Source organism: Canis lupus, chromosome 37, assembly GCF_011100685.1.
Source record: "Canis lupus familiaris isolate Mischka breed German Shepherd chromosome 37, alternate assembly UU_Cfam_GSD_1.0, whole genome shotgun sequence".
In the NCBI taxonomy this organism is placed as follows: Eukaryota; Metazoa; Chordata; class Mammalia; order Carnivora; family Canidae; genus Canis; species Canis lupus.
In genome coordinates, this window is record NC_049258.1 from 29665091 (window position 1) to 29737179 (window position 72089).

A 72089-nucleotide genomic window follows, 5' to 3' on the forward strand; every position below is an offset into this window, starting at 1 on the left:
TGTTTGAGAAAAAAGAATGAGAACAGCGTGTCTCACCTGGCAGCTCATTCAACAGCTACAATTTTCTTTCTACCCAAACTCTATAATAAAACGGAGGGAAATTTCTCTCCCTATCCCCAGGCAAGGGACAAATAGGAAAGTGGAACGTGGCACGGAATAACATGGGTCATCCCCTCAATTACTAATGTTTATTTCTGCCTTCCCCAGACTGTCAATTGCAGATAAACCAGCTCACACACACTTCAGTGAAAACTCAAGGTCAACAAGTCCTCTGATTTAAGTATCAGTGGGACTTCTAGGACTATACTTTTTCACCAACTAAAGGGTGAGAACTTGAATATTTTTCTGTGACTTCTAAATAAATGACATCTGTCTCCAACCTGGCCTTCAGCACGGAACAAAGGAGGGAAAAGATTGAACTGAAGACTCCCAAGAGTCAAGGTAAATTCCCTTCTCTCCTGAGACATTTTCCGATTGAAAGGGTCTGTCATGATGGATGAAGGGGAGGGTGGCAGGGGGTATTACTGTGGAAGGAAAGCAGTATTAAAATTCAAAGCCCAGATATTTATCTACAAAGAGCATCCATAGGAATCAACAATTTAAAGCAAATTATAAGGCATTCGAATTTATCTATTCAGCAAGTAGTAACTTAGGGCCCACCCTGTGCCAGACTCTGTCCCAGGAATGAGGAATAATACATCAGTAAAGGAAACAAGTCCTGGCTTCTATGTGGTTGACATGCCGGTGGGGGAAGATATATAATAGCCTATAAAAATGTACTCTGTCAGGTTGTCATAAGTGCTAAGAAGAATTAGTCTGGGAATGGGGATGGGAAGCGACTTGACAAGGTGGTATGCTTTTTTAGACGGAGTGCTAATGACTGGCCTCTCCAAGAAGGTGATACCTGAGGGAAACGAGGGGCTGAGCTGTGTAGATACCTAGAGAAAGAGTGGCTCATGCAGACGGGTTAATATGTAGGGATGCCAGGTAAGATACAGGATTCCAGTTTTAATTGGATTTCAGATAAAAAGCTTTTTTTTTTTGTATAAGTATGTCCTAAATATTGCATGAAACACGTTTATACTAAAAAAAAAAAATCATTTACCTAATATTCAACTTAGACTAGGCATGCTGTATTTTTATTTGCTAAATCTGGCAAACCTCACCAAATCTTGAGGAAACAGTATGGTTGTGTTTCCAGAACACCGAGAAAGCCCAGGAATGTGAGCAAGGGGAGCCACAGGAGCTGAAGCCCTAGAGGTGGCAGGTGGCTGGGTTTCAGAGACCCTGGCAGGCAACTGTAACAACTTTGGCTTTTCCTTTGAGTGTAACGGGAAGAAGCCAGTAGGAGACTTCAAGCAGAGAAGTGTCAAAATCCATTGATTTTTTTTTCCAACTGTTTAATCGATTTCATTCAATAGCCATTGAGACAAATTATTGAATACCTATTAGCTTTATTGACCTAGGACAGTGTTGGGGTCCTGTTTTTGCTTTCCAGGTCCCCATCCACTATCCAGGAGAGAAAACGCTTAACCAAACAGGTAAATAACAATATAAACAGTTGGGTCAGCATGGGTGGTTTTGCTCAGAGTACCATTGGTGGATGGATTACCTGGGCTAGAAAAGTCTGGGAAGCCTTTTGGAGGAAGCTAGACAAACTGGGCCAGGAAGGATAGATGAGAAGGTTCCTATTTTCCTTCTATTTCAAGGCAGTAGGTGTTGTTCTTTAAGATATGGATGGAGCCCTGGGGGGGTATTTTGGCCTCTGCATCTCTAGTGTTCTGGGGATAATGATCCTCGCGCATGCCATCCCTAGACAGCACTTTCAAAACTGAATGAATGGACTGTGGGATAACCATCAGTCCCCAAGTAAAGGGCCAGAGGGCCAGAACTCTGAACAGGGTCAAAGTATGTGCCATATGCACAGCCCTTGTCTAGAGTAGGAATGTGGACTCCAATAAATGTACATTTAACAAAATAATCCCTACCTTTCTTAGGGATTCTTGCCTCTGGGAAGTTAGCACCCTGAAAAATTCCCTCTGCCCCAGAGAAACTTATAAATGCTTGTGGAGTAAGTAACCCAACTTTTGCATCGATTTTCAGAAAGCACTTTAAAGTGTTTCTAATAGAATAATCAGCTTCATCAATTAGCTTTAACTTAACTCATTTTTTTTTTTCAGACTCCTTGAGTAATCACAGGAGAGATCACATGTTCTGTGGCTTCTTTAAAATGGTCTGAGAATCCCAGAGAAGGGCCATGCTTGTAGTCTGGAGCCAGAGGACCAGAGGGGACCAGAGCCTAGGTCTTAAGTCCTGTAGCACCTGTGCCAGCCTAGGAATACAGTCAGTGTAGACTCTCTTTTCTCTATTAAAAATTTCAATTACTGTAATGGCCGGTTGGCATTCTCTGAAGATCGGCCAGAAACAAATTCATGGAAACTCCCTGATTTCGTTTACTAGGCCTGTTGTAACAAATGACCACACACTGAGTGGCTTAAACCCACAGAAATGGATTCTTGCACAGTTCCAGAGGCCAGACCAGAGTCTGGCAGGGTCACACTCTCTTCATTCTTTTCAGAGAGAATCCTTCCTTGCCTTTTCTATCTTTTGGTGGCTCCAGGTGTTCCTTGGCTGTGGCAGTATCACTCCAATCTCTGACTCTGTGGTCACATTGCCTCTTCCTCTTCTGTCCCAACACTCCCTGTCTCTTATAAAGACACTTGTCATTGGATTTAGGACCCACGTGGTTCAGCTCAGTTCAAGATCCATAGCTTAATCACATCTGCAAAAACCCTTTCCTCAAATAAGTTCACATACACAGGTTCCAGGGGTTAAGATGTGGATATATTTTCTGGGCGGAGGGATACCATTCAACCCACTACATTGCCCCAGCATATAAAAGTGAAGGGGTCGAGAGAAAAGGAAGGTACCTGAAAGTGAAAATGTGTAAGAAAATTGCTGGCATTGTGTAGCCTGTGCATACACACACCATAGCCAGTGCTGGGACTGCCCTGTTCACAGCGCCTCAGTGGCCACCATTTCCAGACACACCAATGGCTTCCAACCTGTAAGCTCCTCTCGCTCTGCCCAAGGGTTTCCTCTGGTTGCTAGATTGTGTTTGGCCTATGAGCAAGTGAGACAGGCTAAAAATACCAAGGAATTAATGCTCCAGGGAAAAGACTTCAACTGATGATGGATAGGATGGAGGCGTCCAATACCCCAGCTTCCTTACCCTCTGGTGGTACAACTTGGGGAGAGTAAACTACCTGCACACAAATACTTGGCTCAGGATCTGCTCCAACAAGAACCCAGCAGAAGATGCTTAAATATATGTGCTTCCATTTACTGAGTACTTTGATGTCGTTGTGCTAAGAGCTGCATCATACCTCATTCACTATCAGCATAGCCAATGGAATGCCACATTATTATCATTTTACAGGTACAGAATCAGAAGCTCAGACAATGTAAGAACCTCACTTAAGAGTTCACAGGTGATAGTAAATGGAAAGCTAGGATTTGAACCGGCTCTATGAGGCTTCAAAACCCAAGCAATACCTTCTTCCTTTATGAAGGCTCCTGTCTTGGGTTTCTCAGGAAACAGATCCTGAGATGGAGATTGGTGTATGGAAAGTCCATTGGGAGTATTATCAATATCAATAATACTGGGAAATAGATGAAAGCAGGCTTGGTCATAGGGAGAAATTGGACTATGACACATTCAGAAAAGCCTCATTTTATTCCATGGGGAGCTCAGAAAATGGAATAGTCCTTCAGAGTTGTCCTGCCTTGAGGCAATGCGCCTTGTTCTTTATACCCTCCCAGGATCATCCAGTCATTGGATGTGGGCTGCTAGGGAGAAGAAGCATGACCTCGGGTGAGGTAACTCTACTTAACAGAGGGCAATTTCTAGGGAAACTCATCTGAAAGTTTTCTGCTGTCAAAACTCCCAACAAGTGGGGGAATGGCTTCTCTAACCTTGAGAGGGAGGATCTGAGTGTTGTACTAAAATGTGCTCTACTATCTACCCTTTACACTGCTTAGGTCCAGTTTTTTCATACAATATCTTCTGGGAACAACTCCCACAGGACTCTGTAATCTCTTTCCTTGGGTAAACTTACAAGAAAAAAATTACTAGGGTGATCTACAGGCCCCACCATTATAGCTGGTCTTAAAACTGCAACTGAGCTGCCCATTCTAGGTTTATCAGTATAACTTACTCTCAGCTGCCATTTCTGCTGGTTTGAGTGATTTACCTGGTGGGATAACCCAGAGCCTCAACCTAAAGGCCCTGAACACTGGTCGATATGCCCTTCTCAGGCTGTGCTTTCATACATTTGTCCATTAACTATCAAAACTGGTCAGGGAGTATCAAGAGAAGCTCAGCTGGGCCCCCTGGGTGCCAAACGCAGTCTTCTCTCCCCTTCATGGGGTAACAGCAGCCTCACCTCCTCCTGATGATCAGAATCAGTCACTCCTACCAGACTGGAAATAACTTGCTTTGCCTTGTTTCTTAGCATGAAAAGACTAAAAGGACTGGATGTAGCCTAGAGGCTTAAAGTTGAGTGGGACTCTTGCTTTGCCCCTGGTACACGTGTTTCTACTCTAGGAACTAAGATCTTTAAGTCCACAGAGACTGGAATTCTTAGAACTCAAAGCACACTACTAGGCATGACAATAAGTGGGATCACTCCTACTCTCACCCCTTGGTTCTGGGCACATAAATTCTACCTTCTGTGGACCCAACACCATATAATGGTGATTAAGTTGGAGTATATGCTAAATCCTGGGGCCAGGAGGCACCCTTGTGGGCTGTCATCTCCAAGCTGGCACCTTAACTGCACCCTCAAAAGTCTGTCCCATTGCTCTCTTAGGCTGGTAGTTTCTAAGTGGTTCAGTAAGTAATGGAACCGGTAGATCCCATGGTCATATGACAACTTCCATATCTCCTAGATCCTCTAAAATGTGTTTATATGTCTGTCAGAATCAACCACTGTCCCTTCCATGATGGAAAAGGATGATGTCCTATCACAGCAGTTGCATCAGAGGCTTCGACCAATCCCACAGGGAGCCAGGGAGCAAAAATAGGCCCTCAGGGTTGTCTTTATTTAAGGCAAGAGGGCTTCACCTTCATATTCACTCCCTTGCCAACCAGTCATTGCATGCTGGCCGTCTCCTGGAAGGCACGAGAGTTTGGGAGAAGCAGCTTCCTTAGCTGACACAGATTTCCAAAGAGCAACTCAGCTGACAGCTTTCAGCCCCCAACTACCCCAACAGATGGGGAAGGATCTGGCAACAAGACATCCACTGGGCTGTTTATCTTCTGTGAGTGGGGCTGTTGACACATTTTTGCTGTTGTTTTTCCTCCCTGGAGAAATGGATTGGCCCTGAATGGTCCTTACTCGGGCAGTTAGCAGATTGTTGGTGGTTGCAGCAGGAATTATTTCAATGGAGTGTTGGGAGGATAGAGGAATCCAGAGAATTAAGAAGTAACTCTGAAATTAGGAGCCTGAGCTAACAAGTCTAAACCTCTCTTGCAAGGAATTTTGCTGAGAAGAAGGAGGATTCTATAGATTTGGGGAGAATGAATTAAAATACCCTTCCTTCCCCAGTGAGTACACTTGCAAAATAATGGCTGGGGTGATAAGGGAAAATTGGAAGACTTTTTTTCTCTGTGTGAATCTAATTAGTCCCCGGGGGAACTGAATCTGTAGCTCCAGCTTCATTAGTATCATCCCAGCTGAATCAACTGGCTGGAGAACAACCAGGCTTCGGGCAAGCTATAACAGTCAAATCCAAGATTATCTAAGAGGTCAAGTTATTTACTGAGCCAGACAGACAGGGTGGTTTATGTTCATGTTATCTACAAAACGGTTACATCATAATGTGTGAGGTCTGACACTAGGGAGTCAGTCTACTGGCGGTTGGCTGAAACTTTGAGAAAGTATTCTTATTTAGGTCCAAAAAGGAAAATAATTTTTTTTAAAAAAGAAGATAACCATTAGTGCCTCTGGGATATCTTGATGGGACAGATTTGAAGAAGGTCAATGGGTTCAGATGTGAGTAGGACTTTCCATGTCATCAAATCAGCAAATCCAATGCAATTGTACTTTCTGAGCATCATTTTTCTATTTTGTGTGTAAAATATGGAGAACCAAGCTCATTATGTTCTAATATAACTGATGAGGGAGGTGGAATTTTCATCCACTCATGAATGATTTGAATAACTTCCTAAGTCCTGTGTTTTATAATTTCTTCACCTTCTAGGAAGATGTGTTCTCAATTTAATCAGGAAGGGTGAAGTCTTCTAGAGTAGGGCTAGGAGGTTAGGAGAAACTGAGCGACCTTAGTTTCTTATGTTGTTCATGGCAGTTGGAGGGGTGGGGGAGAGGATGGGTAAGAAGGTGGGTTTCATTCTAAATAACGGGAAGCTCCTCCTTCTTATGACTATACGAATTATTGTCTTGAATGAAGAGTTGAACCAGGTATGTATGGGAGTCAGGCATGGTTCATCCTTGGACATCAAAATATGTCCTTCATCAGCATGACTGGCCTCATGCTCAACAACATTGAGAGCACCTCGTCTGGAATCGTCTCACGCCCCTCCAAACTCTTCTCATGGCTATCTCTTACGCATCCTTCAGATCTCTGAGCTTCAATGCCCCTCCCACCGAAAGTTGAGAACTATCATTTGGCAGATAACAGCTGTATCTAAAGTCAATACTTCCCTGTAATTCTCTCTCAACTGTTTCCTTTGTAGCACATATTCCAGTTTGCAATATTTATTTATTTACTTCCTTATTTATTTTTACATGTTTACCTATCTCAGTCACTTGAATGTAAGCTCCATAAGGGCAGGGACCAACCATATTATTTCACCAATGTCTAGTGCGTTATGATTAGTCAATAAACTTACATTGATTGAATAAATTGTACTGAACAGATTTGGCCTGAAAGATTCATAAGTCAATGGCAATACTTCATTTTATTTTTTAAAGATTTTTTTTAAGTGGAAGAGTCTTTTTTTTTTTTAAAGAATTTTATTTACTTATTCATGAGAGACACACACAGAGAGAGAGAGAGAGCAAGAGAGAGAGAGGCAGAGACATAGTCAGAGGGAGAAGCAGGCTCCATGCAGGGAGTCCGATGTGGGACTCGATCCCAGGACTTCAGGATCATGCCCTGGGCCGAAGGCAGGCACTAAACCACTGAGACACCCAGGTGTCCCAGGAGTCCTTCTTTAAAAAAAAAATTTTTTTTTAATTTATTTATTCATGAGAGACACACACACAGAGAGGCAGGGACACAGGCAGAGGGAAAAGCAGGCTCCCTGCAGGAGGCCTGATGCGGGCCTTGATCCTAGGACCCTGGGATCACACCCTGAGCCAAAGGCAGACACTCAACTGCTGAACCACCCAGTTGTCCTGGTAATACTTTGTTTAAAAGTCAAGATATTGAGCTTGGTCTTAGCTCTGCCATTAACCAGATCTGTGACTTTGGATATGAGCTTCAACCTCTCTGGGAGTCATCTATAAGATGGGAGGCTAAAGAGATTCATCCTAATTCCAGAGTTATGTGACTAGAACTGAAACTGACTGTGATTATCCTGGAGTTCTCGGAGTGTGTTCACACAGTAGTCTCACCTCAAAAGTTTCTCTTTCTAACTGGTTTATATACCTTATTATTCTACGGAGCAGCTTGTTTTGACCCAAGTCATATTTAAGCCAAAAGTGAACAAGTCTTTATTGCAAATATATGTCCATGTAATTAAATTCCAGTACTCATGATTTCCCAAACTACTTTACAGAGAGAATATGGTCATCAGTCTAGAAATCCCCAATACAAATTAAATTAAGCAGTAGGGCTCATTCAAAACTATTACAAATGATACAGGAAACTCAAAGCTTTCGTGATCTTTTCAAAATATTTCATATCTTTGAAGAAATAACAGTATTTACTGGGGTATCAGTTTGTTCTTTCATGTTAAGAATAGAGATATTGAAAAGTTGAGAAATATCCTTACAGACTTACTGGTGAGGACAAAGCCATAATCATCATATTTATTTTTTGACCACAGAGAAGTAGTCATCAGGGTTCATGGAAACACATGACCCAGACATGAATTGCCACTTGAGCAAATGGCATTGGGCTTAGGTCCCTTTGGACAGGTTGATGCCACTTTCACAGTGTCACAAGGAGAAGGAAGTCATGTCTGACTTTTTAAGTGTCTGTGTTATGAGCAAATCTTTTCTGGCATTGAGATGTTTGCTGGTACCCAGTTATTCATTTCACTACTGTTAAAACTCTAGTGGTGGCTTTTAGTCGGAAAAAATGGAAAGCAAATCCCAGCATCTGTCATCATTATTAGCATTATGTATATTTTCCTAAGTAAGTTGGAATCAAGTGTTTAGTTGACTTAGAGGCATTAAATACTACTCATTGCCCTGAACTTCTGAATCAAGGATGTAGGTAACAGGTTGAAAGTAAGCTCAGGTGCAAGGACTCAAAAGACCATCTCAGCTGAGAACGGCTGGCCTAGAAGTGAGAGCTCCTACAAAAAGTGGCCAGACTTATTCCATGTGACCATGGATGACCTGGTGCTTTTATTAATAGTGCACTGTGATGGGGCCTTCAGTTTGGATTTACATGCAGAGAGAGATTAAATGCATTTCTGTGTTTTAAGGGAAGTTAGAAACCTATAAACCAACAGGATGGGTTCCAGAAGAAGTTGACTTCTTTAAGATCTGAATTCCACTGACATTGGCTAGACAGATCTTTGAGCCAGTGGCTAAGGATGGATTTATTCAGGCCTCAGCTTCAAGTCTCAGTAAGAACAACAACAACAAAAAATGTTCCTACATGTAAGTAAACACACTTTGAACTCTGGTTAATCTGCCCCAGGCAAAAATATTTCTTTCCAACCTCTCTCTCTTAGAACTCATTAAGAGGTCTTCTGTCCTCCTCTTCCTCCTTCTTCTTTCCTTGAATCCTCTCCTGTCTTTGCTCCTTCCTTTACCCCACAGCCTTTTTTGAAAATTACTCCAGAGTGCCAAACTGTTTGCCTTGCTGATTCTTTATTTCTGCACAAGAGGATTCCCATTTCTCTCAGCCTCAGAACTTTTTAAAAACATGAGTTTTAAAGATTCCCTTCTATATATGTATGTATATGTATGTACATGTATATATGTACATATACATATGTATATATACATAATGTATAAGAAATGTGTGTATATGTATGAAATATAGGATGCTTATTAAGTATAGAAGCATAAATAAGATGTTATTTCTTTATAAATTAAAGATATTGTGGGTGACAGTTTGCATATTTGCCTTTTTTTTTTTTTTTCAGACTCTCAGGACACTGGTACATCTCATATCCTCTCCAGCCCCCATTACTGAAATCTATCCATGAGTTTGAGGCTTTGGTTTGTATTAAAAGGCTATCATGTTAAGCTGTTTAGTCACATACAACAGAGTGAAGGAGTTTCTTTGCTCCTTCCTAAGAGTAAGTTTTGCTAGGGCAGACTGTTGAGGAGACATACTAAAATGGGAACTGGAAGATGGGAAGAATTGTAAATGATGAGTAAGCCAGGGCTTCTAACCCTCTTCCCCTATCCCATCTCATTACCTTCTCAGTTTCTGCCAGAAAGAAATGATCCGTGTCCAGTAGATTAGCCTTCCTCTGTTTTTCTCAGCCTGGCCAAAGACTAAGAAACCCTAGGTTACTTCTTTCTTCTGGTATACTCTATTCAGTCATGTTTTGTTCTCTACAACATGTCAGGCATTATATTAATTGTTGGATGAGCCTTGTCACACTAAGCACACTCCTGCCTTCCCAGGGCTTATAAACCAGGATCAACAGGAAACAGGCCAATAAATACACCTATAATCAACTATGGTTAACACTATGAGGGAATTTAATGGGGCTCTGTGATAATGAGTGACATATTATTATAAATGGGGCAAGACAGCTTCTCTGTGGAGGTGAAAATGTATGAGAGAGAGTCCCAACCACATGAACAGGAAGATGGGTGCTCTAGGCAGGGGAATAGCAAGTGTGAAAACCATGACTCAGAGGGCAAGTCAGAATTTTAAGAATGTTAACTCATGAATCATTGGTTCTACTTGAGTCTTGAGCAAATGTCTTCAGGAATTGAGTGTTCATCATTAGGTGATTTATAGATTTTGTACCACTTGACTAGTTCTTGGGCTGAGGAATACTCAAGTAGTATAGTAAGATAGTATTTTAAAAATATTTTTCTTAACCGTATTTTAGGAAATTACAAGCTGGAGAGGATAAAAGGGAAGTTTCTAAGGTCTAAATGAAACATAATTACCCAGGGGTGCCTGGGTGGCTCAGTCGGTAAGTGTGGGACTCTTGATTTCTGCTCAGGTCATGTTCTCAGGATCCTGAGATCAAAGCCCCATACAGCCCCCCATCAGGCTCCACAGGTGGAGACTGCTTAAGATTCTCTCCCTCTCTCCCTCTGTCACTGCCTCTCTCCTACCCTCCCTCTCTTCATCTAAAAAAATAAAAGAAACATAATTTTTCATAAAGTAAATTAAAAACTGTTTTCTTTGAACTCTAGGCATTGTGTCTCATTCATCTTTTTTGTTGTTGTTGTTGTTCTTACTACATTTCTGAGTGCCAGCTTTCAAGTCTCCTTTCAGCAAACATCTCAGAGTGGAGTGATACTACTTGGAGAGAAGAGGGTTTGCAAATGTGCTATGGGTTAGCACAGGCATTCAGAGTCCTCGGTTGTAGCTTGTGTAAGAAAGAGGAGGCTGGCTGAGCTCTGAGCTTACCTTCAGCTCAACAGCACCTCTGCTAGTCAGTGTATTTTATACTAGCCCTCTCTTCTGTGTGCCTGCACATCTCTCTTCCTTCTGGAAATTGTCCCTCCCACCACGTTGCCATGTCGTTGGTCCCGTTTGCCTTGACTCTAAAGTGGGCTCATGACCTAAGATTGGCCAATCAAAGTGGACCATTACTCTGGCCATGGTGATTGGTTCAGCCATGAGCACATGACTCCAGTAAGAGCCTAGCACTCTTCAGCCAGATTTGATATGTGAAAGCTGGAGGAGATTCTCTCCTTCTAGGATAGGAAGCTTTAAGGACAAAATGGGTTTAGGATCATGAGCAGACATCTGGCTTCCAGATGGAGAAAGAAACTGACGTTAGCACCCAGCAGAGGTGAGTGGAAAGACAGAGATGGAGAGAGGGAGGGAGAAAGTTCAGGCATGGAAACCTGAGCCCTGATTTCCCCATACCTGAAGTAAGATGCATTTCTCAGACTTCCCAGACAACGCTTTACCTTTTAGACTTAAGTGCTAGTTTGAGTTGCATTTGCATCTCTCTCAACCAATATATACTTTCAAAATTATATATATATATATATTTCAAAAGAGTATATATGTATATTTCATTTTCATTCAAATATACATATATATTTCATTTCCACTAAATCTTGCTATACAAAGTAGATGTAAATTCATGTAAACTTTCCATTCAGCAACAAACATTAGGAATTTCTCGTGTAGGACAGCTAGATAGTTTTCTTGGACTCGCTCAGATTTGTAAGAGAAGACTTTCAATTCTTTAAGTACAGATTATGATCCAGAAGGAAAATCAAAGGGTATGTTTGCATCTGTGATAAGAGCAAACAATGTTAAGAATGAGGTGCTTAATGGGAATGAATTTTCCTTTTGAATGTACTTTATTACAACCTTACTGTGTAATTGGAGGTATTATTTTCAGACAAAGCTCTGTTCTCATCTATAACCAGAAAACTATCATTTTCTTAGGTTGAGAAACAAGCAGAAATACTTTTGTTTTGTTTTGTTTCCTGGATTTAAAAAGAAGACTCATAAATTGGAGAGGTTGGTGGTCTGTATTTGTGACTTGTGCAAACTGCTTCCACATCTTCCTGAACCATCAAAGGACAAATCACTGTTGAAAATAGTGGGGTTGTTGCAGGCCACTTAAGGCAATCCTGAAGATGAGTCATTAGATTTAAACCCCAGGAAGTGAAGACTCAGAAGGAGAGGAGATGGGTCCATGACCTCCATTTCCATCCTTGTCCACCACAGGGAAGAAAGAAAGCCCTACACATGGATAAACTGGAAATCCTGGGTGGGTGTGGAAGAGCCTAACTTTAGACTTGCTTCTACCATGGTTAGGAAATGAAAGTGCATTATCATCTTTAAGTTTCCTTACTCAAGTAAGACTGTCTCAGGGCTCTGGTGAACCATAAAATATCTTGGATTAATGAAGCAGCCAATAGTAGACATTTTTAGTAATCTTAGTACTCAAAGGCTTGAAATTCCACTTAGGGAAAATGCATTGAGTCTTTGGGGAAATAACCATTTGGCTTTGTAATTCTAATTGTATTTCTGCAAAGTCAAGTGGGCCTGGGAAGTCCCGGAACTCTGTTTTATAGAGTGATACTCATTGTTGTTGGTTTTGTTTCTCCTTCCTCTTTAGTCATTTAGTGAAAATGACCAAATACAATATTATAAAGCTCTGAGGCAAATCAGAAAGTACTCAAGCTGGAAGAGAACTTAAAATTCCCTTTCTAGATGAAAAAAGAGTATCTCACGGCAGTTGTGAGATTTGCCCAAGGTCTCATAAAGGTCTGATAGTTTTTAGGGGTGGCTTCATCACCAGATAACTACATCAGCCTTTCTTAAAATATGTGTATTGTAATACTGGTGAACAGTTGTCCTGTGCAAATAGAGTTTGCTAAACAAATGGATTTGGGAAATAGCACACTGTAGCTCTTCTTGGAACATACTAATGACCCAGATGTTTCACAGTAAAAAAAGAACAAGAAATCATTTCTCTATATTTATCAGAGAATTTGCCCAGTAAATTTGACCAAGAAACCCTTGTTCTGTGTAACACCTACCAACATTTTTTTCCTTTATTTTTTTTATTGGAGTTCAATTTGCCAACATATAGCATATCACCCAGTGCTCATCCCACCAAGTGCCCCCCTCAGTGCCCGTCACCCAGTCACCCCAACCCCCTGCCCACCTCCCCTTCCACGACCCCTTGTTCGTTTCCCAGAGTTAGGAGTCTCTCATGTGCTGTCACCCTCACTGATATTTCCCACTCATTTTCTCTCTTTTCTCCTTTATTCCCTTTCACTTTTTTTTTTTTTATATTCCCCGAATGAACAAGACCATATAATGTTTGTCCTTCTCCGATTGACTTATTTCACTCAGCATAATACCCTCCAGGTCCATCCACAAACACCTACCAACTTGAATAGATCGAGTTTTCCATGCAGGAAAGACTGATACGTCTGTTTGCTGTTTGCTCTGCCACATGAACACATGCTCCTGGGTACATTTTTAACTTTGTTCTGGGCTTTAATGGGCTAGTTTAGATTTTATGTAAAATGCTAAATTAAAAAATTAAATTTTCTACAGAGGAAAGGTTTTCAAACATATTGTTTCTGGTACTTTTACAGTATGACTTAGGAAATACCAAAGTGCCATAACCCAACGAAATTCAGCATGTGGTTCTTGGAATCAAACAATCTGACAATTAACTGTCTGAGTAAGCTTGAAATATGAACCCATGAGTCAGCATGACCAAGCCAACTCTGCATGGGTGTGCCTAGCAGACCAGGAGTTGTTAGTTACCCTGAGTGGACCTATTAGCCAACATTTTACTAAACATCTTCCAGTGACATTGCTAAATCTTTCTAGAGCTCACCAATTCAAATGCCTTGGGGCAAGAGCATAAATGGATAAAAATGTAATATAGAGTGGTAGAGACCATATTGAACTGAGGAGCACTTGACCCCTATAAGCAAAAGAAAACATTTTTATAATTTCTTCCAAACAAAATTTATTTGGGGGCTGAATTAATTATAAGCCATGATAGTGTGTAATCTCTCCTCTGTCTTGACCTTAAAAGGAGAAGCAAGGTATCAGTAACACCAGCTAGAATGATCCTAGAAAATACTGGCATTTTGCGAGCTAGTAAGATTAGAGAACTGAGTAATTGGTTTATCAACATCATGGTTTTACAATTCATGGGTATATTCAGCTTTATCTTATAAACAATATGCAGTTTTCCATTCCCATGAAATTGGAATTTAGCATCCAAACTAGATTGATCATTATCAATTCTTCCAGTGATTCAGAAGACACTGGGGGAAGCTGGCAATGCTTCTGGGGCATCATTTTGTCCAAGAGTCCTATTGTACCAGGGAAACTCAAAGGAGGTCAGGTGCAGGGATTCTTCATTTGATAGTACAAGTGCTAATAGGAAGTTTGCTGTGTTGAGATCAGACTTGTGGAATTTTCTGGGAAAATCAAAACACCATAACTCAAAACAAGAGAAGATTGCTAAAAAGTGATTGAATAGGTGAAAATTGGTAATCACCTAGAAAATTAGAAGGAGATGGCCTAATTTCACTTGTAGAATTGTAGAAATTACCAGAAAGCTGCTACAAAAAGTAGGTTTTCGGGAGAGAGGGTTGTTATTGAAAGAATTTCTTTTTGGAAAAGGTTTTAAATTAGGATAAATGCCTGTCATCAGTAATTGTGAAAGTGCATGCCTTCCTAGACACAGAAAGAGCCATGATCCATGCAGGTTGCATTCTGATTCAAGAACATTACTAAACGTCTTCTAAGAGCTTATGAACATGGGAAAATCCACTTGTGAGTTTTCAAAGGGCGCTGATGTTTCTTCTTTGGCTTCAGCAAACCTCCCACAATACCTGTTACTATGTAGTACCCAGAGTAGGCACTTAACACACAACCAAAATGTGTTCCTCAGAAGAGCTGGCTAGCGCGGACTGAGCCCTTGCTGTGTATGAGCAGGGCGTTGAACTGAGTGCTTTATATACAATGTCATGAATTCTTCTGGCAACTCCTATTTTACAGATAAGGAGACTGAATTTCAGAAAGAGTGGGCACCTCATCCAAAGTGATATAACAAGCTAAAATGACAGAGTCAAGAGCTAATGCCCATATGCTTTTCAACATATCGTGTAACTAAATGTAAGTTTACAAACATGGAGATGTTTGAGGAACAAGTGGGTTTGCGAGGTGGGAGGAGAGGAAAAGCTACAATCTATAGGAATAATTGGACTGCATTTGGGAAGGTGTTAATTGCGATGAGACTTGAGGAAAGAATGAAAAAGCTATAGAGGGGTGAGAGGGTGTTACTGATTAAGATTACAAAGAGCTCAATGTCACCCGTCATATCTGTGCTTTAAAATCAGGTAATGCAACTATTTGTAGCTATGAGGCTGGGAACATGTTGAAAGATTGGGTCAAGAATGTGCAGTGGGTCAAATAGTGATACTCTACCTACCCTAAAAAAAGAGATATGTCCGAGTTCTAAACCCTGGAACATTAGTATATGATTTTAGAATAAGGGTATGAATAGAAGAGAATCTTAGAATAAGAATATGATCTTAGAATAAGGGTTTTTGCAGATGTAATTAAAGTAAGAATATCCAGATGAGCTTATGCAGCGTTAGGGTGGGCCCTTAAACCTAATGCAGAGTGTCCTATAAAAGATGGAAAATAAGACACAGACACAGAGGGAAAGCCATGTGAAGACAGAGGCAGATATTGAAGTAATTTGTCCCTAAGCCAAGGAATATCACAGATTTCCAGAGCCCCTAGAAGCTAGGAAAGAGGTATAGAAGACGTTCTCTCTCAGCCTCTAGAAGGAGCCAGTCTTTTTCATGCCTTGATTTCAGAATTCTGACCTCCAGAACTATGGGAGGATAAATTTCTGTGTTTTAGCCACCAAATTCATGGTACTCTGTTATGGCAGCCCTAGGACACCAATTCAGGGTGTCTGTCAAATATGTGTCTGTGGACCTGCTTCCTCTAGCTCTCAGGTTTCTCTCAGGGTTCATGGAGCTTCTTTAGAGAAATATGAACCCATGATTTGGGAAACTGAGCTGTGTATTCTGGTTTGGAAGCTAGAGAAGATATATTCTTTAAAGTGACCTCTCAGGTGGTAGCTTTTATGTTCTCACTGTAGAATTGTCTAAACTGGCCCCAGAACCCAGACGATTAGTTTGCATTCTCCGACTTCTCATCTTGATTCTTCTTTATTTCCTTCTGTGGTTTAAGCTCCAGCAATGTAATCAATATCCGTCTCCTGGGTGGTCCTGGACTGCACCATCCCTGCTTTACGCAGGTGTTCGCCAGAAAGATGGAGCAGTCTGCACCTTGGAAATGTTACAGACTTGAGATATGCTAAACCCAACGGACTAATATCACAGCGGCTTTCCAGTTTTTCTATCCCAGAGGTTGTTGCAGATTCATCCTTTGATGTCAGAGAGTTAGTAGACACCCCACAAAGGGTTAATATTCTGGCATCGGAATATTGAGACTCCTGATGCAAAGCCTCAGTGGGCACCAGCAGCAAGCCTACTGGGGAAACAAACCCCCAGGGCTCTTAGAAGAGGCTCCGAGACACACCTTTAGTGTTGCCATAGATGCAAAACAGACACCAAGGGTCTGCATAAGCTGAAGCGCTTTATCCCGGTGGACGGATCTCCCGACCTGTGCTACCCTGACAGGTTCCTGTGGGTGCAAGGCTCAGGTACGATGTGCAGGGATGAATAGGTATGAAAATGAAGTATGTCCACCATATCAGAGATTCTGGGCTGTGAACTGTCCAAGTCACTTCAGACCCTTTTATTTCCTCTTCCACTCTGTTCTCGTAAGGTTTAACTGAGGTCTTATCTCTGCAGTATTCATCTCTGCTATCTTTTGAAAACATCTGCTGTCTTTGCTAGTAATGAGGAGAAATGTGCTGTTAGCTGGTGAAGAAACAGTGCTGTTTCCACCCTTATTAATGCTTTAAAAAATCCAATTTACTCATTCATTCCAGTTTTTCAGCAAATATTTATCAATAACCTCTTTGTGCAGTTCTCTTTTAGGTAGAAGAGAGAAGGCAGGGATTTTAACAGACCACATTTTTTTCTCATGGAGCAGCTAGGCTGGTGGGGAAGAGACTGACAACGAAAAAAGAAATAAATGTGCACTAGTTCAGATGGTGATAAAGGGCTAGGAAGAAAAACGAGGTAAGGTAAGTAGGGAGAAGATGTTGGTAGGGGTCTTAATTAGCTTAGGCTGCTATAACAAATGCCATAGACCGAGTGCCTTAAACAATAGAAATTCACTTTCCCATAGTTCTGGAGGCCGGGAAGCCCAAGATCAGGGTCCCTGCTGATTCGATTCCTGGTGAGGTCTCTCTTCCTAGTTTATAGACAGATACTTCTTCACATGGTGGATAGGGGGCACTTATAAGGACACTAATCAGATTGAGTCCCCATCCTTATGATTTCATTCAACATTAATTATTTCCTTATTCCAAGTATAGTCCTATTGGGAGTTAAGGCTTCATTACATATGAATGCTGGAGGAACACAAGTCAGTCTATCACAATGGGACAGTGAAAGTTGCTGTTTTATGTTGGGTGGTCAGGATAAGCTCTCCTGACATTCGATCTGAGAGCCAAAGAAGTGAGGGAAGGAAACCTTGTTGGTAGCCAGAGTCTGCTTTCCAGACAGACAAAAAAGCAGAGTCTCTACAATAAGAATGTGTGTGGGGAGTTTGAGAAACAGCTAGGAAACCAGTGGGTGTGGAGTTCAATGAGCCAACCAGAGAGTGCAAAGAGTTGGACTGAGGAGAGCTGCAAGGGTTGGAGCCGATGGCACACCACTTTGTAGATCATCGTAATACCCCGAGTGGAGGGGTGGCATGGTCTGACCTAAGCTTCAGAAGGATCCCTCTGGTGGCGATGTGTGTACTTCTCTCTCCCTTCTTCGAGTAGTGGGTCTCAAAAGATGGCTCACAACACTTCTTTCCAACCTGCACATGCACATCTCTCCTCATATCAAGAAATAGAGCATGTTTCCTCTCTTCTTGAATCTGAGTTGTTCTTACAGTTGGCTCTGACCACAAGGATGCAGGGAAAGTGACATCATTGGACTCCTGAGTCTAGACCTGAAGAAGATGGACCATTTCTGTTTTCTGCCTCTTGAAACTCAGCTGCCATGCTATGAGGAGCACAAGGCCCAGGGAGAGGCCACGTAGAGGAAAACAAGGAAGCTGCAGTTGGCAGCCAGGGGAGCTCCCGGATAGCAATTGGCACCACTGGTCAGCTGCTCTCTTGGACTTGCCAGCCCTACCGGCTCCCTACACACCTGTAGCCTGAGCCAGTGTTACATGGATCTGAAGAGCTGCTCACCTGAGCCAGCCAACACATAGAGTCGTGAGGTAATAAAATAGCTGTTGTTTTAAGCCACCAGTTTTAGGATGATTTATTATGCAGCAGTGGGTAGTTGAGACACCACTTCTCATCCCCCTTTCCTTTCCCTCTCCTGTCTACCTCCCTCCTTCCCCTACCCCCTCCCACTTTTCCCTTCCCTCTTCCCTTCCATTTATTTTTCTTTCCTTTCCTTCTTTCTTTTTTCTATTATCTTTCTTTCCTTTTTATCCTCATATACCATCATCTGTTCATTCTGTACATGTATGCTGAGCCCATGTAGGGAAAAAAAGGCTAAATTCTTATGTCTAAGAAAATATTTACTAAAGAAGGGAAATAGCTGATAAGACGGGGTGTGTGGCTACCTATATATCACAGAATAGAAGAAGAAAGAGTTGAGAAAAATATAAAAATTGAAATAATGTATTTTCAACGGTTCTTGGTCTGAGATCAAGCTGGTTGTCCCAGAACTTATTCTTGCAAGTCTCCCGGGGATTGGGAGAGCACTGTAGTGTCTCATCCTTCCTGGAGCAGGAATAGGACTCTGAAGGCTGAGGATGTCATTGCTCTTTTAGAATCTTGACTTTAGTTACCATTACCCTAAGAGTAATTAGCTTTCTCCTGATGCATAATAAATTTCCACAAATTTAGTAGTTTAAGACAATACCCATTTCATAAGCTCTCATTGTCATAAGTCAGAAGGCACATGCTAGGTTTTCTGATGAGTCCCAAAGGGCTGAAATCAATACATCAATCAAGCTGAATTCTTGCTTGTAGGCTCTGGAAAAGAATCCACTTCAAGTTCACTCAGATTATTGGCAGAATTCAGCTTCTTGAAGTTGTAGGATTGAGGTCTCCATTTCCCTACTGACTTGCAGCCAGAGGCTGTTCTCAACTTCTTCTAAGCCACCCACAGTCTCTGCCACATGGTCTCCTCCACCTACTGGTTAGCAAGAGTACATGGCATCCTTCTCCAGCTCCCAATCTCTGACCTTGTCTTCTGTGATGTGCTGGAGAAATTCTCTCCTTCTAAAGGGCTCATGTGATTAGGTCAGCCCTACCTGGATAATCTCCCTATTTTAAGGTAACTATGTCATATAACATCACTTTATCATGGGAGCAAAATCCACCATATTCACAGTCAGGTGCACTGTGCAGAGGGTACATACTGGGCGTGGAGGAGGGGACCATCTAATAATTGTGGTAAGCAGCACCAAAACTTGACAATTATTAGTGTTTTAAAAGATTTCACTCTTTAAGGAGCAGGAGGGCCAGACAATGAAGCAAAAGTCTGTGTGGACCGTGCTTGAGTTTTATTTGAGTACATAAGCTGATATGCATAGATACTTGTTTTTTTTTTTTAAAGATTTTATTTATTTATTCATGAGAGACAGAGAGAGAGAGAGAGAGACAGAGAGAGGCAGAGACACAGGCAGAGGGAGATGCAGGCTCCATGCAGGGAGCCCGACGTGGGACTCAATCCCGGGTCTCTAGGATCACACCCTGGGCTGAAGGCAGCGCTGAGCCACCCAGGTTGCCCGATACTTATTTTTTTGACTAAAGAAAGCGGAGAACTTTCGTTTTGTCTTCTTTTTGTTGGTGGGTGTCCACAAGTGGGGGAAGAGAATAAGAAGACAACTTGGCCTGTACATTCCCCATTGCCACCATGAACTGACTCTGAGCCCCTACCAGAGAAAAAGGAAAGAGCACAGGTTAGAAGCAGAAAATGACTGAGTTCAGGGAATCAGGAAGACACCGATTCTGTGAGGATTGCTTCAGAATTTTAATAACAGAGTATGGAGACCTCGACGCCCTTCCAGCATACCCCCTAGCCTTCCATACCTATGTTAGCTTTAGCCTCACTTGGTAAAGTACCGAGAGGAACAGCAGTATGGCCAGAGCTCCAGGCCCTTGCAACAGCAGGGGAATGGTGGTGTCAAGGACAATCAATCCTGGTCATAGTTCTAAACAGGGAAGGTAAGTTTGAGTGGCTTTTTTAAAATAAAAGAGAAAGAAATATCAGTTGCATTTTATAATCCTAGCTCAGAATGGGAATCATGAAATTAATTTGTTTTACCATCTCTTATCCCTAGAAACAGTTTTGTCATTTCCTTTTCTAGAAACTGCAACGAAAATTCACAAGCTTATTTTGCTTTGTTGCTGATAACACCCATGAAACATTTTTCTTTGTCTGGCCCATCCAATTGTTTAAAGCCTTTCTGATTACATTACTTAGAGCTCTAGACTGCTTCCTCCTGGGTACCTGGAACCTTTATGAAGACTTCAGTTAGTTCCCTCATTTTAAAGACTGTCCAGACATCAACAGAAGATAATTGCCACATGCTGTGTTTCCAGTAGCATATAAATCACGTAAAAGTAGACAAGAATAATTTTTATATTAGTGAGATCTAAGAGCCCAAGGTTTAATTAAGTGAAACTTACTTGTAAGTTGTTCTTTTTAAGAATGGCTTCACTGAGCATCACCTGTCCCTTCTCTTGATCGTGAGGAGAGGCTCTGCAGTGTAGTCTCATTGGTAAATAAATGATGTCATTTGGCTGGGAGATTGAGAACGGGAGCGCAGTCTTGCCTGTGCCCAGGCAAAACACATGTAGGGCGGATTGACTTTCTCTCTATTTGTCGAGCTTACTCCTATTGCAGAGTCTTTGCGTACACTACTTCCTTTGCCCAAAATGCTCTTCTCCCAGGTCTCCAAAGGCTTGGCGATTTCCATCCTCCAATGGGTACTTCGCTGTTGCTGTTGGTCACATAGCCCTATTTTGTTTCCTGCATAGCATTTATAACTATCTGAAATCATCGTGTTGCATGTTTTCTTTTGTAACCTGCTGTTGACTGAGACCTTTTATATTACTTTTAAATAGCTGACTTAGGTTCAGAGCTGAGGACAAGCAAGTTGTTATATACCTCTGAATTCTAAAAATTGCCATAAAAGATCAGGCCAAGGTCCCTCCCTTGGGTAACTAAATAACTACAGATATGGCCCTGTTACCCACAACAGATTGGGGAGGGGGTTCTAGAAATGAATGGGGGTGGGGGCCAGGGACCACTGGCCTTGTGAAATGGTGGGAGGTTACTTCCTCCACTCCCATCACTATCCGGCCCAACTAGGTGACCCCAGAGTCTCCATAGTCTTGTTCCTAGAGCTGGAGATTTCATTGACGGAAGGCTGGTATCTCCTCATTGGTAGATGATAGATGACTGGCCAGCTGCAGAATGGGCAGTGTGGTGAGGGAGTGACTAGAAGAGTTGAATGTGTTCTGGGGGGAGCTGATGAACACAGAGTGTTAATTCCTTTTCACCTAGAATTACCTGAAGACAGGATGCTTAGTGGAGCAGATGGTACCAAAGGAGTGACTATGGACTGTGGTCTGGGGTACCTTATAAAACTGCTATTTCCCATGGACTCTAGAAAAGCTGGAAGAGGACCTTCAGGGTTCCTGATGCTCTCCATCAAGGAGCACAGAGGTCGGAGAAGAACACAGAGTTGCAGTCCTGACCAGGCAACAGGAAGATAAAGCCCTCTGGGGAATGTTGAAAGGGGTTCAGTGTCCTAACACACAAGCCATGGTCTATGTTAGGACCTGATCATTTAAAGACTGTTCTGTCTCACAGATGCTTTTCTAATGAAGCTTTATCAAACTGGCTCAGCTCAGAAGTAAGATATAATAGTGACAGGAGGTGTCAGCACTACACCATCAGCTAAAAGCTTTGTTTGCCTAAAGTAGGACATCTGGTCACTTCCTGGCATGCCTTGATGACCATTTCATTGTTTGGGAGGAGTTTCAGACATAGGAAAACATGTCTCTAAGATTTTACTGAGGCAGATATTTCTTAAATGTGAGGAAAAAGATTCTAAACAAGAGTATGACTCAAGAGGGAAGGGCATTTGTGAGAGTACATAAGGCAGGAAAGGAAGTCTCTAAAACAACCCAATAGTCTCCCAGGGAGTTCTCCAGTGAGTGTACATTTGAAAAGGTCATGTACACAAAAAATTGAATGAGCAAGAGATAACCAAGAATGAACAGTGAAAGAACATGTTGTAAAAGCTAATGACTAGGCTCAATTATCACTGTGAAAAGTGAAGGAAACAAAAGGCATGATGTCTATTCTCAGAAAAGAATATGAGAAAAATGGCTCAGAATAATGTTTTTGCAAAATGATGCAACATTAGGTGAAAGGAAGGTCAGTTTCCTTGCTTCTGTCTTCTTTCTGTCTCCTTGACCAGGAACAATGAACATCAAGCTGGGTGAGTATGGAAGAGACATTACTGAAAGAGACATAAGTTGTTCATAAATGGAAGATCTGTCATGTTCCTGGATCAATGAGGGTAGGTATTCAATTCTTGCCAAAGTTATGTATAGAATCAACAAAAATTCCAATTAAAATCCCCATAGGTAAATGTTCTCCAAAGCACATGTTGAAGAATGATTATTACAGCACAATTCAGGGTAGCTGAAAACTGGAAATAATCCAGCAGAATATTTAGATAAATTGTTGTGTAATCACACAGTGGAATACTATACAGCAGTGAGAAAGAGCAGCTACACTTTACAACATGAATGAATTTTGCAAACATAAGGTTTATTATAAAAGAAGCCAGACACAAAATAACACACACTGTATGACTCCATGCATAACAGGCAAAGCCAGTCTATACTGTTAGAAGTCAGATGGTAGCTACTGTGAGGAGTAAAGACTAGAAGGGGCATGTGGGGCTCTTAATTTAGAAACTGATTAGGAAAGTACCAATTTTGTGAAAATTCAGGCGTACACTTGTGATTTGTGTACTTTTCTGTAGCTATGCTATGTGCTAATGAGATGTTTACATCATCTACAAGTAAAGAACTAGTTCCATGGGATTTTGTTTTGGAACTTGACCAACTCTTCTGAAGTGTATATGGAAAATTATAATTGTTAGTGCATGTATTAATCAGGGTTCTCCAGAGAAACAAAAAGAAAATATATATTTGATTTATTATAAGAAATTAACTCAGTCAATTGACGAGTCCCAAGATCTGCAGTCAGCAAGCTGGAGTCTCAGGAGAGCCAATGGTACAGTTGCAACATGAAAGCTGGCAGCTGGGAGACCCAGAAAGAGCCAGTGTTTCTGTTTGAGTCTCAAAGCATGAACAGAATGTCCAGCTCAGAAGCAGTCAGGTAAGAGCAGTTTCCTCTTAGACTTTTTTTTTTTTTTCTATTTAGGCCTTCACCTGACTGAATGAGGATGACCCACAGAAGGAGTACAATCTGCTTTACTCGGTCTACTAATTGACAAACACCCTCACAGACACCCAGAGTAATGTTTGACTGAATACCTGGGTACTCTGTGGCCCAGTCATATTGATACATAGAAATCAACCATCACAGTCCAATCCCTGCCAAGTTGGCACCCAGGGGCATCTCCTTAAACCATACTTAATCTCCAAATAAAAACAATAACAAAGTCATAATTCCACCCAAGATGATACAACTATCCTATATATGACTAAAAACCCACTAACTAGTAAGGTTATAGTCCTTGCTCTTCTCCTTGACAATCTGTAATTTAAATACTATAATGAAAAATTAACAATATTTCAATATTATGATATAAATAATGAATATAATATTATGTTACATGATAAGGGAATAGGAGGAAAAAATAGAGATGTTATCTGTTATATACACTCATATGTGTAGCTATATTTGCACATGTATATGGTGAACATATATATGTTAAGATACATATTCAAAACAAAATAAGGAAAAAATACCCATGACAATTATAGTTCTCATCTCTGAAACTGGTCATGTCGTCTTGGCCAATATTTATAGCTACCTTCTTGGGACGCCTGGGTGGCTCAGCAGTTGAGCACCTGCCTTCAGCCCAGGGCCTGATCCCAGGGTCCTGGGATCGAGTCCCACGTCGGGCTCCCTGCATGGAGCCTGTTTCTCCCTCTGCCTGTGTCTCTGCCTCTCTCTCTCTCTCTGTCTCTCATGAATAAATAAAATCTTAAAAAAAAATACAGCTACCTTCTTCCACTACCCATTTTGTATTTCCTTTGACTTCAGCAAATGCCTTAGCTGGTCATGATTCTTCATCTGGTGGGATGACCCAAACCTTCATTCCTAAGGGGTCTAGGCCATTAATAGCCCTGCCTAGATTGGGTTGTTGTAGTTTTCCATCGGCCTTAGTAGCAGAGCATAGCCATACTAGGAGACGCTGTAAGGGATCTCCTGTATTCCAGACGTATTCTTCTCTCCTCCATTGTGGAGTTGCAGTCCGGTTTCCCGTTGGCAGGCAGAGTCAATCTCCCCAGACAACAGTAACTCCCTTCTTTGCCTGATGATTCAGAAGCATGAGGAGGCCAAAGTGGCCAGGCGGCAGTCTTAACTTCCAGTTCAATGGAATCATTGTTGTATCTTCTGGTGGAAGCATTCCTCCTTCTGGAACTAAGACCTCTAGGCCAGCAGAGCATATGGTCTCGAGAACAGGAAGCAAAGATTTTGCTAGTGGGTCACTAGGGGTAAGTGAGCGGTGCCATTCACATTTCCACCCCCAATCACTAGACTCTGGAGTCCTGGCAATGGGAGACACACCACTATATACTGGATGCTGTTTCAGAGCATCTGCAGCCCTCAGAAGAACTTTGCCCTAGCCAGTGCTGCGTCCTCAAGAGGCCATACTACTGTTCCACCAAATCAGCGGCTTCGGGTGGGTGGGGAGCAGGGTAAGACCGCTGAATCCCCTGAGCATGGGCCCACTTCTACACTCCATTTGCTGTAAAGTGGATTATGTGAGCAGAAACGATGCTGTGTGGAACACTGTGGCCGTGGCGGAGGCTTTCTGTGAGTCCACGGATGGTAGTTCTGGCAGAAGCATTGCCTGCAGGGAGGGTTCATCTGTATCCAGGGGAAAAATGGACTCCATTAAAAACAAAACAGCGTCCCCTCCATGAGAGAAGTGGTCCAGGGGGCTCAGCTGGCTGATCACGCGGGGAATGGTGCTCAGTGGGGACAGCGCTGCTCTCCTGCCAGCACTTGGGCAGTCAGTGGTGGCCATAGCTAGATCGACCTCAGTGCGTGGGACTCGCCATTCCTAGGCCCATGCAGAACCTTCGTCTTCGCCATCACCCGTACTTTGCTCACAAGCTCATAGGTGATCGTGGAAGTAGGGGGAGTGGGAGAGAAGGGGCCGAATCATAGCTACAGGATGGGTTACTTGATGATTATAATCCTCCTCTGCTGAGGTGACCCGTTGGTGAGCATTCAGATAGGACACAGACACAGATAGCTTCTTGTTCTTTGCCACAAACTTCTTTTTTAAAAATATGTTACTTATTTATTCATGAGAGACGCACACAGAGAGAGGCGGAGATGTAGGCAGAGGGAGAAGCAGGCTCCCCATGGGAAGCCCGATGCGGGACTCGATCCAAGGACCCCGGGGTCACACCCTGAGCCAAAGGCAGATGCTCAACCGCTGGGCCCTCCAGGTGTCCCTTGCCACAAACTTCTTCCCCAAATTTCATTGTCACCAATTTTCCAATCATGTTCCTTCCAAGTCCCTGACCATCCAGCCAAACAAATGCCTGCAGCCCATGAATTGTAATATAATCACACATTTGGTCACTTTCCCTCCAAGCAAAGGCAATAACCAGAGGCATTGCTCAAAGGTCTACCTACTGGATGGATTTCCCTTCACCACTGTCTTTCATGGATGTTTCAGACTGCTGCAACTGTCTACTTTTAAGTGGTACCTCCATATTGTACAGAATAATCTGTCAAATATCTGAATCTTCTCTCCTTCTGTCCACTTATCATAAGGAAATTCCCCATGAAGTGCAGGATGGGGCAAAAAGTCAGCGTAGCAGGAGAGGACCATGGGGAATAAGTCACTTCTTCATGTGACTTATTTGTGCCTGCGGGGTCTACTCAGACCGGGTCATGAGTATACCACTTCCATTTAATGATGGAGTGTTGCTGTGCACACCCAAATTTATGGCTTAGTGGGTCCACTAACACCCAGTTCATGATGAGACCCCGGGTCCTGGGATCGAGTTCCGTGTCGGGCTCCCTGCAGGGAGCCTGCTTCTCCCTCTGCCTGTGTCTCTGCCTCTCTCTGTGTGTCTCTCATGAATAAATAAATAACATCTTTAAAAAAAAATAAAACTTTGATAATCAAAACAGTGTCATCCTTTGCACCAAAAAGTGATATTAAAAAAATCACCAGAAAAGAAGTAGTTCCGTAATCAGTTGAGTGTGTGCATTTGTACATATTGTGTCTAATATAAAAGAATGATTTTCAATAACATTATTGGGAATACTGACAAAATATTTAGAGATAAAATTAAATTTAAAATCTTATCTTGCAGTTATGACAAAAATATGAGAGTTAAATCCAAGAAAAAGTAGAGATGGAGAAAGATTTATAAGTATAAAATATGGTGACATATCCCATGAGCCTTAATAAAATTCACATTCCTTCTCCTGGGAAAAAATTCTTAGAAAACTCAGAAATGAGATAAAGATTTTTGAATAAGATTTTTCTTTTAGCGTCATTTATGATTCCCAAAAATATCCAATAGGGAAATGTTTACATAAATTATGCTGCAGTAATTTAATATTATGTACGCAGTCTCCAAAAAAACAAGAGTCTAAGTGCATCAGGCAAAACACTTTTACTAACAGCAAGCTACAAAAAATCCCTTTAACTTATATTATGATGCTAAGTAGATAAACAAGAAAAACCTATAAAATTACTTAAATATAACATGTTTCTGTAGAAAATTTAGAAAACGTATTTTAAAAAGAGAAAACACAAGCTCTATATAATCTCACCGTCCAGGACTAAGCTTTGTTACCATTTTGTTGAATATCTTTCTAGACTTTTCTCAATGTACATACACATTTAAGTAAAAACTATAGCGACACCTTATACCATATTTTGTCACTTATGTTTTCATTCAATTACATGATAAATTATCTTCATGAAAAATAAGTCACAGTCTAAGGCTGTGATTAACTAAATAGTATTTCTTTATATATTTCTTTTTACATAGCATTTCTTTTAATGTAAGTGATGTACTTAATCATTCCCATATTATCTTTTCCCCCCACTTTTTCTTTGTAATAATATTTAATGCTGTGAAGATCAACCTGATAACCAACTCATATCCTTAAAAAGTTGCTTTAAGGTATATGGGGTTTTTTAAGCCCGAAAATATGATAAATGTTATGATTCATAATTAATGTGGAATTATAAACATGAATGGGAAATGAGCTCTAAGATGATAGAGAATTTACTAAGAAAGTTACTTTGGTTTTTAATTTCCAAATATACGAAAATGCCTTTTAAAAGTGAGAAAAAAATATGTATAGTTAAAAAGTCAAATATGCCAGAAAGGTTTCTAAGGAAAGCAGCTCTATGGAGAAGGGTGAAGCTTGTTCATTGTCTAATTTAGGTGAAAGAGCAGTATTCCTGTGGTGTTGCTTTAAAACCTAATCTTAGAATGTACAGATCATCTCTTTAAGGTAACATCTCCCACAAGGGCATTTGTTCTCTAGAATTTTCCGTTCAATTTTTAAGAAAAGAACTCTCCTTTCTGGAAGGGTAAATGCCTATCTACTGGGGCATCTAATCCTGGGCTGAAGGTTGGCTTGACCTATTAGTTATAGACTTCAGTTGTCCACCTTGAGCCTCTGATATACCCAGAATTCCCAAATTCAAGCTTTCCTGGGGTTCTTGAAATCAGGTCAGACTATCTCCCTTTGCTGATACTCATCCATTCCTGCATATTCTTGACCACAAATTCTTCCACTTGGATTGTCCACAACGCCTATATCTGCTTTCCATTTTTCAGAAATGTATTGACATCTTAAATCTACTCATAGTTGTCTCCTTTCTCTTCTTTGTGGTAAGTTTATACCTTTATTAAACCTTTAAGTTTAATAATACCTTATTATTATTCCCCTTGCAATAAATTAGTGGAGGCTCAGGAAGGAGAGGAGAAGATGTATGTCTAATACATCACTTAGAACCGTAAGTTAACTGTTTGTTTTAAGTGTAACTTGATTATTGATTCTAGGTTGGGCATCTTGTGTATTCAGCAAGTTGGTATCACTGAATTTCAATTTCTCCGTCTGTATGACGGGTTAGCATAAAACAGGGCCTGTCTACTTAGATGGGATCAAAGGAAATTATCACATGCATGCATAAGGGCTTTATGAAGCCCCAAAACTACACACAGCTAGGGTTTATTTTATTGCCTCAGTCTTCTCCCATGTGTGATATGGTTATTTCATCTTATAACCTGCCTCATAAAGGAGGTTTCTTAAAAACTATGGACTCTTTCTCTTCTAAACCTGTTTTATGCTTAGCAAAACATCATAGAATTTTTTAATCAAGCCCATTTCTTCAAAAAGGGGTTACTTTTTGGATCACCTCTATGGTGCTATTTTCTTTTTATTATTTCAAAATGTCACAGGCCTTAGCAAAATTGTCTAATAGGCAAGACCACGCTACACTGCTTTTTTTTTTATTATTATTATTTCGTTAAGAAAACCAATTAGCTGGTAAAAGGAGAATAAAAGTACCTGTGAAATCTTTAATCAATGTGCTAATTGAAAAAGTAGTTCATTTTCCTTGTTGTTGTCAGATCATTAGGATCATGTTGTAATTCATCAGCCTCCAAAGAAGAGGGAGGAAATGTGAAATCGCTCAAGCACCTTGGCTCCTGGTATTTTTACTAGACATAACTTTCTTCTAATGCCTTACCTTATGCATTCTAGCTGACCTAAAGGCAAATTCAAAATGATCAATACAACCAAGCTTTTATTCTCTCTCACTTGCTGCTGTGACTCTGTGCAGTTCACTTTTTGGTGATTAATAACTAGCTAGGGCAACTTGCCTGTGGACATGCACAGCATTTCCTGTCCAGTCATCAAGCCATTAATCTGCATGTATCAGCAGTAGGCATTAATCATTAATACTAAAATACAGGGTTGTCATTAGGCAAGAGATTAGTAGTGTAGAATGTGTGCATTGCTAAAAGACAAAGAATTCAGTATCCATTTCCAGGCCCCTAAATTATGCACCTGAAAATCATTACTGTCCATAGCCTGTTACTCTCGGATTAACACAATTATGAGCCATAACTTGCTTTATATATCAGTTCTGCTCTTCGTTTCTGGGGACAAGGAGACTGAAATACATTTCAGTTTGTGGAGATCATACTCGTGAGAACGAGTGGTTATTTCCGTAACCTGACCTCAACCCTCCCCCCCTGCTCCCCAGAAGTCACAATTCTTGGTTATTTATTTTTTTTACAGCTTTCAGTGGATTTTTAAAAGCTATTAAAAGTCAGTATAAGTTTTTTCTAATTACATTTTAATTTGTGTTCAATGAATGGGGCAGAAGAACCAAATATTATGAGATTTATAGAAGTTGACATGCAGAAGTTTCTTTATTCCAAGAAAGTTGTAAATATCTTCCAGACTAACATTTCCTAAGCTTGCATGACTATAGGGATCATTTAAAGCGTCCTCGGTGATCTACTCTAGAACTCGGCTGCTTCAAATGGCCACCTATTGTTGCCTTCAAATCTGCAGGCTGACTGTGTGTCTGCCAGTTAGCTCCGTGTGTGTGATCTCGGCCAGGCTCCCTGTGTGTCTGCAGTCAGCTCTCAGGTAGGTTTGCGTGGTCTCAGGTGTCTGGGGCTGACTGGCTGTCAGCTGGGTGATGGGGCGACAGAGGCCACGTCTCTACCAATGCAGGCGGGGCTGGCTATCTGGCCACAGTGAGAGAACCAGTAGAAACAGGCAAGGCCATCTGAAGCTTAGGCTGGGAACTGGCCCAGCGTTCCTCCGCCCCACTGCTGCTCAGGGCAAGTCCAACAACCAGCCCGACTCAATGTGGGGAGATCAACTTTACATCTTCACGGGAGGAGTTGCAGAGCCACATTGCAAGTGACATAGATGCAGGGAGGGGCAGAGGGTTTTGAGCATCTTAGAGATAAAAAAAAAAATCCACCCCACAGATTATTTAAAAAGACAGGTTCCTGGGCCCTACCCCACAATGTCCATCTTAGGACTACACAAGGTTGCAAATTCTATTCGGTTCCACTCCCATCCAGGGCCCTTAGAAAAATCTATGAAACTTTCTAGTCTACTGTGTTTCACTCGCGACCCCCTCCCTCTCGGAGATTGACAAAGTAAATGAAGACTTCCCTCAACCCCATTTTTTTCTGCAAAATAAAATAAACTAGGTTGAACTACTTAGTTTCTCTTTCAAAATATAGGACAATAAATCTCCCGGAGTTCGACAGTAGCTCCATGGTGTTTGTATGCCAATATTACCGGTCATTTGGTCAAACTTGGCTTTCAAAATATGATGCTATTAACCTAATGGAAGAGTATCACCGAGTTCATTACCCTGACAAATATTTATTGAGTATCTAGTATATAAATATAAAGATACTAAACACAGCCTTTTTGGTTAAACATTGGGTTTTCTTTAAAAAAAAAAGAAAAAAGGGGAAAATTTTATGCCAGAAAACTTTCTAGGAATGTCTTGGAGTTAGTGGTATTAGTTAAATAATATATTTTCTTACATATATATTTGCCCTAAGCATCAACAAAAGCCCTTGTCTTGAAAGTTCAGGTAATTTTTGGACTGCAGGAGTACTAAAAAAGATCATTTAGTGTTCAGATTCAAAGTTAACACCCTCAAATTCTGTGTTCTTGTGGGTTTTTTTTTTTCTTTTTTGGGATAGCTTGGTTATTTGACAGCTAGTAACACAAAGAACGGGATAGATTTTAACCTAAATTCACAGGGTGACTACAGGTGGAAGACAACACTTTATGTCTCGGCAAGGACCGTGGTGTAGATGAGACCATTTCGGTGTTCAGACTTAACGAGCCATATCGGTGGGTGTCTCCTATGTTTTCTAGTCTAAAATGATGGTTCTTAGATAATGAAGCTTTTCCTTCCCTCCGTAAACTTTCTCCCGGAGTGCCTATTAAATAGGAAGCACTTAGGATGTGTCAGGTTGCAAAACAAAGGACCCTGCTTTGCCGATTTACTGAAATCCTAAGGAGTCCGATTTACTGAAATCCTAAGGAGTCCGCAGTCTTCAGGGATTATCAATGCTGGTAGCAGTCCCTTGTGCTCAAAGGAAAATTTTAAAATTATGGGAAGTAAGGCAGGTACCACGGTGTAGGTGTGTTGGTTGGAAAGACTTCCCCAGAAGGTTTTGATTTCAGAAGGTATCAACCGCACCTCCCCTGAAACACCATCTATTTAAATTATGAAGTGCAGGAAAATAAAGATAGGAAACGCTCTCCAAGGAGCCTGGGGATCTGAGAGTGTCCAGGGAGGAGCATGGGAATTGGGGGATTCCAGGTTCCCAGAGAGGCAGGAGCCCAAGTGCTGAGGAGCAGGAGGCGGCCTGGAGGCAGCCCTCAGCCAGGGCCCACAGGAAGCAGAGGGCGTGGCTGGCTAGAGCTGACGGAAAATTCCAGAGCCTAGAGGCAGTGCCTTGGGGACGCCACAGTGTCTTCGGCCTGGGCTTCATTAAACAAACAATAACAAAATAGCCCTCAGGAAACAATAACAACAAAGATCACCCCTAAAGTAGGAGTCTTCAGAAATAAAATAAATAACATGGAGGTCGTTTATTTTGTTACACAAGAGTGAAAAAAAAGTGATCCCGGCCTTCAGGCCTTGTTAATAGAGGAGCCTTCCCGAGAGAGCGAAGACCCCGCCAGGAAGCAGGCAGGATGGGGGAACCCGGGGCGCCGGCTGGGGGAGCCAAGGCTGAGGCTGAGGAGGGTGGTCTGGGAGCGACAGGCCTGCCCAGCTGCACCGGGACCTGAGCACAGGGCTCCGGGAGGAGTCCGAGAAGCTGGGCTCGGTGTGTGGTTTGGGCCAGGGCACATGTGGCGGCCAAAGAGCCAGGAGGGTTAGAAGCTCCCGGGCCGGGCAGCCACATCCGTCCACTGAGCGGCTGCCAGCCACGACGGCCTGGTTCTTCTGCCCCTTTAGGACCCTCAGAGTTTGAACTGATGTAAAAACATTTAGTCTGATCATCGGGACACAGATAGACAAGTGCAGGTATGGCCCAGGGACGTATATGATTAATAGAACATTTATGACTCACAATGTCAGCCTGTAGGTGCCATGTGCGTGACCGATGGCGAAGGCGAGGAGAACTCCTTGGGCTGGAACCGAACCAGAGGGAGGGATCACGGAACCGGGAAGCTTCCGAGAGGAGAGTGCATTTGGCCAGTCTGACAGTCGGTGCAGATCGAAGTCAGGCATTGGGATTCCAGCGTCAACCCTCTTTGGTTTTCCTTGGATTGCTGCCGCTCACCAGCTCCGTGACCTCAGGCCAATACTGACTGTCTCTTGCCTCAGTTTCCCCTTTTGTAATCCAGAGGATTGCCTCACGGAGTTGTTTGAGGGTTAAATGAGTGCATACGTGAAAAAACCTCAGAAGAGTCTGTCCCACTTATTTTTTTTTTTTTAAGTGGGAAATATCAGAAAGGGAGACAGAACATGGAAGACTCCTAACTCTGGGAAGCGAACTACGGGTGGTGGAAGGGGAGGTGGGCAGGGGGGGTGGGGGTGACTGGGTGACGGGTACTGAGGGGGGCACTTGACGGGATGAGCACTGGGTGTTATTCTGTATGTTGGCAAATTGAACACCAATAAAAAATAAATTTATTATTAAAAAAAAAGAAAAAAGAAGAGTCTGTCCCATCAACACTTGATAAATGATGGCCCTTATTCTCTGCTTCCCAGGAGTTGTCAGAATGGTGGGAGGAATTTATCACCAATTTAAATGTTTCCAAGGGCAAGACAGGTAAGGCCCATTGTGTGAAACCAGGTGGAGAATTGGAGAGTGTGTGACCAGTTCCAGATCTACCCCTTTCCAGTCTTCTGTCAAATTTTCTGATTTGTCAAGAGAAGTTGGATATCAGGATTTTTATATAAGACCTCCCAGTTTTCAAATACTGGAAACAGTCTTAAATTTTTTTCTAAAGTCTGTGCGGACTCGTCCAAACTACCTGTGACCTGTGTCCTGCCCACGGGCAAAATTTCTGTCACCGCTGATGAGCATGGTCTGACACGGCCCAGACATTTGAGCAAAGATTACCTCAGGGGAGCACCAAGCAAGCCTCACTGTCAAGTAGGGTGTTGTTGTTGTTGGTTAGTGTCAAACCTGAGCCCTCCGCAAATGTCTCCTTGTTCCCTCTAACAAAGGAGAAGGACAGTTATCAGGCACACGGTCCTATATGCCAACACACTTTAAGAATGAAACCCGAAGGGCTGTATTTGTTGTTCATCTCCTCTTGAAACCTGCGCGATTTGTACCAGGCCACCCTACTAACCACATCCCTTTGTTAACTAGAGCAACCTCAGCACATTTCTACCCGGCTGCTGCTCTGCCCAAGGTCTCGTCTGGGGCCCTGAGTTGGCTATAAAATGGAAACAGATGCCTGCTTGGCCCAGAAGGACCTCCATGCAAAGGCATCAAAGGTAGATATAGTTCAGATGTTTGGGAACTGATTCAGGCCCAAACTTGTGGGTCAGTGAACACTTCCATAAAATTCAGTTACTGGGGTTTTGGTTTTGGTTTGGACATATTTCCTTAAGTATGGCCTTGTCCTAGAACTTATTTATGATACTGACTTGTAAGTTTTGGGATTTTGTAGATGGGAGGTACGGCATAGGAAGTGCTAAGTCTAAATATGAGAAGCACTGCTATATGTTAAGTGTATACAATAAAAAAAACATTCTACATTTGAGAATTCAATATTTTAGCTGTTTCCTGGCTAAAGGCCAGCTTTTGTTCAGCTGCTTGGACCTATTCGAGTTATTACTGTAGCTTGCAGGGAAAGAATCGATATTAAAACCATAGAGATTCACACAAGACAGAGGCTTCTCTAATAGCCTTGGTCTCTTGGTCCTGTCTTCTAATTTGTTCTTGCAACTACTTATACCTGTGGCATCACACAACTGTGTGTGCCTACTCTACGTGCAACCTCCTTCTGAAGAATGTGTCTTGGGGAGTTCAGTCTCTATCTTCAGCCTCCTTACTGCCAGGGCCTCCGTCACCCCGCCCACAAGAGGTTGGACCTCTGGTCTTTGTCATAATGGGGAAAGAACTATTAGGAAATCTGACCATGAGGTAGCTTGCTGAGATGCTGCCTAGAGCAGACTTCCAAGGTGAAGGTGACACACTGGCCCCAACAGATCTACTCTCTTGAGGACAGTGAATGAGAAGTTGACTAGAGAGGGAAGAGGTGAGAAGGATGTATGCTTGGTCTTGGATCTTGGAGACAAGATGGCTGAACCTCTTGGAAGATCATAGATGTTCAATTTGTTGGAGCAAAACAAGCCATGATTTTCTCGGAGGAGAGTGTCCCATTTATTTATCATTCATTCATTCATGCATCAAAATAGTTCGAGTGCGTATCTATTGATACCCTAGGCACTGTGAGGACACATCTGAGCTCATTCTTAAAGAATTTAAGTCTACTTGAACAGTGAGATAGAAACTTAAAGTTCAATTTAGGAATTCAGTAACAGATAAAGTGTTGTGATTTCTTGGCTTTTCCAAAACCAGCCTCCTTTCGGGTTTTTCAAATATTAAAAAATACAGAACAGTTTTTGAGTCCTCTCCAGTTATTCTGTTTTAAGTTGTAACCGGTTCCTCTCTTCCTGACTTCCGTCACCCTTGCCCTATATTTCTTTCATCACACTTAGTGCCTTTGACCATAATGTATTTGTTTGCTTCTTTGCTGTATTCGTTGGTGATTGACTATTTCTCTCCGCAAAAATTTAAGCTTCCCAAGGGCAGAGATTTTTGTCTTGTTTCCTGATACATTTCAAGTACGGAACAGTGCCTGGAACATGACAGGTGCTCCCCTGGGTGAGTGTAGAATGAATGAAACTAAAAGATCATGGATGAAAATGATTCTAAAATCTTTCTTACTTCTTGCCTCCTTAACTGTGATATTCTAGAAAGAATGTAAACTGGGTTTTTCTGGGGGGTGGGGTGGGGCAGGGGTGGGGAGTATCATACTGAGGCACTCTCATTTTGTTGAGTTTTTAAGTTGGCCTCAGGGCCTACTGAGGAAGGTAGGGCCAATGTCTCCAACTCTGGGGTAAAACACTGCAGATGGAAGCCTATTTGAGTTCTGGTGGGTCAGCTCTTCTTTGCTTTCAATTGACCAGAGGTACTTTCTCAGCACCACTCAGGGGAACCTCTTCCTGCTTTGAATTCCAGGCCTGGGCAGCCTGGGTGGCTTGGCAGTTTAGCGCCGCCTTCAGCCCAGGGCCTGATCCTGGAGACCTGGGATCGAGTCCCACATCGGGCTCCCTGCATGGAGCCTGCTTCTCCCTCTGCCTGTGTCTCTGCCTCTCTCTCTCTCTCTCTCTCTCTCTCTCTGTCTCTCATGAATAAATAAATAAAATTTTTTAAAAACAAAACAAAACAAGAATTCCAGGCCTGCTCCGTGGTGGACTTGAGAAATCCTGAGAAGGAAATGTGCTGTATTTGTACTGGAAATGAGGCATTCACTTTCAGATCTTATTTTCGAATTCCTAGTCACATCAAGAATATTTTAAGCTAAGTTTCCTATTCCCCATTTATGGATGGAGGAAATGAGAGCTAGAGAAAACAAACAAAATTTGTTCCAGTTCACTTGATTTATCAGTGGAAGGGATGGGACTGGACTGAGGTCTCTCTCTAGAGAGTTTTACCTTTAGAGTTAGCACTCTTTTCTTACCATCATTTTGCTTCAGTGAAGATCTGGAAATGTGTTCTTTCAAATACTGTGTATAAATTTCCATTCATGACACTTACACTGTGGCTCCTGACTTCTAATGGGACTTAATTTCTTCATTCTCACCTTTTTCTTCTTTTCTTTTTTCTTTTCTTTTCTTTTCTTTTCTTTTCTTTTCTTTTCTTTTCTTTTCTTTTCCTTTTTCTTTCTTTTCCTTTCCTTTCCTTTCCTTTCATTTCTCTCTCTCTCTCTCTTTCCTTCCTTCCTTCCTTCCTTCCTTCCTTCCTTCCTTCCTTCCTTCCTTCTAAAGTTGAAATTTCAGGTGGCAAGGTTCTGGTCGAAGATACTTTATAGCATACGCCAAGGAGGGGAATATGCTCTTATTTCCGGAAGGCGATGGGGTCCCTTTAGAAATCCGAAGAGGAATTTTCAGATTAGTGCTTGAGTCCAGAACAGCATGAAAGAGCAGATATTTGGACAAACAGCTCCTTTCAACTTAGGGCAGATGCTTATGATTACGCCAGTGACAATGGTTTAGACAGAATCAATAGAGACCAGCTCCTTCATGCTTTTCCAGATTGGAAGGCAGCACTCCTCGAGGGGAACGTATCAGCTCCTGGCATCACTTTAGAGGTTTAACAGTAAATGAAAATGAATTCCTAGGCTCCTGCATAGTGAATTAGAAAAATGAAAGAGAAAATGACTTAATGAGATCAGGATAACAATAACACCCTTTATATTATCAAAAATATAAACAAACATTCCCTACCTTTCCCACACCTCCCCCCCTTTCTCCATGGAGACTCCTGTCTTGGCCCTCAGGGGTCTAAGAGTGACAAATAGCCCTAAGGCTTGGAAGCAAATACACACTTTGGGCTGGGAAAACAAACAAACTTTGATTTACACAGAGCCCAAGGGTTCAGATTTCCTCTCACCACTTCTAGAATAGGATTATATTCTTAATAATTATGCCTGGCTTCTACCCAGACTAAAGGGTTCAACAGTTGCCTTTTCTATGGCCAGAACCATCTTTGCATGGTTCCCACTCTCTTCTTTCATCTATACTTCTGTTCTCTTCCTTTTCCCCAACCTTGTACTTATTTTTCAGATCATTTGGCCCCAGACTTTTGGTCTCCATTTCCAAAAGGCTGTTTTCTTACTGACTTCCTCTTGACCATCCTTTGGTGGCAGGTGGTCCTTTGGGATTGACGACCGAAACAGTTTTCCTTATCCCATAGTGGTGGGAAGAGGGGGTGTGACACCAGACTCATGAGGCAGATCCAATGACTTTCAGATTAAATTGGCTGCTACCATAGAGGCCTGAGGCAATTCTCAGAACTCCAGTGTCTCTGCTATCATTTATTTATTAAATTCCTCACTCATTCATGCTTTCTATCTCACAACAAACGGCTACATGCCTCCATTTGTCAGGGCTCACAGATAAATAAAAGCAGAACTTTCTGTCCTCTTTGGAATGTTTCCTCCTCTGTTCACTTAGTTAACTCTTATTCATACTTTAAATTCCAGCCCAGTAATCACCTCCCCCCAAAATCCTTCCCCAGCCTATAATTTTTGTTTGGCATTAATGAAATCTTTTTCCTTAATTTCACTTAACACAGTCCATGCTTTTATTTTTTGATGGGGTCTTTTGGTTGTTGGTTTTCTCCACTAGACTCTAACCTGGATGTTCGTTTTGCTCACCACTGACCATTCAATATCTAGCAAGTATTCAAAAAACAGTTTATATGACGTATGTAGACTGAGGAGGTTAGTCAGAAGATGATTGGAGTGTTCGGTATGACGGCAGAGTAAGCACTGGTGTTCCTCTAGTGTGGGTTAGGTTGTGGGGTAGGTAGGATAAGAAAAAACTTCCAGAAATGATCCTTGAACTGAGCCTGAGATTGTGAGGCGGTGGCCCAACAAGGAACACAGGAGTGGAAGCCTGTGGTGACAGCATTCCAAGTTGAGGTGACACTTTGAGCCACACTGGAAATGGGAGAGAACATAGCTGCTGCTTGAGTAAAGGCAGAAATCTCAGTGACTCTGAGGTACGAAGTGCAAGCTGGGAGTGGACCTTGGGCGGTTAAGACTAGACCTGTAGACTGAGGACCCATCCTGTAGGCGTTACATGCTATGCTCAACAATTCTGACCTCCTCCAGCAGGCGAGGGGGAGACCACTGAAGTATTTTCCGTCGTGTAGAGGCACGAGGCAGACATGCCCCCTGCTCGGATGGGTGTGTGGGTCCTGGCCTGCGTCAGGCTACTGGAGGAAGGTCAGGAAGCTCCTTATGCAGCCAGTTCTGGAAGCAAGTTGCCAGGAGAAGTAGGAGTCCCAGAAAAGATGGGGAGGCTGTTGCCTTAGCGCTCTGTAGATGTGAAGGAAGAAATCTGGTTACGATTAATAAAGGAACAATTTTATTTTTACCTCAAAAGCCAGGAGTTTAGAAACTTATCTTTTATTTTCTGGGGTTGAGGGGGGAATGTAGTTTGGGAGCTCGGATGACACATAGGAGACAGGAACCCGCAAAGACAGGCATCGCTACCCTTTTCTCCCTTGGAGTGACGTTCAGCGATTATGCTTCACTTTATGTACCGGTCAATGGGACCAGCCACTTTTTAGTCTTATCATGATGCTTGGTGTTTTAGCAAATGCACACAAAAGAAATTCTAAGAAAATGATATACCAGAGAAGGAATTAACGTTGTGTTTTACCATGGAAATAATTTATGACTCAATCATCATGGTTTAATTAGGACTCCCTTGAAGTTTATCCTTCTGGGATGTCTGAACGCTTGGTTTTCATTCTTTTAAAGAATTCTTTCCCGTTTACTTGTGGACTTTTGACTTTACCACTTGCCAAGCAGCCTCTTTCCTCTTAGCTCGGAATTACCTTAAATCCTCCCCCTCAGAGCCGGGGAACCCTAACCCTGTTTTGGCTCAGGAGCCTCTCCAATTTCTTCAGCTGGAGAAGGGATCCCGATCTGTGAAAGTACCTGCCCAAACTCATTTCATTCTTAACATTCCCAAATGTCCCACCGGCCTCTGCCAAAGGAGAGGCAACACCCCACAGGGGCAAAGCCGGGGGATGTGCTTCCCGTGGTGGAATAGGAGCCAGCTCTTTGTGTGGGGCTCCCTAAGTGGGCTGGCAATATGTGGTCCGTTCTAGAAGAAATTGTGAAATGAATGACCTTTGGCTTTTCCTCACATCTTCATTTGTCCCCAGACTTTGTTCCCTGTCCATGTTAGCTTCATTTGTCATCAGTCACACAGCCTTGCCCTGGAAAGACCCTCGATTTAAAATAATAGAATCTGATTGGAACTCTCGCTTCTAGTCCAAACCAGATGGACATTGTGTCAGGTCCTCCCAGGACTTTCCCCTCATTCATAAAAGCAGAATCCAGCATGTTGGCTGTGAGAATTGGACTTCGTGGTACATTTACAGGTACTTTGCAAACTGTAGAGTGCCTATTAAGATGAAAGATATTGTTAGTGGTGATACCCAAAGCCAGAACCTGCTAGACTGCTTCTACAATCTTCCCCTATTTCTCCTCAGTTGCCACAGAGGCATTTAGCCTGGAGAAAATTTCTCTGTCTTGTGTACTTGTTCCTATTCTCCCTTCTTCCCCAGCTGGTCCTGTACAACCCCTCCCTTCAGCTCATGTTTTCTGCCTTCAGTACTGTGCCTAGATATTCAGATAAAGTCATGCATCTCAAGGAACTAGTAAAAAGAAGAAGGTAGTGTGGTATAGTGTGTGCATTGTGATGCACTTATGTATGTCGGATAAGCCTCTATACATGAATGAGGCCTCCCCTAGTAAAGGAGGGTTTACCCGGTGGGATGCTATGTGAAGGACAGGAGGCTACAGATGTCCACGTCTCTCCCTCCTTCTGCTCCCTTACTTGTTTTGTGATTTAAGCCAGCATTTACAAAGGTGTTATAGAAGAACAGAGAGATCAAAGTGTGGGATAGTCTGGGTTAAACAAGTCAGCTAAATTTCTTTGCTACGGGATTAATGTGCACTGGGAATATACAGGAAGGGCATTTATGTATCTTTTTTTTCAAACTTATTTGACCAATGAATGCCTTTTATCCCCCCCCAAAATGAAGCATCTAGGTGACTAGTACTTTACGGTGTGCACTTGGGGCAATTCTGCCTTTAGCAAATTCTGAAAAACGGAATAATGATCACAGGCCCCAGGGTAGCTATCAGGATTAATTGAAGTAAGCAAGGGCTCTGGGTACTGAAGGCTTAAGTAGCATTGTCTCAGCCTCTGAGAGCTCTTTAAGGGCGATGCCTGAAAAATGTCATGGTGTCGACAAACGGGCAAAGCAATCTCTGTTGGACTCTGAACAGGAAGCGATTCCTCTCACCTCCCTGAAAAGGGCCTAACAAACCTTGCCCATCTCCAGCACCTTGGTGAAGCCTCCCCCCGATCAGACCTGGGGGACACAAAATGAAGACAAGATTTCAGGGCAGAGAGCACAGGTTAATATAGACTGAAGACTTTGTGATGATACTAAGGACTCTCCAGCAAGAAGGAGAGCTTGGGAGACAAAATATGGAACATTCGAGAAAGGATACAGATGGGACTCACACAGAGCCTTAGCCATGCTGGTTAAGTTGGAAGCCAGCTCTTTAGTGAAAAGGAACTGAAACCCAATACAAAACCCATTGTCCCTCCTTCATAGTTTCTCATGTGTGACCATGTTCAAGACACAGAACTTGTTCTCATCTGGGGCATGAGATCGGTCATCCTCAGTTGTCATCAATGGTGTTTATCTGTATCATAAATCTCAAAGTAAGATTCCTTCACGTGCTCAGAAGTGAGTATCTGGTATGACTTGACCTTTTAGACTGGCATCCACCGAGGGAAAAAACAGGTTAGCAGTGCCCACAGAATGTCGTTTTTAAATTAATAACATCAGTCACAGAAGGCGTATACTAGATGGTATACCCTGTACTCTAATGTATTATCTCATTCATTCATCTGCTTGCTTCACAATATTCTTTGAGCACTGATTCCATGATATTCTTTGAGCACCTTTTCTCCGATGGGCTCTGTGATAAGTGCTGAAACTCAAAGTGAACACAACAGACAAGATCTTGACTCTCATGAGCCTATGTTCCGGTAATGGAAAATATTTTTTATTTAATCCAAAAGGAAGGACAGAAGGAAAATCCTCCATCCCCTCTAGTCAGCCTATGTCATCAGCATTATGATCTCTTAAAGGCCTAGCATTTATCCTCTGGTCCAAAGGTTGACTCTAACTTAAGATTTCCAGGTGGTTCCATGTGATGTTCTGTCCCATGTCCACATGAGTGGACAGCAGCCCTGAGTCAGGCTTCTAAGGTATTTGGAAAGGTGACTTCAGAGCACTCAGCTCTTTGCAGGTAAGTGCCGGTTTTGCCTGTAAAGACCTGTTTTGCAGTGAAAGATCACATTTACTTTTTGTTCTCTTGGGCAGAGTCTTTACTCTGGGAGACAAGGCCCCTCTGCCCTGATTTGAGTGGAAGTTTGGTCCAGATCTACCCAAGATGAATGACCAGTCCCAAGCAAGTGAGCATGTTGGACTGTGAGTCAGAGTCCCATTGAGGAATGTTCCTGGTACAGTTTACTTCCCACCTCTTGGTGTTAAATACAAGTGGATACATTTTTTTTCAAGATTTTATTTATTTATTCATGAGAGACACAGAGAGAGGCAGAGACACAGGCAGAGGGAAAAGCAGGCTCTCCCATGACGAGCCTAATGTGGGACTTGATCCCAGGACCCCAGGGTCATGCCCTGAGCCGAAGGCAGACGCTCAACCACTGAGCCACCCAGGCGCCCCTACAAGTGGATACTTGAGCTGAGATGTCTCTGAAGAATCTACTGATTACTAGCGTGTGACTAAAAAGCCTAACATTCCATTCTGTGCTATCATTTTTCCTTTGTATACAAGTTGTCTAGACTATAGTAGAAATGGATTCAAGTTTTTTTTTATTAATTATAATCGTTATTAGGAAGAGAACTATAATAAATGGACAAAAGGTGATGCCAACAGTCCTTTAGAAGTTCAGATATCACAGAAAGAAAAACATTGTTTTAACTTTCCAGATGGGACAGCAAAGCAGATAAAAAAGAAAAAAAAAAGGAAATGAATGATTGCAATAAATGGCAACTTGACAAATGGCAGATATTTCCCATAAATTTGATCTTTATAGGATTCAATGACAAGCACAGAGATTTAGTACGATTGTGAAAAATTAAGGGGCCTGGGAAAATAATAAGAAATGCTCACAGCCCTCAGGGATGCGTCTCAGTCTGAGTGGGTTTTTCCTCGTGCTATTCTGATACCATTTGCTATCAATTTTCTTTTCATTAATATGTGAAATATTGCATCGGTATAAATGGCTTATTGACTCGTCTTATTTGTTCATTTGTTCATTCATTCATTCATTCATTCACTCACCAGATAGGAGAGCACCTCCTAAGTCCAAGGCACTGAGATCAGAGTCTGCTTTCAGAGAGTTTATAAACTAGAAGGGGAAATAAAACATCACTTTGATATACGTGATTCCTTGATATACAATGAAAAATATGCAGGAAAAAATAATTGGAATATAAAGGAGAAACACATGATGGTTTCACATTCTCATTTCTGCTTGAGTCCTTCCTCTGAGATCACAGTCAGCACAGGGCATAAGGTCATGGCTCTGTTTTGTTTAGCCATCGAGGGCAACACTGGGCTTGATCTCACAATCCTGAGCTGAAGACCTGACACTTGCCCGACCAAGCCCAAAGGTCATGGTTTTGTACCGGACAGGATAGGCTGACTCAGTTCTCAGCTGTATCATTGACCAGCTGAGTCACTTTCAGCAGATTATTTACCCCTTTTAATCTCAATTTTCCCATATGTAAAATGGGGATGATATTATTACTAACAATAAGAATGGTACCTCCTTCTAACGTTGAGAACTGAAGGAGACAGTGATTCTAAAGCAGTTAGCAGAGTGGCACCTAGTAAATTAAATGCTAAATAAAACGAATTACAGGTTTATCAAGACTTACTGTCCCTCCTGACGTCCCTTTCTACATTGATGACATTCTTATTTCCCTGGTCATGGAGACCTCGGGAACTTGCTCTCTTTTTTTCTCTTTCACCTTGTACATCTAACTGCCAAGCTGTGTGTGGATTGTTTCTGCTCGAGGTCCCTGCACTCGCTTCCTTCATTTCCATGCTCCCACCTGATCTGGGCCATCATTTTAACATTGACTACCAGCTGACTTTTTGGAGGGTACCTGTATTTTCTGCACTTGTATTATTTTCTTTATCTATAATAACACCTGTATGAGGTGGCCCATTTACACAAGGGAAACTAAAGCTTAAAGAGGTTGAATGCTCAGCTCAAGATCACAGAAGTACGGGAACCAGGGCTGGACCACACCTGTTTGCTCAGTGTGTCCCTATTTTCCAGCCTCCAGCTCCACTTGTCAAAATCTTTTCCAAGAAGGTAGATTCCTGGCTGTCTCAGTGAGACGGACACACAATAGAACATACTGCTTGAAAATCCAGGCAACAAAGCTTGACTTTCTGAGTTCAAGTCCTGATCTACCATCGACGAGCCATGTGACTTTGAATAAACAACTTGTCCCCAGTTTTTTTCAATTTTGTTTGACTTTTTGAAATATAATTAACAAATAAAATTATAAGATATTGAAAGTGTACACCATGGCTATTTATGGCTATTTGATATCATACATACATGGTGAAAAGATATTTACTCTCGAGTTAACACGTTCATCACTCAACATATTTACCTTTGTGTGTGTGTGAGAGCGTCAAGTTCTATTCTCTCAGCAATTTTCATTACACATTATTATCAACTATAGTCACCATGTTATATATTAGACCCTCAGACCCTATTCATCTTATAAGTAAAAGTTTGTTCCCTTTTACTAGCTTCTCCCTGTTTCCCCCACACCCCAGTCCCTGGCAACCATCATTCTACTCTCTTTTTCTATGAGATCAGCCTTTATTTTGTTTTATTTTAGAATCTATCTATCTATCTATCTATCTATCTATCATCTATCAATCATCTATCTATATCTGTCCATTTATCCACTGACAGGCACGTAGGTGGTTTCCATACCTTGGTATTATAAATCACACTGCAGGGTATGTGGGAGTATAGATTCCTTTTTGAGATGGTGATTTCATTTCCTTTGGAAATATACCCAGAAGTGAGATTGTGGGATCATATGGTAGTTCTATTTTTACTTTCTTGAGGAACCTCCATATTGTTTCCCATAGTGACTATACCAGTTTACACTCCCACCAATAGCATGCAAGGGTTCCCTTTTCTCCCTACCCTTGCTGGCACCGGTTAGCACTTAAAAGATACCTAAACAGGTGTGAGATTATATCTCATATTGTGGTTTTGATTTGCCTTTTCCTGATGATGAGTGATGTTGAGCCCCTTTTGGTTTACCTGTTGGCCATCTATATGTCTTTGGAAAAATGTCTTTTCAAGTCTTCACTCATTTTTTTGATTAATTTTTTAAAATATTGAATGATATGAGTTCTTTGTATATTTTGTATATTAACCTCAAGTCAGATATGTGGTTTGCAAATATTTTCTCCCATTACAAAAATGACCTTTTTATTTCTTTGATGGTTGCCTTTGTTGTGCAGAAGCTTTTGAGTTTGATGTAGTTCTTCAACTTTAGAATGGAAACTATAATCATTACCACTCCAGAGAGTTCTTGTAAAAATTCAAAGAAGTAAAATAAAGTGTCGAGAAAAATGTATGTAACCACTTAATATCTACCTATGTTCAAGGAAAAGAACAGATTATTTTTTTCCTGTTTTTGCCTCATCATTGACCTAGCACAGTGGCTTGGGCATAATAAGCACTCAAACCACAGGTTGATTAATATGAGAGCTGTGGTGTTTTTCTGAATAAATTAAGGACGTTATGCAATTAATAGTGAGAAAATCTTAGGATATCAATAGGAAAACTATAAAAGCCTAGTAAGTGAAGCCTTTTAAATTAATGTGTTGTCTTTTTCCTGGCTAATCTTTTAGATGAATGATTTTTTTTTAAGTAGTAAATAAATGTGGTGCTAACTAGCCAGAGATTATAAAATTTAATCTACTCCAGAACTGGTTTGTTTGTTTGCTTGCTTGTTTTTAATTGTTTAATTAATTGAATTGGTTTAATTGAACCGATCCTCAGGCTATGTGTTAGAGCTGCTAAGCAGCTGGAATGGGGGAATTTCACCTGGAATGGGGGAAAAAGATAATATTAAGATTTTCATGGATACCCTTAAGTGACTTGACTGTACCTCTTGCCTTACTGGAACAACTGGGTATATCGTCCATCCCTGAACAGGTGAGAAATTGCTCAGTGAATGCTATTAGTTAGCTTTATTGTTTTGAGTGGTCACCAACAGCAGCACCTCCTGAAACCTTGTTATAAATGCAGCATCTGAACACCACCCTGAACTAAACAACAATTTGCATTTTAACAGGATCCCTGGGTGCTTAGTGTGTATATCAAAGTTTAAAAAGCTAGAGTCTAAAAATGTCTAGAGGATAAAGGAATAATAGGATTAGAAGTAGTGTTTCGGTTATATAACATGTTGTTTTCACCGATGTACATGGGGAAATACAGCTTCAATTTGTGAGATGGGAGAGATGAGGGTCTATACCTAGATCCTCTTCTGAAAATGAACCAACTTCTGGCATTTGAAAGCAACTGGACTGCAAAATGATACCACATTGTTCAAAATCTATACTCTACTACAAACTGTGATCATTGGCCAGATTGGAAAAGACGCTCCTGCCTCCTTGTTAATTTTCAGGAGAAGCTCAATGACTAGGAAGCACACCAACCTGGCCAAATTGTGCAAAGGGCACACCTAATACGTTAGGCATGAAGACTGCAGAGTGAGTGAGGTTGCTGAGTGGTTATAGCTCAGAGAAGACTCGTGTATAAAAATTGTACCCATTCAAAGATGTTTTTAAAACTTCAGGAAACACTTGTTCTGGGCTCTTAAGACTATTGGAGAGGGACATCTGGATGGCTCAGCAGTTGAGCATCTGCCTTCGGCTCAGGGCATAATCCCGGGGTCCTGAGATCGAGTCCCATATTGGGCTCCTTGCAGGGAACCTGCCTCTCCCTCTGCCTCTCTCTCTCTCTGTGTCTCTAATAAATAAACAAATCTTAAAAAAAAAAGACTATTAGAGATTACAGGGCTTTAAGCAACTGTAATTTACCTACTGTGGATACATAATATTTGGCTAATAGAAGTAATGATGAAACTTTCTTCTAATGCAACGGTGCTAGCCTGCTTGGTGACTGAAGAATTTGTTCTGGTTACAATTTGGGCTAGGTGGCAAGTAAAAACACAAAACAGTTAAACTTGAATTTAAAATAATCTGGGGATAATTTTTTAGTATAAGTCTATCCCATGCAATCTTTGGGTCATTTTATATGGCAACCCAAGTTCCAGCTTATGGGACTGGATGCTAAAGATTTACCTAGCATCTTATATGAGAATTGTATCCAAGAGAAGTATGTCACCTCCATGCTTTCCTTAAGGACCTGCCTTTCTGGCAAGATGATTACACAGCTTGTTTTTGAACCAACCTTAGAGATCCTCAGTCTTGTTTTTCTGAGTTTCAAAAAGATTAAGTGACTTGCCCAGGGCAACAGGGCTGGTTATTTCGGGATCTGCTTTCTCTCACATGAGTCATTTTGAATAATGGAAACTTGAACCTCAGGGTACTAAATTTGACGTAGAAACTGTTCTTATGAATGATCTACAAGTAATGAGAGGGAGGAAAATGACAAGCAAAACAAAGTAGGGAAGTAATAAAACTAAGCATGGATTATGGAGACAAATATACTAAAAATTTTGAAATATGTGTTACATTGAGGTTGTCATAATAGTTGAAGCACTTAAACTTTTTTGTGTTGAAGCTATGAAACATGAATGGAATTTTGTTGACTATTTTAAAAAATGTATTAATCGAATTACTCTGAATGTGTCTTTTACTCACTGCATTAAAGACACAAGGGGTTTGTAATTAGAAAAATGTCACTGAACCATAAAATCTGAGCTGCACAGAAGTAAATACTGTTATCCTGGGACTGTACAAAAAAAAAGAAAAATTTAGCTGAAAGTAAGACCTAAGATCCTAATTAATAATTTACATAAACAATTTTTAATATATAGAAATCAGTTCAAGAGGAAGAAAATAACAGGAGTTGCCTATTGAAATTCCAACATTTTTGAGCCCTCTTCTGGCCAGTAAATGGTGACAGAAAATTCAAAGCCAAATAACATCTGGAGTATAACAAAGATACAAAAAACAATAATAAATGTATTTGTGCTTGAAAAGAAAAATTAAACAAAATTGTTTCACTGGATCTGATGAAAAATTTCTCTAACCGAAAGACTTCATTTTCTCCATCTCCTATCTGCTTTATGTGTGAATAGGGAAAACATGCAATAATCTTGAGAGATACTTCGAAGCAATAAGTAAGCCTTTTTTTCTTTTGTGGCAGGAGGAGAGGAAGGAATGCATTTGTGTCTAAACATCAATGAAATTGGATGATATGAATTCCAGAAGCAATGTCTTGTCATTCGGCTTTATAAATAATTGTACTTTATTGGGTGTTACCTTGGCTGTATACCATCAAGATCCTCTTTTGTGTTCCTTTTAGACACTAATTTGGGGAATTATGGATGCCAACGACCTTAACTAGTAGAACCAAAACCAAAGCCAAAAGCTCATCAATAAATGGAGCAAAATTGCCTTGTATTTCTGATCCTTAAGTCATTCTACAATTCACCAGCCATCTAGAAACCACACCCCAAATAATATCCAACTCCGCCGAGTACAGCCTCACACAGATGTTTCTGGGACTACCCAGCATTTAAGGAGTCCTCCAGCAGGCAATGGTTTGTGCTGGCACTAACTCCCAATCTTGTGACCAGATTGGGATAGTAGCACTTGTGTTGGAGTGGTAGGGTCAGTGAAGATGCATATTTCCATGAAGAAATGTATTAAGAATATTTTACTGAGTAAGGTGCACACCTTGCCACAATTGTCTTTTGAGATTTTACGTCTCTGAATTTGAAAATATTAAAACCTTAAAATATTCTATTAAAGGTAGTGAGATTGTGGCAAAACAATTTGATTGCAAGAGCCCCACTGTGAATTTTTTAGGGGTTAAATTCAAGGAATTATTGAATTCCTTATTGCCTTGAAAGACGGCTACTATAGAAGTAAATTCAAAATGAACATGTAAGAAAGACAGAGTCAAGGATTTTAATAATTGGTTAGTAGCAGACACTTCTAATAAAACTAAGGAAGACATCAGAAAGCATCAGAAACTGTACAATTTCACAGAGTGAAGAAAGAGAAAATAAGTCTGGTTCTTGACTTTGTTGATGTTAAACAATGCTTAAAATACACAAACTTTACAAAAAAAACACAAACAACAAAATTTTTTTTTACAAACAACAAATTTGAGGCATCATAACCAGAATGAGTTTAAATAGAACAGATCTTCCTTTGAAAGACTATTTGCCAAGACGAGTCTCATGAAAGCTCTTGGGGTACTATCTGTGTAGACGATACTGCCTTTCTCTAATAATTATCAATTTTTTAAAAAGAGAGAAAAAATGTTCTAAAATCTGGGCATAAGCTAGACTTAAAATATGATAGTGAAGAGACTTCACTTGAGGTTGCTGTGGTCTCCCCTCTCTTTACACTGGCAGTGACACCTCTTCTCGCTCAGGATAACATTAAGGGATAGCCGTCTTGTATCTACTAAATAATGTCACAGTATAAATGAAAATGAAAGTGAATTTGATCTTGGCTATATCAGGATCCTTAAACTGAATTCTAAAAAGAAGGAAATTCAGTTGAGTGCAATCAAATATTTTTATAAAAATGCCCTGCTAGAGACGTCGGTACGTTGGGTGTGTGTGCCTGAGTGTGCGTATGTTTTGGTGGCAGAGGAATGTCAATGAAAAGTAAAATATGGGGGAAATGGCCTCATTCAATCAACCTGAATTATCTAACATAATTTCACATCAAGTAGAAAGAAATGGACTTGCACACAGGCAAAGAGACCTTAAGGTCTTGGAAGACTTGACATGGTTTTTAAAGAGTAATTATGTAAATGACAAATTCCATAAAGCTCCAGACGAACAGTTGGATTTCTCTCTTTATTTAATTCCTTCCCTAAAATATAATACAAAGACCAAGAAAGCCCCAAATTTCCCAGCTAGTTTCATTAAAAGTTGAATTTTTTTTCAAAAGTCATCAGGCCTGAGATATTAGATCCTTCACCATGAACTTTGCATGGCCCCCATGACTTCTTCTGAATTTATAAAATATATTCTCCCTATATACTGAAGAAACATTTCGTGAGAGACCACTGTGTTCCAGGCACCATGGTAACTGCTGTAGGATATTTTTTGTTTGCTTTTGACAGAGTTGGCAATTCCTGGAAAGCTCTCCCCATAAATTCTGGCAATTTTCTCCTTTTAATTATCAATTTTCTTCTTTAATCATCAACCTTATGGGAGTGACTAAGCACATCAGAAACTTAAGGTCTCAGATAACATTTCCATCGCTATTCAGATCATCCCCAAGCACCCAGAGTGTTGCCATCTGATAGGAATTCAAAAGAGAGAAACCATTTTTACCACAGACTTAATAAAGCAAAATACAGGTAGAAGGCTACATCCCTGCATAGGATCCTTGGGGACATTCCATGAAAAATATACCCTTTTTTGCAGTTGTTTGCAATTTTTTTGTATCTGGCTCAAGGTTTCCCTTACTAGTATGTATACCTGAGAAGTCTCCTCCTTGAGAATGAATCATATCCTGTTTTTGTAACGTGGTGGGGTGTTTGGAAGAATATGAACACATATATGTATTATAATACACACACACAGTGGAAATATCATTCAGCCATAAAGGGAAAGGAAATCCTGCCATTTGTGACAAGAGGAATGCAAGTTGAGGACATTATGCTAAGTGAAATAAGTCAGATGGAGTAAGAAAAATACCGTAAGGTCTCACTTATATGTGGAATAAAAAAAAAAAAAAAAACAACTCATAAATACAGAGATAAGATTAGTGGTCGCCAGAGGCAGAGGCTGGATGGTGAGTAAAATGGACGAAAGTAGTCAAAGGTACAAACTTCCAATTATAAAATAAATAAGTCCCGGGGATGTAATATACAGTGTGGTGACTATAGTTAATAATACTTATCTTAAAAGTTTCCATCACAATTTGGAAAAAAAATTATAAGTATGTGTGGCAGTGGGTGTTCACTAAACTTATTGTAGTAATCATTTTGCGATTTATACAATATTGACTCATTATCTTGTACATCTGAAACTAATGTAGAAACAGTATAGCTGTGATCCAGCTCGAGGCGAGAATGCATTTACTTCCCATCACCACTGAGGGCCCGTATCAGAAGAAGGGAAGAAGCATCTGCATCCCCAGAAGGTCCAGGAACTTACGCAGGGAAGGTAAAGCATGGATTTTATGGTCCAAGCATTGGCAAACTGGATTTCAAAGCCCTTCTGGCAAGTAAGTGGAAGTGATGCTCAGCAGAATGCCCCTGGCACTTCCAACATAAATGTACTGGAGGAGAAGCTTGTAGTTCCAGCCCATAGAATTGTAGCTATGTGCTCCCGCCAATCGCATCCTTACTGCGTCGAGCAAGCTGAAGAACCGTAAGCAGAGGCTCTGACTCAAGGGGACTCACCCAACCGCACAGTAAGATATACTAGAAGGTTGTAAAAGCTGTATGACATAGTTAAGGAAGACATAAATAAAGAGAATAGAAATAAACTGAAGGATATGGAAAAAATTAGAGAGGCAGGTAGGGTAGTAAATACTTGGAGTCTGGGCTCTGGAGCTAGCCTGATTGGGTTTGAGTCCTGGCTTGCTCTGTGACCTTGTCTAAGTCATGAAAAGCTTCTGTGCTTATCTCTTTCTCAGTAAAATTAAGATAATAATAGCACTCCTGGGGTGGAGAGGAGAGGGTTAATACAGGAAAAACCACTTACCAGAGTTCCCTGAACACAGTTATCCTTCCCTCAGGGGGAGCTATCATTATCTGGTGAAAAAAGTAGCACTTTCAGCAAGAGAACATGATGATTTGTTTGGTGAAAGGTGTTGTGACCACTGGCTGAGCGTATGGGAATAAATGTTAGCTCCTGTCTGAATATTCTATACCAAAATAAAGTCCAGCTGCATTAGGAAACATACAATTGGAGAAAAAAATATAGGTCAATATTTAAATGATCTGTGGTAGAAAAGACCTTACTAAAAAAATTAAAATAAAAAATAAAATAAAATAAAAACAACAGGAAGAAAACCAGAAGGGAAAGGAATATGGATAGAATCGATTATATTAAAAAGTTGAAGTTTCAAAACACAATAAACAAAGCAAAATGAAAACCAACCTACCCTAAAAAAACAATAGAAGATAAATAATAAACTAAGAAAAATATTTGCAATTACTAAGGCAGGCCAAGGTGTACTATACTCTTATCTCGAACACGATTATATATTATCCATATAGTAGAGCAAGAATATATTATAATCTCTATGCTGTTATTATAGAATAAATAAATCTTACATGTCAATTAATGTAAATCAGTAAATAAAAGCTTAACCCCTCAGCCAGAAAAATAGACATACAACATTATGAATAAGTCATTCATAAAGAAAAAATATAAATGGACAAAAAAAATCCAGGAAGAAGGTGATGAACCTTTTATTTTTTTACATTTAAATTCAATTTGCCAACATAAATACCCCGTATTAATCCCATCAGATGCCCGACACCCAGTGACCCTATCTCCCCCACCCCCCTTCCACAACCCTGTGTGTTTCCCGGAGTCAGGAAAACTCTCACAGTTTGTCTCCCTCTCTAATTTTTCCCACTCAGTTCCCCTCAAGAAGGTGATGAGTCTAATGAGTCATCAAAGGGATGTGATTTAAAATGAGACAGCATTTTTCACTTCTCAAATTGGCAATGATTTTTATTTGTTTTGTTTGTTTTATGTTTCAAGTTTTTATTTAAATTCTAGTTAGTTAACATATAATGTAATATTGGTTTTAGGAGCAGAATTTAGTGACTCATCACTTACATACAACATCTAGTGCTCATCACAAGTGCCCTCCTTAATACCCATCAGCATTAGCCCATCATCCCCTCCCGCCAGCGACCCTATTTGTTCTCAATGGTTAAGAGTCTCTTACCCTGTGCCCTTCCCTCCCTTGCTCTCTTTTTCCCCCTCCTTCCCCTATGTTCATGATTTTTAAAGGACCACAACAGTAATGGGTGAGGCTGCAGGAAACAGGCTGTCTCCCAAACTCTTGCAGAAGTTTGAATTGGCTCCACCTCTCTGTAGCGCAAATTTTTAAAAACTACCTGATGTACATAACCTTTGACCTCACTTTTATAGTTCCAGGAATTAAATTTAAAAAGATATTCTGAGATGTGAAAAGAAAATAAATTTAACTAGAGAGATACTTTTGCAGCATTTTTAATAATAACAAATCATTCAAACCACCTTATGTATCATGTTACTGGTTAAATAAATATTTATACATCTTTGGTGGCCTGGAGAATGAACGTCACTGTTCTCCGACTCCAAGGAGTGTAGTTGACCAGGGGCCCCCAGCCGTGATGCTCTGAAATGCATCCCCTGCTTGTGGCGAACTGGAGAAATACAACATCCACACAATATATTTTTTTCACACAATATTTTATGATGTAGACATCCAGATAATGAGGCAGAAGAACATATAATGACTTAGATGTTCCACCTACACAGAGGATACGTGCATACACACACGTGCACACACACGGGTTAACAAATATGTATATGGTGATCTCGTTAGGAGAAAAGGTACATAAGTCTATGCATAGACACAAAATATTAATGTTGTTCCTTCAAAGTGAAATTAGGAGTTCTTTTTATTTTCTTTTTCTCACTTATCCAAATTTAATTTTTGCTCTGTAAGAGATATATATTACTTTATAAAGAAAAAATATCTTTATAAAGATTTTAAAATGTTAACGTGTTTCTTTTTGTTAGTTAACTTTGACTTCTATTTTGCATTTTTATTCATGATCTAATATTAATTTCTTCTTTGGCAACTTAATTTCAGATGTGGAAAGTGAATTAGAACAAAGATTTGATGTCTCTTATGCATGAATGCTGGTCCTCAAAAGAGTCATTCCCAAGGACTTCATTAAGCTGTTAGATTAGAAGGGTGGTGTTAGGGGTGCATATTTTCTTTAAAAAGTCTTTTTACGTTGTTGTAAAGTCGTCTTGACCGTAAACAACATGGCATGCATCATGCAGCCAACGAGATGACATTCACCAGACTCTGGGATTTTCCTGCCCGGCTCTCGGGATTTGAGCTCAAGCACAGACTGTTCTCCTGGCTGGGACAGAGCTCTGATCTTTGGCTTCCTCTTGTCACCTGGAGTCAAGTCGCTTCCCACTCACGGCCTTGGGCGGGGGGGGGGGGGCGGGAGCCCCCGGGCCAGAGTGTGGGTGTCCTCCTAGCTTACCCATTACAAGGAATCCTGCCTTCCCCCACACCCCGACTCCCACCCTAGGTGCTTCTGAGAGGTGATTTTACTCTTAATGGTGAGAATCAGACATTCCATCCTCCTATGTTATTTTCTGTCAAAATGGGTTTTCTAAAAATTCTTGCTTAGTTCTTTACAGCCATGACAGACTGTAAACAGTCCATCTGGATAGTCTCACGTGACATGTCTTTCATTAAACATCTGAAGACAGATTCCATGTGACCTGGAGATGCCTCACGAATGGCCCCTTAAACTATTAAGAACACCTAAGGGCCCATGCTTACCAGGGAATGCATGTACCCATCCAGCCTTGTGCCTCCACTTCCTAGTGGAAAGGAAGGGATTTTTTTTTCTTTTTAGCTCCCTCTGGCTGGCTTCCCACAAACCCCTGCTTATCACTCTCTGACCTTTCATCTTTGTGTGTCCTATCCCCTCTGGGCACTACTTTGTGAACCATTGTGTCTCAAGTAGGCAAACCCGAGGTTTGGTGTGCATCAGAATTACACAACAAGGACAAGACAGTTGCCCTTACCCACCCATAAAAATTCTAATGCAGTAGGTCTGGATAGTTCTAGGAAGGAGGGCTTTGGTGAGCCTCATGTTTTAGCACAAATCAAAATAACTTGGAAATTTTAGAAAGCATACACGCCCAGGTGCCATCCTAGACTTCCTGCAGGTGTACAGTAAGTAAAGAAGGGCAAGGATTTCTCCTCTTATTTGCCATTATATCTCAATGCCTAATGTGCCTCAGCAGAGTGGCCTAGTTTGGTCATGGGGATTGAATAGTATCGATGGTGACACCATTTACATAGGTTAGTGATTTGTGCAACCTGGAAATCTTGCAAAATTGGCATCTGAAAAGATGAGCAAATGAATGGGTGATTGGGAAAGTCTACAGTATCTTACTTCTCAAGTAGCAAAAAATATTAAATATAAAAATAGAGCAAGGTGAGGGAAGCCTCTTGTGGTAGGCTGAAGGATGACCTCCAAAGATGTCCTTATCCTAATCCTTGGAAACTGAGTATCTTACATGGCAAAAGGAAATTTGCAGATGTAATTATGATTTTTTTTGAAGTATAGTCACTATACAATATTAAATTAGTCTCAGCTATACAACATATGCTTCAATAGCTGTATACATTACAAAATGCTCACCATGGTAAGTACATCACATTATTATTGACTAAATTCCCTATGCTGGGGGATCCCTGAGTGGCGCAGTGGTTTGGCGCCTGCCTTTGGCCCAGGGCGCGACCCTGGAGACCCGGGATCGAATCCCACGTCGGGCTCCTGGTGCATGGAGCCTGCTTCTCTCTCTGCCTATGTCTCTGCCTCTCTCTTTCTCTCTCTGTGATTATCATAAATAAAAATAAAATAAAATAAAATAAAAATAAATTCCCTATGCTGTATGTTTCACTCCTGGGACTTACTTGTTTGATAACTGGAAGTTTGTATTTCTTTATCTCCTTCCCTCATTTTGCCTGTCCTTCCATTCCTTCCACCACCTTGCTCTCTAGATTCATGAATCTGTTCCTCTCTTTTGTTGTTGTTTGTTTATTCATTCGTTTTGTCCTTTGAATTTCACATAGAAGTGAAATCTTTTTTTTGTTGTTTTTTTTTTGTTGTTGTTGTTGTTGTTTTTTTAGAAGTGAAATCTTTAACTGGCTTTTTTCACTTCGCATAATGCCTTGCAGTTCCACCCATGTTTTAAAAAGTTTTAGCTTTATTAAGGTAGAATTGACATTTAAAATAGTAAGATATTTAAGGATACATCATGGTGTTTTGATAGAGGCATTCACAGGACAGATTCTATATGTCGAGTCAACTAACACTTCCATCACCTCATATAGCTTCCTTTTCTGTGAGCAGCTGGAGAAAGTTCTGCTTTCAAAGGGCTCCTGTGATTGAGTCCGGTCCACTGGACAGACGTCTTTGCCCATAACTGGAGCAGTCATGGAGTGAAACCTCATCATACTCACAGGTTCCCTCTATACTCAAAGGAAAAAAGATAATACAAGGACAATGGTTTTAGGGAGTCACTCTTAGAATCCGGCTTGTACAGGGAGCTTCAAGGTTAGCCTCAGTCAGCATTAGAAGTGACTATCTTCCCAAACCAGGCCTGTCCTGAAGACTATAGGCAAGCAACCATGCGAGTTCCATATCCAGAAATGGGCCATATCCTACATTTTCTGTGAATGAATAAATAAAGGGACTTTGGTTAAGCTAGGGTGGGATGTAGGAGATTGGAATTAAAAGGAAAACCAACATCATTCACTGGTTTTAATCATTAGGACTTTCTGTTTTGTATTTTCTTGATTTTTAGGTGACCAAATTCCGTGAATATTCACTGCGTCTTGCAGAAATGCTATCCCTAACTTTCTTCCTTCCTTGCTCGTCTGCCCTGGGCCAGGTCTGACCACTCCCTTATCAGCAGACTAAAGGGATATACGCACTGGCACCAAATATAATCAAAGTCCCATTGTGAGATCGGATTCCCATGCAAAACAAAGCACCATAACGAAAACAGGAAGAAGACCAAAGAACAGAACATACGAAATTTTTCTTAAGCAAGTCCTTTATTTTCTCTAAGCAGTGGATTTTTACTCATTTGATGAGGCTGATTCATTTTTTTTAAGTCATTGAACTTTAAAAATCCTGTCCATTTTCATGTGGCTTAAAAATCTTCTGAGAGCCAGCTACGTCTTCAATCCTCTCCCTGAAGTAATTCTTGTTCCATTTCCAATCTACAGGGTTTTCTGACTTTCTGCCTTCAAAGCGATTTGGTAAGCAGGGGTCACAGAAGCCTCTTCTCACCTCATTTTATCCCCAAGTTCGGCTGCCCACCCAGAGCCTTTGCTGGACGTTAGTACTATTTTTGTCCTATCTGGTTAATGCCAAAGAACAATGCCGTGGTCCCATCACTGAAGCTCTCAGGAGCATCTGCTAAGTTACTTTTCTATTCTTCATTTCCTGTTATTTCCTGTCCTGTCTTGCATCTTCTCGAGGTCATCCAATTTGGAATTCCTGACATGTTTTCTGATATTTGCCCATTCCCTGAACAGGAGACATTTGGCTCCTCACTCTCCAAAGCAAACTGATGGCTGATTGCTGGTTTAACATGCCTCCCAGCCCCTTACCTTCCCCAGGGAAGTCTGGACTCACGAATGGGATTGTTACATCACATCTCATCAATAGCCTGCCACTATGCCTTTTAAGAAGATGCGTTCTGGAAATTTTAATGCTTGTAAACACATGAAACAAGCTGTTGAGAATTTAATTCCCATGTGTGAGCGTGTAATGCAAGCATAGGAAAGTTTGTTCATGACACACTTGAGGTAGGAATTAGATCATACTCTTTTCCTGTTACCCTTTTGTGCCCCTTGTTCCAAGCTTGGAGTGTTCATTTTGATAGAAACATTTTATCAATCATTCGTCAACTTCACATGGCAACCATTGGTAGTGGGTATTTGATAGTATTTGAAGAATCTGGGAATAGCTGAATTCTCTTTGCTTCTTAAGCATGCTTCTTTCCTCAGGGTTCTCAAAGGAATAAGACAGATGAGAACTTATTTATCATTTTATTACAAATTGTCTCAGGGCTCAATTTCTCCACAATGAAGCATTCTGGAAAAGCTCAGAAGTCACTCCTCCCCACCCTAGACTGCAGTGTACCTGAGTGGGGACAAAGGGAGGGCGAGAGGACAAGATGGCTAGTTCTGCTCAAGGACCCAGGCTCTGCCAGACTGACCCAGCTAGTTGCGATAAGAAAGAAACAGGGGGGCAGCCCCAGGGGCCCAGCGGTTTGGCACCGCCTTCGGCCCAGGGCATGATCCTGGAGACCCAGGATCGAGTCCCACGTCAGGCTCCCTGCGTGGAGCCTGCTCCTCCCTCTGCTTGTGTCTCTGCCTCTCTCTCTCTCTTTCTCTGTGTCATGAATAAATAAATAAAATCTAAAAAAAAAAAAAGAGAAAGAAATGGGGTACATGATTTTGTGATATGTCTTCCTCCAACCTGCTGCTTTTTCACTGTGGGCCTTCTTTCCTTCTGTAAAATAGGCCAAGTTCTTTTCTTCTCTTTGGACCTTGCATTCATTAGTAATGATCTTCCCCGACAAAGTCACTTTCTCCTTGACTTCAGGTCATAACGCAGATGTTGCCTCCTCTGAGAGCTTTTCCTCACCCATCCTAGCCAAAGCATTATTCCTGGCCCTCTCCACATATGAGCCTATTTCACATCCTTGGTAGCACTCATTCATGAAGTGTGTGTTATTCCCTGCCTCCTCTCATTAGAACATCAGGGGTACTGTCTTATTCTTTGAATTTCCAGAACCTAAAACAGTGCTTGGCTCAGGATAGAAACTCAGCAAGTACTAGCTGAGCAGCTGCCAGCAACCCCATTCACCAGTAAACATAATCCAATCAATGTCTTGAAATCTGGCCAATCAGATTAGCATTACCTCTGCTAAGAGAGGAATGAGAAAGACTGTGGAAGGTCTTTTGTATTAGTCATCTATTGCTGCATACATAGCATATTGCCCACCTCACGCCTCCCAATGACTTAAAACAGTGAGCATTGATTTTCTCGGTTTTAGGGGTCAGGAATTCAGAGCTGGCTCAGCTGGATGGTTCTTCTTCTGGGTCAGTTGTGAGGCCGCAGTCACTAGGTTGGCTGGAGCTACAGTCATTTAAAGGCTCAAGGGAACTGGATGACCTGCTTCCAGGAAGGTTCACTTACGGGGCCATCGGCCAGAGCTCTTCCCCATGCAGACCTTGCCACAGGGCTATGTAAGTGTCTCAACAACCGGGAAGTTGGCTTCCCTGGAGCCTATGATACAGAGAGAAAAGCTGAAGCCACAAAGTCTTCTCATGACCTACTATCACTTCTGTCACACTCTATGGTCACATATTCCAATCCCGGTATAATGGAGAGGGGACTACACAGGGTGTGACTACCAAGAGGTCAGGATCGTTAGGGTATTTCTTGGAAATTACCTACTACACTTTCCTTCACTCATTACTTAGATTTTTCTGTCTGCAGAACCAACTTGCTGTGGTAGACTAGGTTGAAACAGACCAGAGGAAGTGAAGACTGGAACTTAGTCACTGACCGTTGGGCTGTGGGTGCGGTGTACGAGGTGAAGAGAAAGTTCACGTTTAGCAGACAGAAAAAAATATCTGGAGAGAATGACAACAGATAACAGTGTCAGCTGTAGGAAGTTGTCAACAAGACAGAGTGGGGCACACAATGGACAAAAGGGTGTGGATAGAGCCCAGCAATGGGGATCCATGAGCTCTAGTTGAAGATTAAGGCAGAAAGACATTGAAATCCAGAAAGTAGAGTATCAAGTTTGAACTCCATTATTTTCTTTCTTTTAAAAAATTTTATTTATTTATTTTAGAGAGTGACAGGGGCACAAGCAGGGGGAGGGGCAGAGGCAAAGGAGGGAGAGAATCCCAAGCAGACTCCACACTGAATATGCAGCCAGATGCAGGACTTGATCCCAGAACTCTGAGGTCATGACCTGAACTGAAATCAAGAGTTGGACGCTTCACCAACTGAGACCCAGGTGCCCCTCAAACTCTATTCTTAAGGCATCAGATTAGGACTCCAATCCCAGAGAGAGCCCCATCAAGTCCTTTACTGGTTCTCAGTCATCCTCCATTCTGTTCCCCTCAAAAATGATTCAAAACGTCACTGCTCACTTCCATTTCCTGAATCACAGAAGATTTTCTGCATCTTACTTTATTGAGAAATTTGAAATCAAGATTCTTTCTTTATTGGCTCCCTTCCTGCAGCTAAGAGAAGCATGCAAATCTCTTTGATACTAAACAAAAACAATAAACCTTCCTTTTACACCGTAAAACTGCTAGGAACTGTCCAACATCTGTACTCCACTCAGAAGTCAGAGCCCAGCATTTCCCTTCTTCATGCCCCACTTACTCTGAGATGTGGCTCGTTTCCTGTTATTTTGATAGAACTCTCACTAAGGTCACCAACAGCATCCATATTTTACCACAAAAGCTGTCTGAGTCCTTTTCATCTAGGGTCTCTCTGTTACACCCAACAGCACACCATGGACCACACCCTCTTTACCAAGCTCCTTCAGCCTTTGGCTTTCATGGAATCTCTCCACCCTGGCACTCCTCCTGAAAAAGCTCTAATGCTTTGCTTTTGGATCACTTCTCTTTTCACTCTGCAAGCCCTGTTTGAGCGATCTGGTGCATTTTCATGATTGAAATTGAGACTTAGATGTTTCTGATGGCCAATAGATCTCCCAAGCTAGAAGCTTCAGATTCCTAGAACAATCTATCTAACTTCTCCACCTAGATCTCTCCAGACACAGAACCCTTAATTGTCCACGACTTAACATCAGCCTCTTTCCTAAATCTGTTTCTCATACACATTTGCTCTCATTGGTTGGCAGGACCATCTTGCTAAGTCCATACTAGACGGCAAATTGTCATCCATGGTGGCTTTCTTTCCTCATCCTCCCATTCAATCAGACATTACGCCTGCCAGGTTGACTTCTCTGATGTTTCTCTCCATTTCCATCTCCCTTCTCCTACCCTGGTTCAGGGTATCATTATCTTTGTCTTTCATTTCTTTATCTCTATCATTATCTTTCTCTTGATTAACATAGTTGGCTCCTATTTGGTCTCCCACATCTCTTTAACCCTCCTTGAAACTTTCTTTCACAGAACAGTCAGAGTACTCTATCTATAAACACAAAGTTGACTGTGTCATGGGCTGAAATCCTTTGATGGTTGCCCCATCGTCTTGAATCTGAAGTGAAATTTGTCTTTTTTTTTTTTTACTTTTTTTTAATTTATTTTTTATTGGTGTTCAATTTACCAACATACAGAATAACCCCCAGTGCCCGTCACCCATTCACTCCCACCCCCCGCCCTCCTCCCCTTCTACCATCCCTAGTTCGTTTCCCAGAGTTAGCAGTCTTTACGTTCTGTCTCCCTTTCTGATATTTCCCACACATTTCTTCTCCCTTCCCTTATATTCCCTTTCACTATTATTTATATTCCCCACATGAATGAGAACATCTAATGTTTGTCCTTCTCCGACTGACTTACTTCACTCAGCATAATACTCTCCAATTCAACATGGTTGAAGCAAATGGTGGGTATTTGTCATTTCTAATAGCTGAGTAATATTCAATTGTATACAAGATTGTCCAGGAGTTGGTACCTGCCTTCCTGCCTTTCTAACTCTCTCTTCTTGCATTCCCATTAATGCCAATAGTGTGTACTTGTATGAGCACACAACTCTTCTTTCTTTCACTTTCCTTTTGGTAATGCTAAGCCTTTTCATGGAATACATGTTTCCATTTTTCCTGACTAATCTCTATTTATCCTCTGAAGTCTCTCTCAGGCTACCTTCTTCCAAGGTGATTTACCTGACTGCCTCCGTCTACCCTGATAGTCCAGGTAACCTCAGCCAGAGCTCCCTGATAACCCTCCCTTCTGATGTTGCATTTATCTCATCTCCCCAGAGGCCTTGTAGCTCTCTAGGGCAGAGACCAGGCCTTCTGTCATTGTATCATCAATACCTTCCCAGTCTTGGCACATCAGAGGGCTCATTGACATCTTTATTGATTAATGGAATGAATTGTTGAAGGGGCTTTTCCCCACTTTCCACTACAGTGTCAGAACAGAGAATGTTGTCTGCTATGCCTTAGAGAAACCAACAGAAAGTAAATGTTTTCAGAGACTCAGTCCCAGATTGTCACCCAGATATGCCCAGGACATGACCTCGAAGGTCATAATAGCTGAAGCAAGAAAGCAGCATTATATAAACCTCAAGAAAGGGCATCTCTGGGCAGGAACATGCAGGTGGATGCTGCTAGGGCTAAGATACATGGGAATCAGGAGGGCTGAAGAAACCCCGCAACAATCTAGAAGTGAAAACATATCTGGATAAAAGGCTGTGCTTCACAGCCTTTTTTGCAGAAAGATCTGGTCATGTGACTGAATTCTGGTCAGCAAGATTTCAGTGACACTGTGTGTTACATTTGTGTAAAGTGTCCTTAAATGGAGTACGTGCTCTTGTTTTTCCTCCTTTCTTCTGGCTGGAATGTGGATGTGTTGACTGGAACTGGGGCCACCATCTTGGACCATGAACTAACAAGGAATGCAGGCCACTGAGGGAAGAGCAAGGAGAAAGAAAGGCAGGGCCAGTGACACTTGCAACTCCATACTGGTCTTGAAACACCTATTTCAGACTTTTATATGAGAGAGAAATATAGTTCTTGTTTAAACTATTCTTTTGGTCCTGTGTAGCCAAATCTAATCATAAGAAATATAGGTAGCTTATACAACATTCCTCCCTAATTTTAGGATTCTTAATATCTTAAGTATATTCCTGGACTTGAATGTATAACATTTTTACTTATTCAAGATTTTACTCATTTAAGATTTGTAGAATAAGAGGCATCCAAACAGGCAAAGTGAGCTTAGAAATAGAAAATATTTTCAGAGTGCCTGGGTGGTGCAGTTGGTCGAGGGACTGACTTTTGTTTCAGCTTAGGTCTTGATCTCAGTGTCCTAAGATCGAGCTCCATGTGGGGTTCCACACTTAGCAGGGGAGTCTGCCTGAGATTCCCTCTCTCCCTGTCCCTCTGCCCCTCCCTCCACTTGCTCTCTCTCTCTCTCAAATAAATAAAGTCTTTAAAAAATTTTCAGGTAAATATCATAGGAACACTCTGACATTTGAAGAAAAACAATGTTAGTGAATGCTCTCATGGCTTCTGATGGGGTCACACATCGTTCATCTTGGCCAACACTCTCTCTTCCCAGGAATGTCTACATATTCAACTCCAGTGGGTGTGGTGTCAAGGCAAAATTGACCAGTGAAGAGACTGGGATGGCAACCCTGAGGCTGTCAGCTCAGTTTTGGGGTAAGGAGTTTCTTGGAATAATCAAGGAGGCCAGAAGAGCCTCCAGACCATAACAATCGACTTCCTGAAAACACTTTACCACTCAGAGATGTGTCCGAATTAACAAACTCTCCCTGAACAGTTGCAAATGCATCCGTCATCCATACCTTAGTGATAATTGCTTTAATAAGACAAATAATTAGCAGTGGCCAGGTGCAAACAAATGGGGTTTGCAAGCAGGCAGTGGTGGGGAGAAAAAAAAGATTGTGTTCATTTGGGAGAACACAGACTTGAATGCGACTTAGAAGCTCAGAGTCTGCGAAACTGGGAGGAAAAATATGTAGAAGGACTGGAAAAGACTGGTCCCATTCCCAGTCTGGCTCAGGGCTCCATCAGAGCCAGTGGGCACTTAACATCGCCTTGACGCTGCCCTGGCATGCCTTTGGCACCTGGGAATGCCAGAGCTGCCATTTCAGGATTTTTTTGGAGGCTGTAAATCATGGCCTACTTTGAGTGGGCCCGGGCCCACTAGCTGATGGGGGTGGCCATTCACTGAGTCCTATTGGTGAGGAAACTGACATTCAGTTAATTTAACTAATTCATGAGGGTCACAGATAGCCATTCTGACCCTACTTGGCAGGACCCCCAAATGCAGATATCCTTAGTGCAGGGCAGCCAAGGGCCTTCCCATCCAGCTTCCCCTCATTCTTTCCAGTAGTTAGTGGAAAGACAAGAAGCAGAAAGCGATAAGAAGTACTAGCTTTCTGTCGCACAAGAATTCAGAGAAACAGCCAGGATCCTCCTCCCAAGTGACTTCTGCCCCCTGGTCCTCTCACCTTTTCTCCTTCCATCCTTTCTATTGTTCTTGGGAGTTTTTAGTGAATCCCAAATCTGGCTGCTCAGGAAAATTTAGAAAATATGGTTTCTAGGTCTCAACCCAGGATATCCTAATTCTGAAAGCTTTGGTGTTTATGATCTGCAGCCCAGGCTGTGGATAGAAGGAGACGGGGGAGGGAGAAGCCCCAGTTATCTCCTTCTCAGATGCAAAGGTCTCCAGTATGTGCAAACGCTTTATGATTCAAAATAATTTACACCCCTGTGGAAAGCCAGTGAGACGAGTTGAGAGAAACCTCATCCTATGTTTGATGGCTGAGGTTGAAAATTTAACTATTTTAACAGACCAGGAAATTAGATGAAAACCAAGCATTCCTTAAAATGCTTCCTCAGTTTCTTTAAAAATTTATTTCCCTTGGATAACAAGGAAGCAATCATGCTAAATTAAGAAAACATAGAAAAGCAGGTAAAGTCTGCTTGGTTTCCACCTTCACAGTCCTCTGAACAGGTGCCTAGGACTTCCATTTGGCTCCACAGATGGTCCCAACACTACTTCTGTACCACTGCCTACACTGATGCTTTACAGGCAGTACATCCTCCTCCTCTCTACCTTCTTCACCCCTGGCCCAATTCAAATTCATATATCCTCATGTTCACGTAGGCCGAGAGAGGAGTCACTTGGAAAGCAAGCTAATAAGTGGATGCCCTTTGTGGTACTGGTGAGTTCATACCTCCCCTGGGGAGTACCACACTTCCTGAGCTCTTTGTCACCCACTCTGTTGGTTGATGAACTTAGTGAGAGGCCAGATTCCAAGGAACTCAATAATTTCCCTTAGGAAGAATCAAAAGTTGATGAAAGACTCTAACCATGGAAGCTTGGTACATTTACAGTTTAGCTCCTGGTGAATAAAGAGGAGAGTGTAAAAAAAAAAAAAAAAAAAAAAAGAGGAAAGTGTAGATGAGGACAACAAGTCAGTTCAGTGTCATCTTAAATCTATCATCTCACAGTATTTTTGCATATCGATATGCAAAATAATTGCATATCGTGCTCTGTTCAAGCAAGTGGCCATCGTCTGTTCTTGCTTGAGTGTTCACGGGTGGTGGAAAGATAAACAGTGGCCTCGTGATCATTTCTATTCAGACAGAGAGAGAGATGTGACATGGGTCATTCAAAGTCAAATTCTACCTAATTTAAGGATGTACACTACGGTTACGGGTACCAGGAGGCTTGTTCTATGATCACGGGATGGTAGGGTCAGAAGGGATTTTTCAGAGTGTATTCTCCTTGAACTGATAGCAAAATTGGTTTGCCATCCCTGAGCAAAAGGGAGCTCATGGGAGAAGGAGGTAGCCGGGATGACTGCTACGTGTTAAGGCTTCAGGACAGGGATCAAACACCTTGAAGGCAAATGGGAAGGGCTGCTCCTGGTGTCCTCCAGATGCTCCTTCCGGTGCGCTTCAGCAAAATGGAACCAACTTTTGATGACTGGAGACACTACTGGTATTCCCACAGTTATTCATTGTTCAGAACACATCACCCTAAATGACGACCAGACTTGTGGGATGGCACATTATACCCACAATGTAATGAGCAACATCAACTAAAAGACCCCAGAATATCCATCCTGACAGCAGAACTGCAGGAGTAACAAGTTAACACACATGGTTACGTAAGACTTCGTGGTGAATAGTAGGCAACAGTAAGATACCCTTTCAATTCTTGCCCCGCCGGGCCCCCCAATCCCTGTATGTCCACAGCCTTTCCTCTAGTTGGCCATTGTGAAGTCAACATCATCTAATACCTCAAAGACCTCGGGCAACTTGTGTCCCCACTGCCTCAGCTTCAGCTGCCAACACGTGCGTGCTGTGACACCCTGAGAAAGGTTGCTCCTGCCATCCAGGTTTTTATTTTTAATTCAAACATTCCCATAAGTCACATGACACTAGATTTTTACTTCATTATCCACACTTTTACTGGAATTATGTGTTTATAATAAAGCTATTATTTTAGGAGCATATTGAAAATGGGCCCAAAGCACAAAACCTGCAAAGTTTAAGTTCAACCCCCTGATATAAGACAGGAGATCAGTCTGTTCTTAGACCCCTTGGTGTTGGCCAGACGTGTGGGTTTTGAAAGATGGTGCTCTAACTTCTCTTCAGGCAGGCTCCAGTCTGCGCTGAGAGTTGTTGGAGGCCTGGTAGCCATTGCAGACTTCTGGGGGTGTCTGCCTAGCTGTGCTGTTGTGAAATCCAACCATGGCAAGAGATTCTTTTTTCTTGTGTATCCCTTTATTTTGTTTATCAGATGAACATGCAATCTTTTCCCTTTTGTATCACGCATCTCAAAGCACATTCATACTCAATGGCCCTTTTCCTTCTGCTGCCATGAGTAGGCATGAAGAGGATGAAAGCATGAAGAGCTTTCTTGGATGCTTATAGCATGATGACCCCCACTCACCTCCCAAATTTCACAGCTTCTTTATCACCATCTGCCAGAGGCCATCAGGGCAAATTTCATCAGGCACCACTGGGAAGCTAGGACCCTCCCCCACATATAGCACTGTACATCCTCTATATGTCCTTATCTCCCACTCCCTCCTATAAAGCAAAGCCTACCCACGAGACCCCCTGAACTTACTTCCCTCATCCTTTTACCCTCTCTGAATCCAAGATGCACCCCAATGGCACTTCTTGCCCCATAGTTCTCTCTGGTGGTAACTCTTCTAGCTCATTCAGCCCTTCATATGGGTGGGCCTAGAGAGGGGAGCAGGTGTTGTCCTTGATCCTATTATTCCTCTTCCAAACTATCATCTTATCTCTTCCTTCCTCTCCTCCCATTTTTAAGGCTCATATCGTCAGACTAAGTCACTTGCTACCCCTCTTTTTTGCAGTCATCTATAAACCCCAGAATTTCTCACCCTTGTTTCTTCTGGAAGAGTTTGGTTTCTAGATCCTTGTCACTCTCCAATGATACATTTATCATGATCTTCGAGGATTTTGTTAACCGCTTAGGTAATTCTTCTAACCCTTAGCCTCTGAAGCCCTTGACCTCTTCTCAAATGACTGTGTCTTACTATACCTCATCCACAAATCTCATTGATCTCAGCCTTGTCACATGGTCCCAGCCACTCACTGTACAATCCAATATGCTCAACTCAGGTGCCTCCTCTGCTGACCACATTCTCCCAGCTTTGAGCTCACTCCCTGGAGTATCTCAGCTTCAACCATTCTTCATTCTGTTGGGATTGCAATAGGTTCCAACTGCTGCTGTAACACATTACCACACGTTTAGTGGCTTAAAACAACACAAATGTATTACTTTGCAATCCTGGAGCATGGAAGTCAGAAATTAGTTTCACTGGGTTCAAGTCATGGTGTCATCAGAACTGGTTCCTTCTAGAGGCTCTGAGGAGAGAATCCAGTTCCATGACCTCTTCAGCATCTAGGGGTTACCTGTTGTCCTTGGCTTGTGGTCTCTTCCTCCATTTTCAAATACATCCTTCTGATCTCTGCCTCTGGTGTCATTATATATTGCCTTCCTCTCTGGCACTAACCCTTCTGTTTCCTTCTTAGAAGGACTCTGTGATTATATGGTGTCCACCTGGGTACTCCAGGATAATCTCCCCATCTCAACATCCTTAACTCAGCCTCATCTATCCATTTTGTCATTGAAAATAACATTCACAGGTTCCTGAGGTTAGGATAGGGACATCTTTGGGGGGGTGGGCATTATTCAGCCTACCACGGGGACCTATAAATCAATGGTCCTACCACCTCTTACTCATTCTCCAGCTTCCTTATACCTTTCTTACCCTGCTTAGATTCCGTGTCAAGCTTCACAACCAAGCCCCTGCATATATCCTGGACTCTCTTGTGTCTCTCTTCTTTCATTGCAATTGCCCGAAAACTCCCAATTTGGCTAAATGCAACTCTGGATTTTGAAAACCTAAACCTAATGATTTAAATTCTTAGGTACTAATTTTATATGACTCAAGCCAGCCCACCGTATTTCCCTGGTCTGTTTACCCACCCTCACTCCTAGATGATTATTATACACTCTCTCTTTTTGGCTGATATACTTGCTTTTAATTTCACTGAAAGATGGAGCAATCGGGAGTCTCCCACCAGTCAGCAACCAACTGGCCTCTCTCTGTGAACACAGAAGACACTTTGCCTTTCTTCTAGCACTGTGGAAGGATGAGGTTGTTCTTGTGGAAGAGTAAGCCCACCCCTCCTGCTCTCTCCTGAGTCCCATCCCTCTTTGCAGGATGTTACACTAGTCTCCCTCTAGCATATACCTTTGTCTCGCCTGTGCTATTGTGTCCCTCCTGTCAGCATTTAATACCATAATATTTCCCATCTTAAACCAAAACAGCACTGTTTTGACCCCTTCCTCTATACATCACCATTTTTCTGTTCTCTCTCTAGCAAAACTCATTGAAAGATGTGTCTAAAAAAAAACAAGAAAAAAAAAAGAAAGATTTGTCTACTGTGGCTTTCTCTGCCCCTTCTCCTTTAAGGCTGCTACTGGCACTTACAGTATGAATTTTATTTTATTTGTTTATTTATTTTTACAGTGTGAACTTTAAAGAGCTTTATAAAAAACAATACAAATAAATTATCTCACAGTTTCTGTAGGTCAGAAATTCAGGCATAATATGGCTGGATTTTCTGCTCAGAGGGTCACTAGAATGAAATCAAGGTGTTGGCCAGGACTGTGGTCTCATCTGGGCTTAGAGTCCTCTTAATGAGAGAGAACTCTTCTAAGGAGCTTAAGTGATTAAGAAGGGTCCACCCAGATAATCTCCATAAAGGCCAATTGATGTGAGAATTTACTCACATCTGCAAATTTCTCAATAGTACCTTAGTATTTAGTATTTATATTAGTGATTAAATGAATAACCAGGAGAGCATGTGTGTGTACCCGGGTCCAGAATTTGGGTGGTGATCTTAGATTTCTGTCTACTCCGGGCAGACAAATTACAAAATAAATAAATAAATAAATAAAAAATAAATAAAAATAATCCCTTCTTTTACACTGACACACCCATCTAGAGTGGAGGACTTGGCCAGTGAAGCTCCAGCTGGAAATATTTGATCCCCACTTGGCCAAAGTAAGATGCCTTTGTGCACTCTCTTCATGGCAGCCCTGCTTTCTCCCCTGTGCTCTAATTGGGTGTGTCTCACCATCCTACAAAAACTACCCATTTCAACCTCAGCAGTGACTTCCATGTTGCCAAATCCAATGCTCAGTTCTCCTTATGCCTGTTATGGAATGAATGTGTCTTCCCAAAATTTATAAGTTGAGGCCTTAACTTGCCCCAATGTAATGGTACTAGGAAGTAGGACCTTTGGGAGGTAATTAGGTAAATATGAGGCCATAAAAATGGAGCCCTCATGATGGAATTAGTGGCCTTGCAAGAAGAGGAAAAGATACCATCATTTCTTCAAGCAAGAAGGTGGCCATTTGCAAGCCAGGAAGTGGGCTCTCAACAGAAACTGAATGTGCTTATACTTTGATCTTGGAGTTCCCAGCCTCTAGAACTGTGAGATATAAATGTCTGCTGTTTAAGCACCAGCCTATGGTATTTTGTTATAGCAGCCTGAGCTGCCTGAGACAATACTGGACCTACAGCATTATTTGACAGTATACCACTCTCTCCTGCAGGACACATTGTCTTAACTTCGGACACATCTTCTATTCTTTGTCAGTCTTATTTGCTAATTTCTGTTCACTCTTTCCACAAACCTTTGGGATTCCTTAGGGCTCAGTCCTTAGATTTCTTCTCTTCTCCATCTAGACTTACTCTAACTCTAGACTTACTCTATCCAAAATGTGTATCTTCTGCACACATTTGTACATCCATCTGGCTCCTAGACATGTTGGACATTTCCCACTAGACCATCTTGAGCATAACATGTACCAAATCAAGCTCATGCATCATCCCATGGCAAAAACCAATTACAAAAACAACTAAAAAACCCTATTTTTGAAATGTTCCTTTTAAATAAATTACATTTTTGTAGGCTAAACACCTCAAAACCATCCCTGAGTGTGCTCCTCTGTCATTTCCATATCCAATTGATAAGCAAATTCCATTGACTCTAGCTTCAGAAATATGTCTAGAATCTAACCATTTCTCCCCTGGTCCCAGGCCACCACCATCTTAGTCTGGATTTCTGCTTGAGACTTGTAAAAGGTCTTGTTTCTACTCAGACCTCTCTATGGTCATTTTTCCACACAGCAAACAGAGTTAACCTTTTATTAAATACATCACATCTATGCAAGGCCTGCAGTATTTCCCACTCAGAGGAAAAGTGGAATCCTGACAAAGGCCTCATGGCCCTAGATTTCTGTAACTTCATTGCTGACCCTTCCTTCCCCGACTCACTCTGCTCTGGTCCTACTGTCCTTGTGCTATTTCTGAATCCTCTAATTGAAATCTTTCTCCAGGACCCTTACTCCTATTGATGCCCCTGCTTTAACCATCTTTCCTGCCAGATTACTGCACAGCATATTCTCTGTCTTTAGGACCTTGCTCAAAAGTTACCCTCTCTGGCACATTCTATCCCTCATCTTGCTCTTTCTTTGTTTATCACCATTGGATACATAGAATTTTGTTTATCTGGTTTGTATCCTCCAACCATCCTTCTACTGTAGCTATATTCATCAGGGTAGAGAGTTTTGTTCATTGATAGATCCTTAGTGATTTAACAGAGTAGGTGCCAGTAAACATTGGTCGCATAAGTAAATACATTTTAACAAAATCACAACTTTTTAAAAATTAATGCAAGTAATGATATTAATAACTGGAATAAGGTTGTCATATCATTCTAACAAAACACTAGATGAAAATAATTTATTAGGTAAAAATTACTTGTATTGTGGAACATTTAATGATGACAATCGGCATTGCATTCTTTCTCGCCAAATAAGTAGAAGTATTTTAAAAACCTCCAGTGAACCAACTTTTGGTTTCTACTGACTCAGAACTGGTTCTGTTATGGCTATTAAACCAATATTACTCAGAGCACAAAAATTATTTTCAATCTGGTATTCAGTACAGAAGTTAGAGCAATTATCAAAACTAGTTTTTACACAGAGCAGCAGGTTCCGTGTGGAAAACACATTCCCACTTATCAAAAACTCCTTATCAAGGGGTTTGAACACTATGTCCCTAATACCAACTCTCCTTCTAAGGAGAATTTGGAGAGAGCCCCTTTTTCATGTTGACAACCTCCAGATTTGAATTACTCATCAAAAGATTGATCACGATTAGCCAAATGCAAAAGACTCAGAGCATGAAATCATGAATTCTAACTACTCCTTCTAGAATTTGAGACTCCTTAAATTCACATTGGTGTCTTGGCAGTCAATTTATGATATGCATAAATAAGAACTCATTTTTCTGCAATTTGAATATGGCCTTCATGCCAAAAAATCGTAGCATCAATTTTTGAAAAGCACTCTGGAACTAAATGAAATCTTTAAAATTCTCGGTTCAAGCTTAATGAATTTACCAAAAGTGTCTCGCCTTTAGAAAGTTTGGCGATAAGTAATCTAAAATTTTGCATGTCCTGCGATTTATAAATTTAGCATCTAGAACTTTCTCCTAAGGAAACAGTTCTGTAAATAGAATTTAAGTGGAAAGTGTGCAGGCTTTGTGGACAGACCTGGGCTTGGACTCTGGCACCGATATTCATACCATGTGCACTTGTATAACACCTTTTGCATCCATGTTCACCTCTATCAGATGAAAGTAACATCATACAATCTTTGAGAATTGTTGTGAGAATTAGAGTTGTTAGAAATACAGTTCCTTAGGCAGGTCTATATGAGATAGATACACAAATGGAATATTATTCAATCCAATAAAAGAATGAATTATTGGTACATGCTATGACACAGATGAACCTTACAAACATTTTACTAAGTGAGAGATGCCAGACACAACATCGCATATTTGTGATTCCATTTATATGAAACACCTAGAACAGGTAAATCTTCAGAGACAGAAAGCAGATTAGTGGTTTCCCTGGCCTGGGAGGAGAGAGGAATGGGGAATGATTGCTTAATGGGTATGAGATTTCTTTCTGGGCTTTTATAAAGGCTCTAGACCCAGAGAATGGTAATGGTTGCACAACATTGTAAATGTGTTTCAGGACACTGAGTTGTACACTTTAAAACGTGAAAATGGTAAATTTTATGTTATGTATATTTTGCTACAAGAGGAGAAATGCTACCTGAAAGAAAATAAATTGCAAAATTCTGTTCACAGTAAAATTGCATTTATAGTCATCGCTACCTATGTGCATACACACGCACACACATACACAGAAGAATCTATTCAACAACATATTGGTGGTGGTTATCTCTAACATCATAGTTTTTTAAAAAGGCATCTGTATTTTTTTTTTATTTTGAAAAATAAATATCTATTAATTCGATAATAAGAAATGATATTTACGGGGAAGGAGGTGGGGGAAGGGTGGGATAGGTGATGGGGATAAAGGAGAGCCCTTGTGATGAGCACCGGGTGATGTATGGAAGTATCGAATTGCACACCTGATGCGAATGTAGCACTGTATGTTAACTCCCTTGAATTAAAATAAGAACTTAAAAAATTTAAAGAAGAAAGGAAGTTAAAGAACGATGAATCAAGAAGATAAAAGTGCTGAATAAATA

General features: G+C 41.3%; 2 long non-coding RNA genes across 2 annotated transcripts; both read left to right on the forward strand.

Moving 5' to 3' along the window:
• The first annotated feature begins 230 nt into the window (after positions 1 to 230).
• On the forward strand, positions 231 to 24087 carry LOC111094403. The gene is made up of 5 exons (XR_005385007.1): positions 231 to 441; positions 14902 to 15018; positions 17937 to 18267; positions 22501 to 22602; positions 23478 to 24087. It is a non-coding gene; the product is annotated as an uncharacterized LOC111094403 (long non-coding RNA).
• A 3794-nt stretch (positions 24088 to 27881) lies between these two features.
• On the forward strand, positions 27882 to 32838 carry LOC111094360. The gene is made up of 4 exons (XR_005385008.1): positions 27882 to 28990; positions 29862 to 29939; positions 31085 to 31178; positions 32419 to 32838. It is a non-coding gene; the product is annotated as an uncharacterized LOC111094360 (long non-coding RNA).
• The last annotated feature ends 39251 nt before the right edge of the window (positions 32839 to 72089 follow it).